The 72,089-nt window shown below is 36.9% G+C and overlaps 3 protein-coding genes across 5 annotated transcripts in view; 2 read left to right on the forward strand and 1 right to left on the reverse strand.

Moving 5' to 3' along the window:
• Positions 1-15,061: 15,061 nt before the first annotated feature.
• On the forward strand, positions 15,062-31,135 carry GEMIN2 (gem nuclear organelle associated protein 2). 2 transcript variants are annotated; one of them, XM_044664779.1, is made up of 10 exons: positions 15,062-15,205; positions 15,545-15,629; positions 17,823-17,912; positions 18,412-18,471; positions 19,365-19,478; positions 21,929-21,973; positions 23,829-23,897; positions 29,377-29,487; positions 30,229-30,287; positions 30,765-31,135. In XM_044664779.1, exons 1-10 carry the CDS (start codon positions 15,084-15,086, stop codon positions 30,802-30,804), a joined length of 795 nt encoding a protein of 264 aa, XP_044520714.1. In that variant the 5' UTR covers positions 15,062-15,083; the 3' UTR covers positions 30,805-31,135. The 2 variants fall into 2 exon arrangements, with proteins under 2 accessions (XP_044520714.1, XP_044520715.1); XM_044664780.1 differs by lacking the exon at positions 21,929-21,973.
• Positions 31,136-32,361: 1,226 nt separating this feature from the next.
• On the reverse strand, positions 32,362-48,948 carry TRAPPC6B (trafficking protein particle complex subunit 6B). Of its 2 annotated transcripts, XM_044661965.1 has the most exons (6): positions 48,626-48,947; positions 46,025-46,092; positions 45,002-45,119; positions 42,084-42,167; positions 33,635-33,728; positions 32,362-32,720 (listed from the first exon to the last, which is right to left on the reverse strand). In XM_044661965.1, the coding sequence occupies exons 1-6, from the start codon at positions 48,704-48,706 to the stop codon at positions 32,689-32,691; spliced, it is 477 nt and encodes a 158-aa protein (XP_044517900.1). In that variant the 5' UTR covers positions 48,707-48,947; the 3' UTR covers positions 32,362-32,688. The 2 variants fall into 2 exon arrangements, with proteins under 2 accessions (XP_044517900.1, XP_044517901.1); XM_044661966.1 differs by lacking the exon at positions 42,084-42,167 and having other exon boundaries at positions 48,626-48,948.
• A 21,662-nt stretch (positions 48,949-70,610) lies between these two features.
• PNN (pinin, desmosome associated protein) overlaps positions 70,611-72,089 on the forward strand; it is a 9,872-nt gene continuing 8,393 nt past the window's right edge. The window contains exons 1-2 of the mRNA XM_044664781.1: positions 70,611-70,760; positions 71,594-71,665. Of these exons, the coding sequence (XP_044520716.1) occupies positions 70,648-70,760; positions 71,594-71,665 (185 nt within the window). The 5' untranslated portion in view covers positions 70,611-70,647. The remainder of the gene's footprint in view (positions 70,761-71,593; positions 71,666-72,089) is intronic.

The following is a 72,089-nucleotide window of genomic DNA, read 5'->3' on the forward strand; positions in this document are numbered from 1 at the left end:
CAATGGATGAGGGAAGAGGAGAGGTGATAAAGAGAAATTTTAGAACTAAAAATAAAATGAAAATTGAATTTTTAAACATTTAAAATAAAATATAATAATTTAGTACCATTCTCTCAATTTACAGATAAGGAAACTGAGGCCTTGAAATAGTGACTTGTATGTAATTAGAATTTTCTACCCAGAGACTTTCGCTCCCAGCATTTACATTACATGACTAACATGGGGAAGATATAAGTTTTATGTAGCTCCACCCTTGCTCTCTACTCCCAGGAACATGGCTGTGGTGGTTGGGTGAGTACCAGGAAGGAGAATTTTACTCATGTGGCTTTACTCAGCCTTTTATTTTTGTTCTTATGTTTCTTCTACTTCAGTTGATTACTAATAAATCTTATAAAACATGATACTTGGAGTTATTGGATATTAATTTAAATGTTACACTTGTCAATGATCCAACCATCTTCTGACTCAAAGTCCAGGACACTTTTTACCACATGGTACATTCCAAGACCATTTTAGAATTTTTCCTCATATGTTCCTCTTTCAAAGCTAATTAGACTAAGCTACTAGACAAATATAATAATACTGATGAGATTGTAAAAGACATGCAGCCTTGAGAAGTTCACCTGAGTGACCTATTCAGAATGTAAAGGGTGTGTTCCTTTCAGACTTTGGCCAGCTGTAAAGAAGCCCTTAGGAAGCTTTTTAAAAAGTTACCTAAGGGGGGGGCAGCTAGGTAGCTCAATGGATTGAGAGCTAAGCCTAGAGACAGGAGGTCCTAGGTTCAAATCTGACCTCAGATACTTCCTAGCTGTGTGACTCTGGGCAAGTCACTTAACCCCCATGGCCTACCCCTTCCCATTCTTCTGCCTATTGACTCCAAGACAGAAGGTAAGGGTTTAAATTAAAAAAAAAAAAAAAGTTACCTAAGCAGCCTCAGAGGGCTTAGACTCTTGAATAAAGCCAAAGGACACAGGAAACATTTAGTGATTGACTAAGAGAATCAAACACAGTTCTTAGACCAGTATAAAAAAGAAAAGCTAGGCAGCTCTGGAAGAAGTCAAGAGTTCAATAAATCTAGATATAGAAATGAGAGTTAGCTCTGATGAAAGAAACTGTGCTTTGATTTTGCCCTTGCACCTCTTCTAGACTGCTGAGAGGGGGAACAGAGAATTTCTTTTTTCCCCTCCTCCACTGAAAATGGCATCATGTAGCTGAGCAATGTGCCCAACAGGAACTTACATGCCCAAGAGAAGGCAAACTCAGGGAGTCCAGCTGGGAAGTCAAGGTGAGCTATGGAAAGCCCTGTCCACCAGAGACATTCCACTCAGATGGACAGTGTGAGATGAGAAAAGACATCAAAGACATAATGACCCTAAGGTGTTGAGGAATGTGAATTATCTTGGCAGCATTATCTTGCTGCTTACATGTTATGCCTCTTTATTAGTGAACCCTGCCAATTCTTTTTTTAATTTAAAGATTTTATTTTCCCAACTACATGTAATAACAATTTTCAACATACATTTTCTGAAATTATAAAATGGAAATTGTCTCTCTCTCTTCCCTCCCACCCAGATAGTAAACAATTTGATCTGGATTATACATATATTATCATGCAAAACATGTATTATCAGTCATTATTGTAAGAAAATACTCATAAAAGCAAAACCTCAAAATAAAACTATAAATAAAGTAATATAAAAGACAATATACTTTGATCTGCATCTGATTCTAACAGTTCTTTCTCTGGAAGTGGAGAGTAGTCTTTGCCCTAAGTCCTTCAGAATTGTCCCAGATCATTGTATTGCTGAGAGTAGTAACTAAGTCTTTCACAGTGGATCATTGTACAATATTGCTGTTACTGTGTTCAACCTTCTTCCAGTTCTGCTTATTTTATTTTGCATCGGTTCAGTTGGTTCTTTCCAGCTTTTTCTGAAATCATCCTGCTTATCATTTTTTCTAGCACAAGAGTATTCCATCACCAACATATGCCACAATTTGTTCAGCCATTGCCAATTGATGGACAGCCTCTCAATTTCCAATTCTCTGCCACCACAAAAAGAATTACTATAAATATTTTTGTACAAATAGGTCCTTTCCCCTTTTTTATGATCTCCTTGGTAGTATAACAAGATCAAAGGATATACAGCAGTGATGGGCAAACTTTTTAAAGAGGGGGCCAAAGGAAAGGAAATGTTCATCTGTCAGTCTGTTTCTAAGGCAACTCTATGGAAGTTTCATTGTATTGTATCCTACTCATTGTATTCGTCAGATTAGAAATAATGTTGCATAGCCGAATGGAACATTTCAGGGAGCCCCATCTAGCCCGTGGGCTGTAGTTTGCCCATCACTGGTATACAAAATTTTATAGCCCTTTGCTGCATACTCTTTCTATTAATGCTGCCTGTACTTGGGGGCAAGAGTATGATAGCCCAGGCTTACAGAAGTAATATTTTGTGACTACTGTTCATGTCTTTGCTTTGAGTTAATTGTATCAAATGGCTATTAAAGCCATGAACAGGACGGCCCAAGAACAAGAGTTTTAGGAGTTCAGATTCATGATACTGTAAATCTGGGGTAGTCACAACCAGAGGCCCTAACAAGAGCAAATGTTTAAGGGTGAGGAAAGGAGATAGCACAGAATACTATTTCCATTGGCAAATGAACTATGATATCATCAACCTGAGAACTCTTCCTAATGTGCAAATTGCAACTCCTCCACACTTTTCATATGGTTTTAGAAGTTACTATAGCCAGGAAATTTGTCATTTTTTGGTGTTGAGCCCTTTTCTTTTTATCTAGGCTATGCTTCAGACTTATGGAACCCCACTCTCAAGGAAAGATCACACTTGTGACATTGTTGTCTTTGCCTTCATTATTCTCTATTCTCTCCACATTATTCTCTAATCTCTGCACACCAGCTTCTTAGCTGCATTTACCTGATGCAGTTCCAGCTAGCATAGCTCTGGGCTTTCACTCCATGTTAAAAAACAATAGCTATATTCAACCAAGGATAGTGTTAAATCAGTGAGAGATGAACAGCAACGATCTCAATTCTTGCTCCAACAGCCAACAACACTTTACAAAAGCTAGCAACAAAAATCCTACTCTTGGTTGCTGTTTCTAGTCATTGATTTATTTGTAAGACACATTTAACCAAAGGTCTGGGTACTCATAAACATATAATAAAATCTTTTGATTAGCCTTTAGGTCATTTACAATAGTCCATAAAAGCAAAACATCATCAGTTGTGTTTCTGAATTTTGTAATCTAAATTTACTTTACCACTCCTCTATAATACACTACTATAACACATTTATATTCCTTCTCTCAGTCCTTGAATCAAAATCAGGTCAAATTTTAAGAGCTGCTAATTCATTTGTATAAATTGTTACTTACGTCTCCTTTTGGAAGTAATTCATTATTATTGCTTGAGAAAACAAAGTGTTCCATTCTGACCTTTTTTTCTTTTTCCTGTGAACCATATGTTTCCCCACATATTCAATAGATTCCATGATTAGTTCAATAGCCATTGTATATTGCAGTTTTTCTTGTAGATAAATCAACTTCTTTGCCTTTTTCTAGTTTCCAGCAGAAGAAAAAAAGGAAAAAAAAATAAATTATTCAGTGCTGGAAAAAATGCACTTATAAGATGTCAAGAAAAAAAAATCATGGCTGAATCTTCCAGTACTTGATTATCAAAAAGTTTATAATTTGTTCCCCTTAATTTCTTCTCTCTCAAATTTAAGCTGGCAGAAAATCCATGAAATTCTCCTAAATTGGCTATCTAGGTTCATTGAAGTGAAGTAGGGACCCTACACAGCTCCACTGTCTAGTTTCAGCTAAGTACTATTTCATCATCTCTCAATAATGATTACATCCTGGTTCTGGAGACTTTTTTGCCAGCTAAATCCACTGTAAAACAAAAGCCTTTTAAAACAAAGACCAATATTTGTTCAGAAAGACTAAAGACTGTAGCACCTTTCTTAGCTAATTCTCCCAATTCACACTAGACTAGCAGATTAGATTCCAAAGAAAGCAATGAATTTACTACTTTCAGGATTCTAAGAGTAATCTTGAGGGTATAGGATTTCTGTTACTCTTACTCATATCCATCCAGTGTGCTTTGCAATACTAATCAACCAACTGACATCAATTAGTGTTTTCAAGAACATATTTAATGGGAAGGTATAGAAAAGAAAGACATTACAAAATATCTCCAAATCCAGAGGGAACTCCCCACCCTGAACAATCCCTGAAGAAAGCTTAAAGCATAAAGATGTTAAGTACACAGGTAGGAAACAAGTTGAGTCCAGAGGTATCTCACAACTAATGGCCTTTGGAGTCTTCTTCTCCTCTTTGAGTTTCCATCAGATTTGCTTTTGAGCATTATGTCAGTGATTGATGAGTCAGTCATCATACTCAGTACTGCTGGCTCCCTGCTAGCAAGGTATTTAGGCTGAGAAATAAATCTACTGCAGCACAGGGTCAAGCAGGTTGCTCAGCTGCTATGCTTGATTATTAACAGACTTGGCTACCACTGATGATGAGGTGATATGACTCTGGTTGCTGGTAAGATCTCTGTCATGGCTCTCTGAACTCTTAGTTGTCTGGGAAATTCACTTCTAAGAATACTAATTCACCTAAGACAAAGTAAGAATAAACACAAACTGGGGGAGAGAAGGGTGGAAACTTATATTCAAGGACATGTGGAAAGACTGGGCAGCATCCACTGCTACTGACTCTCCCCACCCAGTAGCTCACAACAGTTTTGAGCCAGTTCCCTAGTCACTAGGCTTCACATGTTTAATGGAAATAGGGAATATTGTGTATGCTCTATATAACAAGGAAAGATAAATCCAAGCATGCTTTAAAGAATGGGCCTTCTCTGGCCAATCCCATTAATAGTTGCACTGAATTACAAAATATTCAAGAATTTAATCCCTTAGACTATTACAGATTTTTTTTTTAAACCCTTGTACTTCGGTGTATTGTCTCATAGGTGGAAGAGTGGTAAGGGTGGGCAATGGGGGTCAAGTGACTTGCCCAGGGTCACACAGCTGGGAAGTGGCTGAGGCCGGGTTTGAACCTAGGACCTCCTGTCTCTAGGCCTGACTCTCACTCCACTGAGCTACCCAGCTGCCCCCAATTACAGATTTTTTTAAGGTCTTTCTTCTGTTTTGTTGGGTTGAAGAAGGAAGAAAGGAGGGGAATAGAAGGTAGCCGGGGTAGCCCCCAGCCCCAGTGAGAAATTGACCTGAGCCCTTCGGAGGGTAGGCTAGGATCTTGAGGTAGAAAAAAGTTAGGCTAGTCTCTGGAGGTATTTAACTGGGTTTTATTTAGGTAGTAAAGAAAGGTTAGGGAAAGCTAGGGAAATTAGGCTCTCCAAAAGCACTTCTCAATCCTCAGGGAAAAAGCGCTCCTGGGGGGAAGGGGTGGGGAAGGTGTCAAACCGACCCCCACCTTCTTCTTATCTACTTTCTCAGACACCTCCCACAAAGGACGTGGGTGGTGTCTATTGTGGGAGGTGTCTAAGGAAGCAGAGGTAGAGAGTCCTGGGAGATGTAGTCTCCCAGGACTTCAGAGCTATTCCAAACCGCACAGTACTGAACATTTAATTTTGGAGATTTTAACAAGGAAAGGGTGTGTTCCACTCAAGACTTCATTGGCCCCTTGTAAAGGCTTTTTTAGGTTTGAGTGGATCATTTAGAACCTTGTAAAGAATTTAAAGTTTTGTAGGATAATTTGGATCAAGCAAAGGATGTGAAGCTTTGAGTGATTATTTGCCTATGAAAATGCCAGGAAATAACTGAGCAGTACTAATATGCCCCCAGGCATAAACTACTGAAAGGTTCTTTAGCCCTTTACCTTTTTCCTCATTTCTTCATTTGCATGGGACCAATAGGAGACACAAATTGTTTTTGCATTGCAGATTCTATGTTACTTAAAGAATTCTGAAAGTAATCCACATTTCAAAAAAAAAATTGGGGAAAATTCCTTACATAAATCAGCTGATGCAGGGAACATAAACTGGTGATAGGAAGCTGAGAAGCAACTCCATCATCTCAGTTCCCACTTGTCTACAGACAGTGAGTGATACTGTGCCTCACCCTCTGTACAATAGTGATCTACATATTTTCACCATGGCTGACCACAAAAGCTCTTGAAGGGAAAAGCGAATCATCTCATAAGCATAAGCCAATGTACTTGGACATAAAAATTAAAATAATTTAAAAATATTAAGGAAGCCAAAACTGTCATCAATAGCATACCATGGAGAAAGATGCTATCCACATAAAGGAGCACACAAAATAGCAATATTTGCAATGAAGTCAACTTATCTGTCAAAACAAAGAGAAAGTACTATGCTGGAGATGAAGAAACTATTAACTGGATAGAAGCCAGACTCAGAAGACTATTCCTTCATGTTTGATGACAATTCAAGCTAAGGCAAAAAGCCTTTTTGAAGATTTTTTTTTTAAACCCTTATCTTAGAATTGATACTTACTATGTATTGGTTCCAAGGCAATAGAGTAGTTAAGGGCTAGGCCAGTGGTTCCCAAACTTTTTTGGCCTCCCGCCCCCTTTCCAGAAAAAATATTACTTAGCCCCCTGGAAATTAATTTTTTTTTTAAATTTTAATAGCAATTAATAGGAAAGATAAATGTACATGTGGCCATCACCGCTTCCCTGGATCACTGCAGCACCCACCAGGGGGCGGTAGCGCCCACTTTGGTAATCATTGGGCTAGGCAATAAAGCTTAAGTGACTTGCCCAGAGTCACATACATAGGAAGTGTCTGAGGTCACATTTGAACCCAGAACCTCCCATTTCCAAGCCTGGTTCTCTATTATTTGAGTCACCTAGCTGCCCCCTCTCTTTGAAGACTTAAAAAGTAAAGTATCCTGAAGGAACACAAGTATTTAAAGCAAGAACTGGTTGGTTTGAACAATTTAAAAATTGGGCAAGATTTCATAACATATAAGTGTCAAGAGAGGCTGCTAATATACATACTAAAGCAACAAAGAAGCTCCCTGAGTTCCTTCAAAAAAATAATAAACAAAGGTTAATAAACAAATTTACCAGAGCAAATCTTTAATACAGATGAAATCTATATCTAAGTAGAAGAAAAATTGATAACATATTGAAGTGGTTTGCCATTTCCCTCTCCAGCTCATTTTATAGATAAGGATGAGACAAATAGGATTAAGTGACTTGCCCTGAGTCACACAGCAGGCCAAGTTTGAACTTGGGAAGATGAGTCTTTCTGACTTCAGATTCAGGGTTCTAACCACTGTACCACCTAGCTGCCTTAGGGGAAAACTACACTAGGGTATAAAACTTCAAAAAATTGAAGTACTTTTCTGTTTGGAGGGAATGCATCTGAGACTTGCAAATTAAAATCTGTTCTTGTGTACCACTCAGAAAAAACCCAGCACACTGAAAGGAATCAGGAAGGTAACACTACCTGTGCATCTTTTTGCTAACTCTTAGGCCTGGATAACCCTTATTATTATCTTTGAACAATGGTTTATGCACTGCTCCATTCCTGAAGTGGTTGGCTGATTTTAATGAAAATGTAAAAGTGGTTTAACACTACTTCGTTATTACAACCTATGGATCAAGGAATGATTGTGAATTTTAAGGCATTTTTACACTATAGTTGCCCAGGCAATTGCAACTTTGGATACACATAAGGACTTGAGAGATTTCTGGAAGCCCTATAACATTTGCAATCTGGAATATTGCTAAAGCATGGGAAGATGTAACAGAAACATATATGAAGAGAGTTTAGGGGAAGACAGTTCCCTCCTGATTTTCATGGATTTGACAAAGATGAAACATTAGAAACAGTGAGTTACAAGATTGTAAAATTAACCCAAGAATTAGAGGTAGAAGTGGATGAGAATGATGTGGAGGAGTTGATTGCATCTCTTGGAGAACTGTCAAATGAGGGATCTGATTGAGCTGCTAGCTACAAAGATTGCAGAAGAAGGGGAAGCTTCAGAACCCAAGGTCAAACCCAAAAGGCTCACAACAAAACAATTGACAGAAACATTTTGTCATTTGAGTGAATTTTTTTCTTGTTTTGAAAAGACGGATCCAAATTACATCAGGATTTTTTAAAGTTCAAAGACCAAGGATAATATTACTTGTCAGATATATGAGGTGGAGGAAAAGAGCCACTGCCCAAACATCTCTCTATAGCTTCATAAAAATGTATGCAGCCACTCACCAGTGATAAGGCTAGGTGCAGTGGGGATGGCATAACATATTGCACACCTATGTTAAATTTATTATATAGTACTATGCATATTTTACCATTAACTTTACCTTTTATCTCATAATGCTATTTATTATCATGGTACAGTATCTAATATGTTTGCATTTTGTGTGAAGCAGCTAGGCTCAGTAGATAGAGCACTGAGTCTGGAGTTAGGAAATTGTATATGTTCAGTCACGTCCAACTCATTGTGACCCCATTTGGGATTTTCTTGGCAAAGATACTAAAGTAGTCTGCCATTTTCTTCTCTAGCTCATAATTATAAATGAAACAAATAGGGGTGTGACTTGCCCAGGATCACATAGCTAGTAAGTGTCTGAGGCTAAATTTGAACTTAAAAAAACTAATCTTCCTGATTTCAAACCTAGCACACTATCCATCCAGCCATCTAGCTGCCCCAGAGTCAGGAAGGTCAAAGTCCAAAGTTGGCCTCAGATACTAACTGTGTAATCCTGGGCAAATCACTTACCCTCTGTTTACCTTGGAGGCAACAAACAGCAGCAACAACAGCAGTAGTAGTAACAGCAACAACAACAAATTATTTTGTATATGCCTTTATTAGGTAGGTGAAATGAAATGAGTAGGTAGGGGCAAATTTGCATTATGTAAAAAATTGATTTACCTAGAGGTCTGCAGAATGATCAACTTAAAGAGAGAACTCTCTGTATTTAGAGTTTTTTAAAAAAACTAGGGAACCCTGAACCTTATAATCTACTGGGTAGATGGCCATTGCTTGGTTATGACTTAGCTTATAGAGCTTTAAGAAATGCACTGAATGGTCACATTAAATTCATATGAGGAAGAGGTAAATCTCAAGTGCACTAGTTTGCCAGGAATACCCTGCTTTCCCATCTCCTACCTGGGTAATAGCAGATCAGATCCAAGGCCCCAGGGAAGAAGAACTGGGAAATCCTCTGTAAGTTCTAAGGAAAAGTTACATGTTCTTTCTGAAAGACCACAGCAGTACCTAAATATGGACTGTTGTCAAGTGTGGAGGTAGAGAAGGGGATTCTGAGAAAAGGCTCATGGAACTGACAAGGTGGGATTTTTAGCCAGGATTTTAAAGAAGCCAGGAGACAGAAATGAGAAGAAAGAAAATTCTAGGCATGGGGGACAGCTAGTGAAAATGAATGAATCTAGGAGATGTAGTTTCTTGTGAAAGCAAAGCCAAGTTGGTCTATGTCACTGTATCCTAGAATGTGTGGAGGGGAGAGAAGTCTAATATGCCTGGAAAGGTAAGAAGGGGCCAGGTTATAAAAAGCTTTAACGGTCTAAAGTATTTTATATTTGATACTGGAGCTTAACAGGGAACCAATGTAGTTTATTGAATAGAAAAATGACATGGTCAAATCTACACTTTAAAGAAGACGGACTTGGGTTGAAAAGAGGCAAGGAGATCAAGAAGAAAACAGTTGTAATAGTCTGAATGTGAAGTGATAAGGACCTGAACCAGGGTGGTGGCACTGTCAGAGAGAAGGGGATATATACAAAATATGTTACAAAGGTAGAATCAACAGTAAAGGGTCTCAGTTATAATGAATCATGAAGATATCAAAGATGTATTCAAAAACTAATGAGCAAAGTGTTCAAGAACCAAATGCTAGAACTTTTTGTAGAGGCTGGAGCCCTACAAACAGGACTTGGCAAAAGACAGTGAGGAAATGAGTATATCATATGTTTCCTACATTATTAGTTTTGATATGTAATAACCTCTCTTTAGGACCATGGAGAAAGAAGGACTTTGGCAAGAAGTTGTCATAACTTCAATCATTTCCTCATTCCCAGCTTGCCTCATTCCCATTAGAGACTCTAGGAAAGTACCTCTTTGGATGAAATCTGGAACTTTCTTGCTTGAACTGAGTTATCTTGCTCCCAGTGAGAGAGCTTCTTCAATCTGTATTAGCTAATATATATTTTCATATGTATACTTTCCCTGGTTTCTGTTTTCTATCAACTTGAATAATGGATTTATTTGCTATGTGTATTCCTTGTGGAAGGGGTCTTGGATATACAACCTGGAGTCAGCAGCGCTTTTTGTGTTGGCAAAGAATTGGAAAGGATATCCATCATTTGGGAAATGGCTAAACAAACTGTGGCATATAACTTCAGTGGAATACTAACTTCTGTGCTATAAGAAATGATGAGCAGGATGATTTCAGAAAAAAACTGTCCAAACCTACATGAACTGGTGTAAAGTGAAATAAGCAGAACCAGAGCATTATACACAGTAACAACAATGCTGTACAATTATCAACTATGAAAGACTTAGCTATTCTCGTGATTTTTAGCTCTTCTCAATGATTGAGGACTTATAAAGGCCTTAGGACAAAGAATGCTATCCACCTCCAGAGAAAGAACTGTTGGAGTCTGAATGCAAATCAAAGCATACCATTTTCCACTTTATTTTATTTGTGTTTTGGCTTTATATAAGTATCCTCTCACAACAATGACCAATGTGTTTTTCATGATCATAGACATACAACCCAGATCAAATAGCTTACCATTTAAGGGAGTGGGGAGGGAAAGGAGGGGGACAATTTGGATCTTAAAATTTCAAAAAATGGATGTTGAAAATTGTTATTACATGTAATTGGGAAAATAAAAAATTAAATTGGGGTCCTTTCCCCTGTAACATAAAAAATTTATCCAATCTGCAATTTAAAAAACCAGGGGCAGAGCTCCAGAACAATAGTTATTTATTAAAGGAACTTGGCCATCTTCAACAAATAGGATCCCAGACCTTCTGAGACCCCTCTATGTTTCATACTACAAATTTTATAACCCTTAAGTCCTAGACAGTTCAGATGGTGTAACACAAAATACAAAATCTCACGGATGGTCGTAGAGTCAAAGGGCCAATAAATCTCTGGGTAAAGGGTTGGGAGATCTCTACCTGATTACTAGGCTTTCAGCTGTTCTTCCAGTGTTAAGTATGCATCAGACAGGATCCCATCCAAGTGTTGGGAAAGGACTCCTTAAATAACTAGGGGACTTCTCATAGGGACTTTCTACCCCATTAGAACATCTCTGTCACAGAGTACTCAGATGGCTCAGGGAGATAGAGTTCTGGAACTTGTTCTTGCCCATGCAAGGTCTCCCACCAGGCCATATGAGTGGAAGTCCTCTAGTTAGGTATTTTTATAATCAGGCAAATATATATTCTAATAAGTTTAAAATAGAATTTAATAACGTATCTCTAAGTTTTAAGCCTTTAAAAGGAATCTTTTGAACTTAATTATTCCTAATTATACTATATAATAGGATTAGATGATTATCCTTAACTGACCAGAGAGAGGATAAGGTAAGATAATCAACCTGACAAACTAAATAATTCGCTTAGGTCCCTGGTTTAACCCAAGCAGATCTAACTAGTCCTTAATTGGAAAAAGGACAAGCCTTGAGCCAAGAGCCGAGGTCCAAAGGCCCCGGAGGTGAATAAAGCAAAAGCGTCAGTCACAGAGTCTCTTTTGAAAGGGAAGTTCCTTAAGGGAAGTTCAGGAAAATTTAAGTCTTTATACTCACCACGTGGAATTCCAAGATCTCAGGGTCCCAGGTCCAGGGCTCCTCCACGTCCAAGCAAGAACCAGAAGAAGAGCTGAGCTCATTCAACTCTCTTTTTAAAGGGGCCTATTTTGCATCACTTCCTGTGTCTTCCTCTTAGTTTACATGTCCAATCACAACAGACGCTTTTCTTAGGCTGCCTAGGAGGCAGTCAGTAAATTCTGATTTGTCCCTCACTCTAGCACACGTAGGTTATAGACCTCCCAACTTGTGAGTTAAGTAGAGATGTTTTCACCTTTGGTGATTAAATCTAAAGTTGGGCAGGGTAGATTTAATCTCATCACACAATGGATCTTTGTAGTTTGGTAGGAGCTCAAGCTCATGTTACACTGAAATAATGAATAATAATAGCCATAATAATAGTATAATTGATAGCACCTGCTATGCTGTCAGTCACTGTGTTAAATACTCTACAAATAGTATCTCATTTGATCTTCACAACAACCCTGTAAGACAAATACTATTGACCCCGATTTATAATTGAGGAAAACAAGACAAAGAGGAATTGAGTGACTGACTTGCCCAATGTCACACAGCAAGTAAAGTGTCTGAGTCTTGAATTCATGTCTTCCTGACTCCAGAGCTAGCATTCTATAATAATAGTTAATATTTAAATAGTGCTTATCATGTGCCAGGCACTGTGCTAAATGCTTTACAAATATTATCTTATTTGATCCTCACAACAACTCTGGGAGGTAGGTGCTATTATTATCCCCAATTTACAGATGAGGAAACCGAGGCAACTAGATTGCCTGGGCCACACAACTATTTAGTGTCTGAGGTTGGATTAGAACTCAGGTCTTCCTAACTCCAGTGTTGGTGCCCTATCTGTCCCAGGCTTTTAAGAAAGACCCAGGCTTTTCTATATTACATCTTTAGATCTATAAGCTGTTTATGTTAAATGACTCATTGGGGAGATTAGTCTCCCAAAGAATCACAGGGGGATTATGAAGAGTAAATCAAACTTTCTTTGTCTATAAATCAGCAATTTTTAAATTAATCAATCAAAAACTTAAGCAACCCTTCTTAACACTAAGTAAGAGAGTTCACAAGTCACTTGCTAATGTGGGTGACAACTCCAGAGGTCACTCCCTGACTCCTGGACAGTGCTAGACTAATTGAAAGACTGCAATTGGTTCCCGTAAAGTAGATGAAGAGACAGGAAGGGATGTGGAAAAAGGACTATAAAAAGTCCTGAACTTCCTGTCCAAGGATCTTCTCCTTTGTACTATTTCTGAGACTTCGCCTTGTTCTTTGGAGGACAACTTTGGAGACCCTGCATCGGTGAGCTGGGTGAGTAGCGGGCCTTCCTTTCCTGGCTTCTGAAGAGACTGGTTCCAGAGAGCCCTTCCTTTCCTGGAAGAGACTGTGTTGGTGGAACCCTTGCTGAAGATACCTCCTGGTCCTTTGGATGAAGATTATTGAGCCCTGCTAGGGCTGAGCCCCACACCAGAGCAACACTTAGGGTGACAGGCTAGATAATTCTCTACCTTTTTACATTTTCCCACTTTCACTCTTTCCACCTCTTTGTAAATGAAGCTACTAAAAGTCATTTTGACTTGAGTTATAATATCTTTAAATCAGTGACCATAATATTACTTTAAATTTCTCATATTTAGCATTAAAAAAACCTAAATTTTATATTCTTACAACCAAAATGACATCACTAGGTGATGTCTTTTGACTAGAGCAGTGATTCCCAAAGCAGGCGCTACCGCCCCCTGGTGGGTGCTGCAGCAATCCAGGGAGGCAGTGATGGCCACAAGTGCATTTATCTTTCCTATTAAATGCTATTAAAATTTTTAAATAATTAATTTCCAGGGGGCTAAGTAATATTTTTCCTGGAAAGGGTGATAGGCAAAAAAAGTTTGGGAATCACTGAACTAGAGCATAAATTGTATTTAAATGAGGCAGAGTTGCATAACGTCATCAGCCTCACTCTCTCTTCCAAAGTCATTAAAGTTCAGTGGAAAGACAAAAGTCAAGACAACTAGAGTTGCCTCTAGCTCTAAACTCTTCACAACTTTAGCTCCTGCTCCTTTGAAATAAATAATTTTCATCTGCCCCCTCCTGAGGGAAGCTGTCATATACCTGGGGTCAAAATCCCCCCAATTCACTGATGGGTCTGAGACCTATTGGTTACACTTGTCCACGTGGAATCTAGAGACCCAAAACTTGTGGCTTAGTGAGATCTGATGAACCCCAAGTTTTAGAAATAACTTGTAGGTTGGAGACCCCCAAAGCCTGTGCTTGTTCCCTGTTCCCGTAGTGAGAATCCACCCTGAAAGGAATCTCAGGCTAGCAGTTGCAGACTGAATAATGGACCCTAGGGTAAATGCTAAATACCCTTTTCTCTTAGGTAGTCTTTCCCATAGTATCAGAGACCCTTTCCCAGGAAGGCACACCTGGGCAAGGACCATCCTTTAGTATCCATAGTGTAAGCAGCCCCTTCCCTTACACCCTAGCCTCTAGCTATGATTCCCTTCCCAAGCTTGATTGTAAATCCCATCCTTACCAGTACAATGTCAATCATCTTTCCCAGCCCCTGGATCTTCCCAAATGATATATATAAGTTCCCCAATTTCTTTTGTTCCTAGGAGTCGTCATCTAGCCCGGTGGCACTCCCAGGGTGTCAGGAACCAGAGCAAGCAGTGTTCAATTCTCAGACTCTGCATAGGGAGTGTGTCGGGCAGCTCTAAGTGGAGGCCTAATCAGCCCTTTTCCTTAAAGAGTGCCTTTTCTGATTATTTAATAGTTCTGTGTTTTTTCTAAGTCAACAGGGGAAATGAGGCCACGACTGAACTCACTCAATATTTTAGGCGGTACCCCCTTACTCTGAAGGGGGTAGAGTGGCCAGCCTCTGGCACCAAGCTTTTGCTTCCCTTCCTAGGAAAAAGGTGGACTGGGGAAGACTCAGAGGACTGCTCTTCGAGCCTCTGGGAGCCACCTCATGTGGACATGGGCATCCTGCTCCACACTTTCAAGTCATAATTAAAGTCTCCAAGCACTGTAGCTCCCCTTTAAACTCTATTAAACACAGTGACAGATGGAATCTGTATATGAACAGCAGTCTACCTAAGACCTGTCCTTCTTCAGCAGGAGAGATTGGAAAAGGAGAGGAGGAAGGGAGGAAGCTCAAACAAGCCACTATGCGCATGCTCGAGACCTGTGGCTCGCGCATGTGCAGGGCCTGGTGCTTATCCCGAGGCTCAGCTCGTCCACATCCCCCAGGGTCGAGGCAATGGAGTCGGCAGTGGAAGAACTGATGCCCCGCCTCTTACCTGTGGAGCCCTGCGACTTAGCCGAAGACTTCGACCCCTCCGTGCCGCCTCGGACGCCCCAGGAATACCTGAAACGGGTCCAGTGAGTGGCTTGGCTCTGAGCCTACGGTCAAACGCTCCCCCTTCCCCCTCAGGACCGGGGTGTGGGTAGAGTCGCCCTTGGGCCCGCCTGGCCGCACCTACGTGGCGTGGGGGCGGGGGGCGCCACGTCCAAACCCCGGGGGCACCTCCTTCCGCGGTGAGGGAGCCGCCCCGCCACCGCCCTGGGGCTGGTCGGGGGTTGAGCCTCGGGGATCTGGGTATGCTGCGGTGCAAACTCTTCCCCAGTCCCACTCGTCTAATTGAAACTGCAAATAAGGAAACATTCTTGAAACCAATAATAAAAGAAAAAAGTTTCATTTAAAAAAAAATTAATTTGTAGGCTTGAAGCTGCACAGTGTCCAGATGTTGTGGTGGCACACATTGACCCAAAGAAGTTGAAAAGGAAGCAAACTGTGAATGTTTCAGTGAGTTTTGTATGTGTAATTAAGCATTTTTTTTCCGTAAAGTAGTGGAAACTTGTCTCCCTTTAAAAATGCACAGTTTAAACATTAGATCCCTTGTCTTTGTTCTTTTGGGCTACAAAATTCTCTGGTTAGCAACTTTACTATTTTCAGAAATCACAATTCATCCTCGTGGTTGAAGATAATACCACCTTTGAAATCTACATTGGAAGTGTATTAGGTTTAGGCAAGAGGATTTAGAACAAGAGTCAGAAGTCAAGTCAACAAGTCAACAACCAATCCTGTGCCAGGCATTGTGCCAAGTGCTGGGACTACATAGAAAGGCAAAAACAATCCCTTCTGTCAGGGAGCTCATAGAATTTGATCAACAAAGACATTTGGTTATATAGTATGCCATCTTACAATACTATCATTTTATTAGCAACAGACCTCCAACTATCTTAAGCTAGACTCTTTTTACTTTCAAATAAGTTTCTTTTCTAAATAACTGCTTCATATTCCACATCTATATGTGTGCATTTTAATCCAATATATATAATTTCTTTTTTAAAAGGTAGTAGTCTAGCTAGAGAATTAGCATGCTGATATACCCTGTGAAATGGAGGGAATTTCATTTCAAGTAATTCTCTAAATGATTGAATTATTTCTGTGCCCTATCAATGTAATAGACAAGTTTTATTGGGGGGTGGGGGACACAAACCTATTATTTCATTACTGCTGGGATTTCTTAAGGTGAAGAATCCTCCTTATGAATATAGATATGCAACTCTTTAAATGTATAGTCTAAGAGAGTTCTAAGGGCAATGAGAAGTTAGCTCCTAGTCACAAAGCCTAGATGTGTCAGAAATAGGGCTTGAGCCCAGATATTCCTGATGACAAGGCCAGCTCTCTTTTGACCAAACCACCCTATAAATGTTCATCTTACTAAGTAGAAGATTAACACTTAAAGTAATTTTCAAGCTATTGGATTAAATTCAGGGCATTTATTATTAAGACTACAGATTTTATTATTTTAGAAATGCAGAACTTCTCTAGCACTTATGTAGTTTAGGCTATTTCTCTGTTTCAAAGTGAGCTCCTAAATATGTCATTCTGTGCCTTCATTTAAGTTAACACGAATCTTTTCTGCCATTTGGAGGACTTGTGCCATTTTTAAGTGCCTCTTAATATATCCAGACAAGAGCTATCATTCAAAGATTAGCCTAGCCAAGTTTGCTTATCACAAGAATTGATGACCAAATGTTTTTTCCAAAGGTTTGAGTTTGGGGGGAAGAGATTGGTTTGGTTTTGTTTGGGGTCACAACTAATCAGTTTATAAAGGAAGACGTAAGTGTTTAGCATAGTTGGTAACTTAATAGATTCTTGAAATATAGAAGCATAAATTTTACTTAGGCACTCTAGTATGAGTACTTCATTTGAAAACTAGGATTTAAATCTTAGCTTCGCCCCTTACTACATGCCTCACCTGTAAAATGTGACTTATACTAGATTACCTTCAAACTCTCCAATTATGATCCTATCTTATTCTTAGTTTTTCCTTCTCTATAAATATAGATCCTGTGTGTGTGTGTGTGTGTGTGTGTGTGTGTATCTGTTGGTATATGTGCGTGTGTTCTGCCATCCATATTAGCTTCCTTTCCTCCCCTTTATGCCTTAAACTCTTAAAGGAAGTCATCCACATTCAATTCCTCCACTTTCTTTTCACCTTTTCCCTTCTACAATCTAGCTTCAGACTATATTGGTTGATTGAAACTGTCCTCACCAAAGTTATGAATAATCTCTTGAATTTTCAGGCTTAATGACATTTTCTCAACCATTTTCACCTCTCTGAAGCATCAACACAGTTGATCATCTTTTCTTACAGGATACTGCCTCCTCAAGGTTTTCATAACACTGCTCTCTCCTGGTTCTATCTGAACACTTCCTCCCCCTTAACCCCACTAGTCCTTTCCCCTCTCAAATTACCTTCCATATACACATTGTATATATCTTGTATGTCTGTAGTTATTTACATGTTGATTCTCTCATTAGAATCTGTGTCTTGCCTTTCTTTGTATCACTAAGCACTTAGAACAGCCCCTGGCACATGATAAACACACCTAATAAATATTTGTTGACTGACTATTTAATGTTCTTGAAGTCATCAGAATCTTGTTATAACATTATTGGTGTAACATTTTTGGGGTTGTTTTCTAGCTTTCAGGATGCCAGCCTGCTCCTGAAGGATATTCTCCAACACTTAAGTGGCAACAACAGCAAGTAGCACAATTTTCAACTATTCGCCAGGTAAATTATAAATTGCCTAAGTAAACTCTCCCTTAATATTTATTTCCTCCTTATACTCTATTAGAAAAATAGGATTCATGATTTTTAAATCTAAAGGTCATTATTTCATTTATAAATGAGATTATTAAATTGTTATAGTATTAATTGCTATTTCACAGTAAAAGATATACTTTCCTGGTTCTTTTGGGAGGCAAATTTTACTACAAATTGCTCCTCTGTCAAATTATCTTGGATTTACTTATCTGCATATTGTGCCTCCCAATAAAATATAAACTTTTTGACAACAAAAACTGCTTTTCATTTTTATTTGCCCATAGCTAAGCCCAGTGGCTTATCCACAGTACACATCCAACAAATACTTACTGAATTTACTTACTAATGTTTTTGCAATATTTTAATTTTTTACTATAGGCAATCATTTCCCTCATATGCAAATATTCTATTTGACTGACATTAAATAAATTAAAACACAAAGTTTAAATCTTTTTTTCTTTCTTAGAGTGTGAACAAACACAAAAATCACTGGAAATCACAACATTTGGATAGCAATGTTACCATGGTATGTGACTCAGTATTCACTTACAGTAAGTTAGTTTGTACTTATTACTAACCTTGAACAAGAATTAATTTTTACAAAATTTTCACTACCTTCTCTTATATACCATTGTTATTCTGTCTATAACTGCAAGTATCAGTAATGTGAAAAAAGAAAGAATTAATGATATGGTATATTATTTAGTCCATAGAATTGTTTTGTCTTATTTTATTGGCCTGACCCTTTAAATCTCTAAATCTTGAGGTTGATAGGTCTTTCCTTATATTTATAGAATCTTAGTCTGGCAATATTTGGGATGTGAACTGTGTCTTCAATATTTATAGAGGGGCAGCTGGGTAGCTCAGTGGATTGAGAGTCAGCCTTAGAGACAGGAGGTCCTAGGTTCAAAGCCAGCCTCAAACACTTCCCAGCTGTGTGACCCTGGGCAAGTCACTTGACCCCCATTGCCCACCCTTACCACTCTTCCACCTATGAACATTTACAGAGATCTTAAAATGAGCTTCTTAGGTTTTTTTATTGAGTGAATTTTTAAAATTTCAATAAAAGTGGCATAAATAAGAACCAGGTGTACTAACATTGCCCTGCTAGTACCTTTATGAGGCTTAGCATGTATATTTAGGAAGAGGCACTTCATATATCCTATCACCCTAAACAGGAGTCCTATTCTATTTAGTACATGCCTTACATTTGTAGAGGGATCGAATAAAAAAAGAAGTTTAAGAAGCTTCCTTCAATGGAGAAAATTTAGGCATTGGCATCTCAGTTAGGATATAAGAAATGAGTTTGTGATAAAATTTCAAACTATTATACAATAAAGTCTATTTTATCTTATAAATTTCCAGAGGCTTTCATGTGCCAGTAACTTAATAAAATTAAACTTTTCCCACATCTTTCAGCCAAAATGTGAAGATGAAGAAGGCTGGAAAAAATTTTGTCTGGGGGAAAGATTATATGCTGAAATGTCTATTGCAACAACTACAGGTGAAAATCCAGGAATAGACTATGTGCAGGTAAGTGATGTGTTTAAGATGGCAAAATCATGATGATCCTTATATCTATTTTATTTTCTAAATAAGAATACCCTTTTTTAAAAAATTAAGAAGTTACAGATGAGCTATTTCAAGGGATCATGAAACAGCTATGTGGGTTTAGTGGCTAGAGCACAATCTGAGTTCAAATCTAGCCTCAGATACTTGTTTCAAGACCTTGTGCAAGTAACTTAACCTCTGTTTGCCCCAGTTTATAACAGCACCTACCTCCCAGGACGGCTATGAGAATCAAATGAAATAATACTTGTTAAGCCCTTAGCATATTACTTTAGAATCAGTATTATGGAAGCACCCTTAAAGGCCATCTTGCCCAAAATAATCCATGACAATGTTTTAGAATAATTCTTGATGGGATGTTTTAGTTCTGACTTGCCTTTATAGATTTGTGTAGATTCAAGTTATTAGAAATCTAAGGAGTATGAAAGATGAAATGACTGAGGAAACAAAGGTTTCCTCTTCTGAGCATATCAGTCTATTAAGCAATACATACTAACTACATAGCAAATTGGGACTAGTTGTCTTCTTCAGCTTAAGCCTGGAACCCAAATACAAGGGAAGAGGGACTTCTATACATTAAAAACAATCAAAGCCATTTAAAAGGAAATAATGCAACATTAGGTAATCTGATTTCTAAACAAATGAAAGATGAGAGATTTTCCAAGTTTGGAGGGAAAGAAAGAATAGGTACAGTTCCCTAAATTCAGAAAAGGTGTCTTATCTATTCCCACCTCACAACTATGTGTGAACAATCAGAGGAACATAAAAACAATAAATGATTATTCAGTATAGGACCAATTTTCAGATAAGGTATGTGAGTTGCTTGAGCTGTATAGTTATAATCATCTTGCATCAATCTTGGAATCTGACTGGGGTTTTGGTCAACATAACCTAGGTCTTTAGTTAAGTCTCTAAACAATCGGTACAGGTGGTTCAGTTTCCTAGCCACATAGGGCTAGGTTCAAACATTGCAATGAAGTTTTCTCCCAATTCTCACAATTGAATAGTTTTCTCACAGGATAGAAGAATGGAACTAGATCCATTATTGAATAGAAAATAAGCTAACTGGAATTGTATCACAAGATCAAGTCATTGTGGTTCATTTTTGTTTCCCACAATTAAATATTTGCTGTCCTAATTGCTGTCTTCCCTCAATTCCCTCAGGAGCAACATTTTAGATGACTGACAAGTTAACAAATAAATGGGAATACCTTCTGTGGGCCAAGCACTGTCCTTTTTCCCTAAAAGCTAAAATATATTTAGGGCTTAAAACAGGAGAAACAATTAGAGAAAGATTATAGTATAAAATCATTGTGATAAAATATTTATGCTTATTTGAAAAGATAAAGTAGATGAAACCAAGCTATTTACTGCTGAAAAATATATTTGAAAAAACAAGATAGGAAACTTTTTTCTTCATATTTAATAATTTTAATGTTACTATCTCATACACTATTAACTTTTCTTTTCCAGAGCACTTGTGTGTCTTTTGACTAACATGAGTGCTTGGAGATCAGACAAATTGCTATATATCTTCATATCACAAATTAAGAAACTGATACATAGCAGGATCATGACTTGCTCAGGATCATGGAGCAAGTTATTGGTAAAACCATGGCTAAATCCTATATTTATCGATTTGTAATCTAATATTCTTTCCACTTTGTGTTGGATTGCCATTGTCAACCTACTAGTGATGACCCTTATTAAAGCTAGTCTTTCAAAAAATACTTAAAGCATTTAAAAACTATTATATTTTTATGTAGTTATTTACTACAGTACACAAAAATAAAACACTAACTTAAGAAAAAAACACTTAGTTTTCTATAACTCTAATCCATTGTAATTTTTGTTATATCACATCAGGATTGACAAGCTAAATCTCTAATGTATACATATCTTCATAAAGTTTAGCTTTATTTGAAGATTTCTTAATGGAATTTAATCCATTTATCTTATAGAATTTTGTCGAGAGAAGCACTTTGTAAATCTGACCATGTATAAAGCTATGCTGTGAGCCATCTTTGACTATAAAATATAAATGTTAGATAGTAAAAATAAAGAGGAAAAAAGTAAGCACCTGATGCAAAATAAAGATATCACAATTATTCTTAGCGCAAGTCTTTTTTTTACTGAATAGTTGAAATTCAGAACTACTGCTTTTCAAAAAATATTCCATTTTTGTCCCTGTTTACATGTGCTACAATTTTTGTTGACTAGAAAGATATTGTATTTTTAAACAAATGTTTAATTTTTGAGAGGTCATGGTTTTCTCATGCATGTTCTAATAGTCTAAAAACCAATAGAATTATTTTTACATTTTTCTTTTTATGTATAGAAAGTTCCCCATTTAAAATAATGGACATTTTATATTATTATTAATCATATTTTAGTACTATCTTTCTTTTTTACAGATTGGTTTTCCTCCCTTGCTTAGTATTGTTAGCAGGATGAATCAGGTAAAACTCAATTTAAGATAAAATGTGTTTACAATAAAGTGTGTTTGTATTTGCGTGTGTGGTGTGTGTGTGCACATGCACACATATGTAATACTGGGTGAAAACATAGTTCAATTAAATTTTACCTCTATGATTTAGAATTAAGCCATAGACATAAAGACTTAGAATTAAGCATTAAATATATAATAATATAAAATGAGGCAATATGATACAGATAGCTGACCTTGGAGTCGGGAAAAGACCCAGGTTCAAGTCATGCCTCTAACACATAGCTATGTGACCTTGGGTATGTCATTTAACCCTCTCAATGCTCAAGGCAATTTTCTAAGACTATAAATTGCAAAATTGTCTATATGAGTAAAGGGAGTTTCCTTACTTGGGGTTTTCCTTCTCCAATAACACCTTGTGCCCAGACCAAATTAAATAAAATTCACAAGAGCATGTGTTTGTGTATACATATATGTCTATGAATTGAATTTCATTTATAATTAATGATAGTTTCTATATTAATAATGGAAAACTGATACTTTGGTGCTCAAATCCTTCATAAACTGATGTTAACTTTTTTTTAATTGCTCAGAGCCATAGCTAATAAGAATTTATTTTCTTTGCCTATTAGCATTAGATACTGTAAGGGGAAAGAGAAATTGAAAAAAAGGAAATAAAACATTCTGTGAAATGTAATTTCATTTATTTATACTTTCTGGCTATGTAACCCTGAGCAAGTCATTTAACTCCAGTTGCCTAGCCCTTACTGTTCTTCTGCCTTGGAACTAATACATCTTTAACTTTTTTTGGTAGTTTAAATTAAAATTTACTAATAGTACTCAGGAAATTCAAGATCTCTCTTTTGCAAATGATAGTTGAAAATTGACATATTAATGGTTAAAGTAATAATAATAACTAGAGTGCTTCAAGTTTTGCAAAGAACTTTATAAGTATTATCTCATTTTATCCTTACAATGACCCTGGGAGTTAGGTGTTGTTATTATCTCCATTTTACAGACGAGGAAGCTAAGGCAGAGGTTAAGTGACTTGCCCAGTGTCACACAACTAGTAAGTGTCTGAGACTGAATTTGAGATCAGGTATTTCAGTGTACAGGGCCAGCACTATCCACTTTGCCACCTAGTTGCCTCAAAAAGCTCCAGCTCCATACATATTACAGACTTACTTCCCTGTTGATGTTTATTCCTTGATACTAGAACTCATATCCAAGTGCTGTTCATATCATTCCCATCTTGTAAAAATGTTCAAAAAATCATATTAGTAGGTGTCATAAAGCATTATTTTCTTAAAGCCTTTATCTTTCACCTTAGAATCAATACTAAATATTGGTCCCAAGACAGAACAGTAAGGGCTAGCTAGACATCTGGGGTTAAATGACTTGCTCAAGGTCACACAAGCCAGAAAATATAAATAAATGCATTTTTAAAGCATTATTTTCAATAGTTCATGAATTCTAGCTTTTGTGTCTTTGAATACTAATGAAACTTTCATCATAAAGTTTTTATCAACTTGGAGTAATTAGTAAATATAAGTTATTTATTCAAAAGTTTCTTTTTCCTTCCTTCTTCTCCCTGTAGATTGCTTCAAACATATCAATATTCATCCTTAGAGTGTGAGATTTAAGCCTGAGTAATAGTTGGAACAATGAGTATATCATTGACTAATTCTCTTGAGCCTAGTTCTCAAGACAACCACCTAATCCAAACTAATTATATAGTACAGATGCTGTCTTTCTATGAAGTGCATAAAAATACATATTCCACATAAAAATGCTTTTAACAACTGTATGCTAAAAATGTCTTGGATATTCAATCTTTTTTCACTAATAAAATTTCTTGTTTTTAAAAGGCAACAATAACTAGTGTCCTAGAGTACCTGATTAACTGGTTTGGAGAAAAAGACTTTACTCCTGAATTGGTATTATTTGTTGTTTTTTTCCTATTTTCAAAGTGTAAATCAAACCTTAGGTTATGTCTTTATGTTGTTGTAATGTCTGTATACCCATTATGAGTGTAAAGTAACTTGGGTAATTTAAAAACAGAACATGTCCAAATGAATTGTCATCCCTCAAAATATTTTCAAATAACACTATTGTTTTTTAAACATTTCTAGAGCTCCTTTTATAGAATTGTTTTTACAGCCAGTCTATAAAAGCTATACGAGAGCCAATTTTTTAAAATTATGCCTTGTTTTTTACTACAATACAGATATCTACATTATTCATCTCAATAGAATTTGAATGACTTTGAGTTGTTCATAAAAATCAAAGAAAACTTCAAAGAAAAGAAGTTTGGCCAAGGCCCACAGCTTCAGAGCTATCTCAGATCATCTAATCTAATCCCCTTGATTTATAGGTGAAAACATTAAAACCCAGAGAAGGTGAATGACTTGTCCAGTGTCACACAGATGACAAATGAAACAGCCAGGATTTAAACCCAATTTCTTTGACTCCAAATCCAATATTCTTCCAGTGTTACCTTTGGGATTTTACCATAAGAGACTATCTAGTATACCCATACTTGAATGAGTCCTACAATGTGCCTCTAGTGAGATGGAATCCACTACATCACAGAAGAGTAATGTCAATGGAAAAGATACTGGTTCTGGAGTCAGAAGACCTGGGTTGAAATCCTACCTCTAAACCTTACACTTGCATGACTGAGCACTGTCTCCTGAGCTTCAGGAGATTGCTAGGTGATAGTAGTAAAGAGAGTCTGGTTTGACTCCCCATCTAGGACCAGTAATTTGGGGAGTATGAGAGGAAATACAACAAGTACTGGAAAGAGTAGGAAGACAGGAATAGTGCCTTTAATTGTTAAATCAAATAGTCTTTTCTCAATTCTTATTCTTTTTTACCTTTCTGCAACATTTGATACAATTGACTCAGAAGTATCACTAGACTCCAGCTCATCCTTCACAGTTGACAAGTTGATTTCCCCAAAGATCAGATTTGATCATGTCACCCACCTCCCATTTCCCTTCCTATGTGCTCAGTACTCTATTTTGTAATACCATTCTGGTTTTCCTCCTACCTATTTGACTTCTCAGTCTCCTTTACCAAAACATCATCCACCAAGGGATATTCCAAGCCACTGCCCTGGACCTTCTCTTTTATCTTGATGCTCTTACTTAATGGCCTTATTTATATTCACATAGACCCCCCACCATGTGTTTAGTTATCATATCTGTACAGATAACTTCCAGATCTACACTCCAGTCCCACATCACTGTGTACAGAACATTTTAAATTGGATGTCTTACATAAACTCAGTGGATACAGAATTGAACTCATTTATCTTCCCCTGCTTCCCTGGCCCCTAAACTCTCACCCCTTCCAACCCTTCTTCCTCTTTCTATCCATACACCAGTACTTTTCTAGTCATCCAAAATTTTAAATAAAATCTGGGACATCAGTGTAAGAACTAAAGAGGAACATTATATTGAAGCACATATTAGATGTAAGCAGGCTGCAGTGTGTTACCAATAAAGAACTCTTAGTAAGGAAAGGAGTAAAGGATATCATCAAAGAATTCTAATGGCAGAAAGAGAAGATTGGTTATTCATGACAAAAGTGAGAGATCCCAAGTGGACAGCCAAAGTGTTCTATTATACACTTATGTTAGGAGAAAGCAAGGAAGACCTCCACTACAGTAGATAGATCCTATAACATGAATAATCTTAAGTGGGGTGAACTGCCTCACAGAACTCCACAGTACCCCCACTTAAGATTATTCATGTTACAATCCCCTGTGGCAAAATTTTTGAGAGTCTATGGATGAGAGTCACAGGATTAGCAGTCATCATTGGGTTGTAATTTACATAGCTGAGGGACAGCAATATTTATTAGCTTAAAGATCCATCTGACATTTATTCTTTCAAGATCATAAGATTTTCTTAGTTTTATTGCATAGTTATAGGGTACAAAATATGTAAGTTGGTAAAATATATTAAAGAGATGGACCTTTGCTGTTATGGTCTATTTGGGATTTGTAAAAATACTTTATGGTTTTCCCAATTTATATACTTCAACCTAATAGGGAGCCTTTTTGGGGTCTAATTTCCAGGTACAACAAAAGGCTGTTAAAAATGTATACATATAGACCCTTTTCTTTCTTTGGTTTCTCTTGATTTCTGTAAATATGATAATAGTATGAGTTATATGAAGTTTCTGCTCATAGATCCTGATTGCTTTCCAAAGATTGCTTCTCAGTCTTTTGGCTAAGATCAAGTGTAGTAGATGATTGCTTTCCAAAATGACTGAACCAATTCAAACATCAGTAGAGCAGAGGCTGAAACATGGAGCCCACAATACTTCACCTGAACCAGATTAAAATGTAATTGAGGAAACATTTAGCAAAATAAATTAAAATAAAACATAATCAATGTTAATTTGAGGTTTTCCAAGTCAATATTTGGCTTGCAGGGATCCTTGTGTTTGTTTTAGTAGCCTTTGCTTCTATTTGAGTTTGACATCACTATCCCAGAGGACCCGTTTTTCCTAGCTCCTCTAATATTTGTCATATTTACATGATTCTCCCCTGTAATAAAACTGTTATACAAAAACATCCACTACAGAAACTTCATCTAATGGTATATAGGGTCTCTCAGTTTGCTCTTTGAAACTCAATTTCATTTTGTCACCATCCTCATTTTATAGATGAGCATACTGAGGCCCAGAAAGCTCAGGTGATTTGCCAAAAAAAGCCAGGGTTCAAACTTAGTCTGTGACTCCATTCTACTATAATATTTTACCTCTCGATCCAGTGGTAAGAAAGCTCTATTGGAGTCATAATATGAGTTTAAATCCTGGCTTTGCCTCCTACTAACAGTGTGACCTTGGACAAGTCATTTAAATCTCTCCCAGTGTCAAATTTCCTCTTATATAAAATGAAGCGAGGGGTCTAGATGACAATGATGTTAGCTAATATTTGTGTGCCCTGAGGTTGGCAAAGCAATTTACATATGTATTTCCTTTGGTCTCACAACAACCCTATGAAGTAAGTGCTATTATCATCGCCAGTTTACAGATGAGGAAATTAAGGCTGAGAGGTTATGTGACTTTCCCAGATCACACAACTAATAAATTTCTGAGGCTGGATTTGAAATCAGGTTTTCCTCATTCCAAGTCCAGCAGTATGCTCCAGGTGACCTCTGTGGTGCTTTCCAGTTCTGGATCTATGACCTTCCCCTCACTGTCTTCAAATTTGTGGGTATCTTTACAATAGGGAACACATGTAATTATATTTCAGTAACTGATCACTAATTTATGCTTTGACTGAGTACAAAATAGGAATCAAGGCATGATTGCATTTTATTAATAAATAAAACTTTTATTATTTCTGGCTGTTTTTACATATTTAGTGTTGCTATCATTTTTATTTAAATAGTTTTTTATGGTTATTTTAAAACACACCTGTCTCTGACACTAGCTGTTCAACTCTAGGCAAGCAACTTAACCTCTTTGGACCTGTTTTCTCATCTGTAAAATGAGAGGGTTGAACTCAATAGCCCAGCCCTCAGGTTACTTCCCCAAATCTAAAACCATGGCAAATCTGGACAGTATACTAAAAAAATAATAATTTAAAAAAAAAAAAAAGACACCTTGTCAACAAAGTCCATATACTCAGTCATGTTTTTTCCCAGTAGCAGTATGTTAACTACAAGAGTTGGACTATAAGGAAAGCTGAGTACTACAGAATCAACACTTTTGAATTGTGGTGAAGATTTTCAGTCAAAACTTAAAAAATTAATTCGGACTATTCATGAAAAGGTCAAATGATGGAACTCAAATAGTTTGGCCGCATATAGAGAGGCTAGGACGCATTGGAAAAGATCCTGATGTTGGGAAAGATAGAAGGCAAAAAGAAAAGGGAACAGAAGATGAGATGGATAATTAATGTCATAGAAACAACAAACATTAACTTGCAGACTTTGAGAGGTAATGGGAAAGGGCTTGGTGTCCTCTAGTTCATGGGGGTCACAAAGAATCAGGCATGCCTGAACAGCAAACCATTATAGTCATGACATTTCCTTGAGAATCTGCTTTTGTGGTATGGTCAGGTTCTTGTTCACTTCAAGCTCCCTTATATTCTGTGGTGGTGTTTTCAAAACATTCACAGGATAAAGTAATGTCTCTTAGTTTAATGTTGCAATAACTAATAATTTGAACAAATTTATTTAAATTTTGTGCTAATGGTTGCATGATACAGCATGGAATGTGACATACCCAAGGACGTTTATGAAAAGGTATCAAAACATTTCATGGATAACATTCCCATCTTAGACATAGGGATCATGAAATTCAGAATTTTTCTATAGATACCAAAGGAAAATTTGGGCTAACATATGCATGTTTTCTGCTGGGTTTCCCTACCCTAGGAAATAAAGGCTTCCTGTATTAGCATCCCCTGTCTGGTTAGCTATTTCATAAACCATCTCTTTAGATTTTATTCACAAGGCAGCATATTATATATAGTCCAGTGATGTCAAATTCAAAGAGAAAAAGGGCCACCAAATGGATACATAAGAATCCCTGCGGGCCATATATTGACTTAAAAAACTGTACATTAATGCCATCTTTTATTGTATTTTTATTTTGTTCATATTAATTTATTTACATTTTGATCTGGCTCATACTTGAGAGTATTATGGACCACATGTCTGACACCTCTATTTTATTTGGTAGAGATCTTGCCTTAGAACCTGGATAATGTAGATTCAAGTCCTACCTCTGAATAGCTATATGACCTTGGGAAGGTCACTTAATTTCTCAGTGGTTGAGGCAACTAAGTCTATAAATTGGTAGAGGGAATTTCCTCTCTTGGAAGATGTTTAAATCAGTGAAATTACAGGTCCAAGGCTTTCTCTTATGATTTTATTTGTAACAAAGAATATTTTTGTTGTTTGTATTATCATGATGTTCATTTTGGAAGACACCTTAGAGAAAATCTAAAGCGGCCCCTTTCTCTCCATCCCCCTTGCACCACATTTTGCAATGAGGAAACCAAGGTTCAAAGATGTTGTGATTTACTAAATTCAGGACTCTTGACCTCTTAATTTTTTTTTGGTTAGACCATAACTCATTTATAACAGGTTGTGCATAGTGAATTTAAACCCAGGTTTGCCCCCTGTTCCCTTCATTTTATAAATGATGAAACTGAGTTCAAGGAGGTTGTGGTTCATGCAAGATTACACTGCCAATAAGTGGCAGTTAGGATTTAAACACAAATACCCTGACTCTAAGGCCAGCACTCTTATCCAAAGTGCCATAGAAAATATATCCCCTGAAGAAGGCAGTGAAATATTTGTTAAGATCTTATAGATAGTATTTTATTAAAATGCTTATTTACATATATACAAACATGCATTATATATAACTGACTTTTAATTCCTTCAGGGAAGATGGCTTTATGCTTTGTTAGCTTGCCTTGAAAAACCATTACTGCCTGAAGCTCATTCATTAATTAGGCAACTTGCAAGAAGATGTGCCGAAGTAAGATTCTTAGTGGTGAGTTGCAACTTTTAATTTCAAATATCATAAATGTGTGTAATGCTTTAGTTTGCAAAGCACATTTGATGTATTTTATATTATCAGAAAAATACTTCAATATCCTAGATAGTGATAGAAAGTTTGAATAAAAAAAAATTGAAAACTGCACTGAATTATATGGGAACTTTTCCTAATTCAAAATGTCACTGACCTAGCTATTTCATCGTTTTGTGAATAATCAGACATCTTTGACAAGTATAAAAATCTTAGTGTCAAACCTACTAATACCTTGCAGCATAAATTAACTTATGTGCTCTTTCAGTTATTGTACTATATACGCTAGAACATACCTTTCTTTTTTTCTCTCTTTTAGACTACAGGGACTTCTGTTTTAGGTTTTCAGTTTTTAGGATTATGAAGCTTCCTCAATTGACCTCCATAATGTAGGTGCCACTAAAGTTATTAGGATATTAGTTTTAAGTTTTTCCTCCTTAGCAAAAGGCCAGAGAGATATCTTCACTTTCAACTCTTTCGGCCTAGAACTACTTTTATCAGCAAGGAGATTTCCTTGAGGATCCTTATTAAACAAGATTTTGATTTAGCAGTATTATACTTTCCATTCGAGGATTTTTCTACTGTGCTATAATAGTATAAATAATAACTTCTTCAGCAAAAGTGCTTCTTTTGGTATTTAGAGGAAATTTTGTGGAACTCAAAAAACAGAAATAAAATATATTTTTATATTCCTCCTTTTTCTAGGAGAGTAAAGAAGATGAGCGAGTACCTGCTTTGAATCTATTAATCTGTTTGGTGAGCAGGTATAGTAAAAGCTTTTTATTTTTTACTTTGTATTTTATAGTAAGTGTTTATATATAACTTTTATGTGTGTATGTACACACATAAAATACATACTATATGTGGTTTGGTTTTGGTTTTAAAAAAATGTTTTGACCAATGTGACCACTGTTAAAAAGCTCAGCTGCTGAGAATTATTAGTTAAAAGTAAACCAGGAAATCATAAAATGGCATGCCTCCTTTATACTTTCTTAGCAAACATTTTGAGATTCAAAAAAGGAAATATATTTTAATCAGATGTCAACTTGAAAGTCTAGAAGGCATGCTTACTTTTTAGAGTTAGAAATTATCCTAGTCCTTTAAACAAGTTTAAGATACTAGCTTGTTGGGGGTCACTAGTGATTTGTCATTGCTTTGTGTGATGATTTAAAATCAATTTAAAATCAATTGATTTTTAAGCCAGAATTCTCCATAAGTCCTAAAATTTATCTTTTTAATAGGTATTTTGATCAACGTGACCTGGCTGATGAACCATCTTGATATAAACACAGTCTTGAACAACAGAATATTTAAGATGTAAAAGAAACAAGCAAATTACTACTGTGCAAGCCTTAAGGCAGGTTTCATCAATATTTCAATGATGTAAGAATCTTAAACTTGATCTCTTTACTGAAATTTATGTCCATAGCAAGATCAGTGTTGTGTTTTAAAAGACTAAACTGGCTGAGCAGTATGTCACATAGTTAATAATCAGTTTTGTTCAAGTGTCTCCAATTTACGGACCTTTTAGAAAGATTAAAACTCATTCTACAAGTGAAATGCCTTGTATAAGAACCTTTTTTAAATAATAAAAAGTTATTAAGTTCTTAAATAATGAATGCTAAAAATATTTGGTGCAAATAAGTTTTAAAATTTCTTTTGCTGAAGTTGAGATTTGGATACTAATAACTCACTGATCAAAATAAAGTTATAAAGTAAAACTTGAAGCCACCTATAAAGACATCTAGATGTTCTTAGGAATAGATTAAAGCAAACTGAATTGAAAATAAAAATTGAATCAATATTAAATCAAACAATATTTATTAAATAACACTGGTAAAACTATGTGGAATACTTAATATAAAATAGACATTTTATTTAACATGTGCAACAAGTAGTTTAAAATTGTTGGAACTGAATATTCCTGTCAACTAATATGGTTGAAGAATGGATGTTCTTAATTACCCATTAGCTGAATATAGTGAAATTGACTTGGACAAATAATCTTTGCATGTGAAGAGTCACCCTTGCTGGCCTCATGTATTTTTAGAAATATAATCCCTCTAACCATTTATCTCATTTGGTACCCATCCCATCAATTTGATTTCTTCTAAACACCCTTGATTTCCACCTTTGTGGATCCCAGAAATCCTCTTCCAATCCTAGTTTTTGTAGTGCCATGACCAGACAGATAAAAACCCTCTTCATACAAATCTGAAAATTGTTTTTACTAGGAACAAACTGTATTCTAGTGTTGCATATAGAATCATTTAAGTTTGTTTTTTTCTTAAATTAAAAACCCTTATGATCTGTCTTAGGATCAATACTGTGTATTTGTTACAAAACAGAAGTGCAGACAATACAGGCTAGAAGGCTAGACAATGGAAATTAAGTGACTTGTCCAGGATCACACACCTAGGAAGTACCCGAGGTCAAATTTTGAACCTAGAACCTCCTGTCTCTAGGCCTGGCTCTCAATCCACTGAGCCACCTAGCTGCACTTCCATTTAAGTTCATTTTAACATATACCTCCAACTTTTTTTTTTATCCATTTAATGTGGAAAATTTTTTTACATGATCACACATGTAAAATCTGTATCAGATTGCTTAATGACTCAGGGAGGAAAAGGGGATGGGAAGGAAGGAGAGAATTTGGAACTCATATTTTTAAAAAAGAATGTTAAAAAACTGTTTTTACATGTAATTGGGGGAAAATATTTGAACAAAAAAATTAAAATCTATTTAATAACTCTTTGCTAATTCATCAAGACTTTAGTTTTGCCCTCTTTTTTTAATGTCAAATAAATATCATGAACCAATAAAGCAGAAGCACAAAAATATTTTTACATTGTTGTGTGCTTATTTAATAACTTTTTTCATGAAATAAAAGTTGCATGTGGCATACTGTAATACAGGTGCAGTGTAGTGTCTCAGTAAAATTTTCTTTGAAACTCTCCCATTCTATCAGATAATATATAAACTATTGTATGGTAATTTTATTTGAGAGTGAATATTACATCATCTAATAAATTAACATATAGCTTACATGAATCAATGTACTGTAGAAACTTATGACAATGCCAGTAAGTCAAAAGTTAACTACTCAAAAATCTTTATACATGAATAAAGTAATTTCTTTATATCGTAGAAGCATTTGAGAACATGCTACATCTTCTGTATCATCACTTGAAATTTACCTACAAAAAAAAGAAATATTTATTGAATAGTACACCTTAATATTACAAAAACAAGCCTGGTTACCAGTTTTTCTATCCTTTCAATCCACTCCTTTTTTAGCAGCTATAACAAAAGGTTTGTTAGGAGAGATGATACTTTCAAAAACAATTTGTTCATGTATCATCATCTTAAATGCAAAAGGAATTTACCTTTTAAAAGAATCCCAAAGGGGAAAAAACCTATCAAATGAGAATATTGAAGGAACTAGCACTATTTAGCCTACAGAAGAAAAGCTTTAAGAGGAAAAACTTCATTCTGCTTGATTCCAGAGAAGAGAACTAGGAACAATAAGTACAAGTTGTAAAGAGGAAAAATGTAGACTTGCCATAAGGAAAGAACTACTAGAACTGTCTAAAATTGGAATGCCTTAGGAGCCAATGGATTCCCCCTTACCAGAGGATTTAAAGTAAAAGGATTGTTAATTTACAGAAAGGTTTCTTTTTCAAGTATTAATTGGTTATCCAGTTCCCTATTCAGTGATGATGTTAAAGCACTTTGTAAATTATAAAGCCATATTCAGCTGCCAATTATTACACTTTAAGTAAAATCAAACTATTCTAGTAGTTGAAATTTCCCCAGAAAAAAGGGAGATAATATACATGCTATCATAATTAGACTGAATTTGAGATTCCCATTTAAAAACAATCACATTCTTGTTACAATTAAGATTAAACTCAGTAAATCCTCATTTCTTTTTTTTTACTTTTATCTTATAAAGTGTAATTCTATATTGGCTAAAAATTATTTTTGCATATGTTTATACTATATGTATATATGGTGTATTATAGTTATAACATACAGCATACTACATATATGTTTTTTTATGAAATATAATAAATCTTTTGTTAAAAATACAAAGAAAAACTTTACTTACATGCTGGCATTGCTGACACTTCAGCCGTCACAATACTTTTTATTCCCAAATTTGATAAGCCACCTCTGATTAAGCCACATGTAAATGCTAAATACTAAAAACAAACAAAAAAAATTTAACTTATGAAAAATAATACCTTTTAAAAATTCAAGCTATAGTAAATCTACGTAATACTGTTTTAATTTTCTTGTAGAAGAGTTGTGAAATTACAGATTTATAAATTTAATATAGTCTTAATTTCATGTGGCTATAGGCTCTCTCATTTTGATTAAAATTTATCCACATCATTTTTATTTGAGATCTGAGGGCAAGTAGTAAGGGTCTTGAGTAAGACCAAGCCTAGAGATTAAAAACTGTGTGTGACTTCTGTGTCACATGACCAATAAGATAAACTAGACATTTTCACCAGTCCCCACTAAATCACTCACTTGAAAAAAAAAAAAGGAATTATGTACAGATGTAGAACAATGAGCTGAATTAAAGATTATAGTCTTATGAATTGAAAATAAATGCTAAACCTTAATTAAAGCATTCAGCACCCCCCCATACCAACTTCTATCTACCAACTCATAGATTTGTTCCTTGGACTCACTTTGGAATCCACTTCTGCTGCATAGATGCCTACAAGACAGATACTAATTTGCCCAACCACATCAGGAAAAGAAGGGTTTGGGCAAAAATTAGGCTGCCTTCAAACAAAGGCAGCCTTTTGGTTAGGGAGTCCCCAAGGCTTCAGAAATTGTCCAAAATACCCTCCCTACTCTCTTCTAAGTCTAAAAGAGGGGAACACTTTGGTATATACCAAAAATAGGAAAGCCAGGTGGGACGGGTAAAGTAAACACAAGAATGCTGAGGAGTGATTATAGAAAATTATCCAGAAATTCTGAATATAAAAAAATGCTACAATCAAAAGAAACTACAGATTAACTCTTAAGGAAAAAAATCCTATGCTTCATACTACAAGATAGGCAATTGTTAAATTTAACAAGTCTAACGACAAAAAAACAAGTTCCATAAGGTAACAGGAGAAAGACCTTCAAAAACACAGAAGAAAGGAAAATCTAATATACTAGATAATTACACACCATTAAAAAGCTGGAAAGAAATGAAGTAATATATTCCAAAAAGCAAATTCAAATTGTAGCCCAAAATGGCATATGTCACAAGTATTAATTTAATCAGCAGTTTTTAAAAATGTACTTTAAACATAAAGAGAAGCCTTTTGAAGCATGCGGGGGGGGGGGGGGGGGGGAGGAAATAGCAATATTTGGCTTGTAAACACTTCCTCTAAACAAAAGAAATACGAGGTAATGAATAAGTGTAATTACTACAGAATAAATAATAAAATGATTCTATTTCTAGAGTTACTTTAAAAAAGAAAAAGACTGATTTGTAAGGTAAAAGAAATCCTTAAGAAAAAAATTTTAAGTATACAAAGGGATAAAATGTAAACAAAAATGAATAAGAAATGTGCTGACACTTAAATTCCCACAATGCATTTTGATCCTCAAGTTTGATAACCTTTGATTAAACCATATGTACTATGGACTAAACCCCCCAAAGGTACAAAAATGGGGAGAGGAGGTAGAGGACAGAGGAGTATGTGATAAACCCTTATCAAGTCTTATTACATACAATCTCTCAAAAAGAAAAGATGCTGTAAGAGATTGGGAGGAGGTTAACAGAAGAGAGGAATTGAAACTGGAGGAATGAAAGAAGGAAATTTCACCCTAACAGGGCAAGAAGGTCCCACTAAAAAGCACTCCCAGGAGTGAAAAGGTATACACACCTATGATAGGAGATGAAGACCTTATGATAGGTTTAATCTAGATTTGTATTGGCATACCAGAAGTCCACCTCGTAACTGTGGTGCCTCCCTTGGGAGAAAGAAAGGAAACTGAAACTCTAGCAGCAACTAGCTACCAAAGAGTTAAGATAGGCTAACCAAGGAAAGAAGAATGATCATGGGGAAGACGAGTAGAATTCAATCACAAGATTTTGGAAAACAGGTCTATTGTGTAATAGGATACTACTTCTTATTTCCCTCATGTATTGATACTTGTAAAGTGAAGCACAAATGGGTCAATAACAAATAAAAACAGAACAGAGAAAAACATTAGACAGCAAACATCTGGTACTTTAAAAGCTTTAACTCCATGGAGAACACAAAGAGATTAAAGATATAGGATATTAATCAGAATAAAAATTCAAGACAGAAAGGGAAAAGAATAAATACAATAAAGCAAGGAAATTCTCAGAATAAAGGCAGAAAAATCTAATCTATAGAAAAGTAAATAGGAAGGCTAGGGCTAAACAAAGACCAAAAGCCAGGATAACAGAGACTTGAAAGCAAGTAGATCAGGGATTGGGGGGGTAGGGGGCAGCACAAGAAGCTATATTTTCATTCAACAAGCATTTTTAACAAGCCTATAAGGCATTATGGATTCAAAAACAAAATTTAAAACTGTTCCTGCTCTCAAGGAATTTACATCTTATTGAAGGAATAGAAAATTTAAAGATAAGCATTTAATTTGAGAAAGAAGGGTATACCAACAACTATGGGAAGTAGGAAAACAATCTCCATTGTATTAAACCTTAAAAGATAAAAATTCTAAATGAACAGATGAAGAAGAAACAAAGTTGACCAAAGGCTTCAGACAAACTTACTCGTTTCCAAACTTGGCATTCCATCTCTATGAAACAGGAAATGAAATTCTGTTTTTAGTTGGGAAATAGCAGGTAGTTCAATTTGGCTAGAACGTAGAATAACATGTTTATTGTAAATTGGTATTTATAAGTGAGATGAAGTTTTTTAAAAAGGGTAATTAAAAACAAATTGTGGAATTTGCAGGAAGCTAAAATGTCAGAGTAAAGGACATTGTGCAACCCTACATAAAAAAAATTAATAAACTGCCTCAAAGCAAAGGAAAATAGGAGGAACACATCTCAATGGGATAAAAAGAAAAAATAGCTCAGTCTAGCATCTGTGAGATGCATCAGAACAACAACAAAAAAAAGCAGCCCAACATGCCATGACTCTTCAAAGGCAACAAAGCTGTAGAACAAGTAGGACTCCAGCCTGAGCCACCCTACACAGGTATAGAAGGCAGGAAACCCCAAACTCCCACATGGTAGAGAGCAGAGAGGGGGACCAGAAGAACAATAGGAAACTCCACACTCTCATGTGGCAGCAGAAGACCTGTGGCAGCAGCCCCTAGAGCTGGGGATGGCAGAGGCAGGGAAGCAGCAGAGTGGGGACCAATCTGGCACACAAAACAACAGAGGAACAGCACCAGAGAAAAGTACTCCAACCTTGGTTGGAGCAGTGGGCCTTCTACCCCAGGAACAGAGAAGAACCTCAACAGATAGGTAAGGTAATTGGGTAGGGGGGATTAGAAAAAGACCAAAAAAAAAAAAAAAAACTGTGAAGATGGGATTAACTCTCCCCTCACCTACTTTTAAATTTAATCACCAGAAACGTATACACTCTACTTAATGCACAAGTGGGGGAGGTCTGCAACCCACGTGCCAAAGTGGGTGACAACTCAGAAATGACTGACTCTCCCACCCTCCGCAGTCCTAAGCAAAATTATAAACTGCAATTGGTCCCTGTAAAGTGGAGGAAGGCACAGGAAGTGATGAAAATTAGGGTCTTTAAAAGTGGCTGCAACTTCTGTGAGTGTAGTCTTCAAGCTCTTTCGAGGCTTTGGAGGCTGGTGAAGGACCTTCTTCAGAGTGGACCTGGGACTATAGCATTTGGTAAGACTGCTCTTGGATCTTCTCTTTTGGAACCACTGCTTTGGGTGAGTGAAAAGCTGACTCCTTTCCTGGCTTCTGGAGAGATTAGCCTCCTGAGGAGGCCGCATGGTTATTCACCACCAGCTAAATGACCCTCCAGCTGAGAGTCCTCCAGTGGAGGGCTAGTTAGCCCAGCCTAAGTTGGGCCAGGCACCAGAGAAATATCTAGGGTGATTAGCTAGAATGCTTACTCTACCATCTTTTCACATTTTTCTACTTTACTCTTCCCCTCTATTTGGAAATAAAGATGCTAAATAAAAAGTCATTTGACTTGAGTTATAATATCAGCGACCACATTCTCTCATATTTTAGTCAAACTATTCATTTTAATCCTTATAAAACCCAAACCTGACCTCAGAAAATTACTTTAGTGATAAGGAAGACCAAAATACAAACTCAGAAGATTACAACGATGACAAAAAGGAAACATGTAAAGCCTGAAAGGAAAGGGTGAAAGGAAGTCAGGCCCCAAAAGAACCCCTGGAAGAACTTGAAAAGAAGTTTAAAAAACAATAAGAGAAATGACAGAAAAATTCAATAACTCAGGGGGTGGGGGGAGGGGGAAGTTCACTGAATAAATCAATTTCCTAAAAACTAGAATAGGCCAAAAGGAAAGGGAGGCACAAAAATACACTGAAAAAAAATTGCTCCTAAAGGAATAGAATGGACTAAATTGAAATGGAGGCAAAAAAAAATTTAGAAAACATTTTAAACAGCAGGATTGGCAACTGGAAAAGGAAACACAAAAACTCAAGGAAGAAAATAACTCCCTAAAATCAGAATTGGAAAATTAGAAGCTAAAGAAACCATAAAACATCAGGAAATAGTAAGACAAAATTAGAAAAAAAGTGAATAATAAAAGAAAGAAAAAATAGAAGAAAATCTTTAAAATCTCACTGGAAAAATAAATGACCTGGAAAATAGATCTAAGAGAGCTAATCTGAGAATGAGATCAAAATACCTGAAAGCCACAATCAAAAAAAGAGTCTGGACACCATNTGAGAGCCATAAACGCCACATTTTTTAAAATGTAATTTCGTGAGAGCCATACAGTGCTCACAGTGTGCGCTCCTGTAACAGCGCCTGAAAAAAAAAAATGACTTTATGGCTCCTGCAGAAAGAGCCATACGTTGCCAACCCCTGCTATAAATGTTCATTCCAGCAATAAGAATAGGAAAAGAAACTGAAGGAATTAGAATAGGGAATGAAGAAACAAAGTCATTGTTCTTTGCAGAGAATCAACCAAAAAATTAACAGAAATAATTAACTTCAGCAAAGTCAGAGGATACAAAACAAACCCACATAAATCATCAGCATTTCTATTTACCACAAACAAAATCCAACAGTAAGAGAAAGAAAAGGAAATTCCATTCATAACTCTAGACCAGTGATGGGCAAATTACAGCCCATGGGCCAGATGCGGGGGGATGGGGGTGGGGTGGGGTGGGGGACCCTGAAATGTTCTATCCAGCCACGACATTATTCTTAATCTGACAAATACAATGAGTAGGATACAATACAATGAAAATTCTAAAGAGCTGCCTTAGAAACATACTGACAGATGAGCATTTCCTTTCCTTTGGCCCCCTCTTTAAAAAGTCTGCCCATCACTGCTATAGACAATACAAAATACCTGGGAGTATACCTACCAAAACAAATCCAACAATTTTATATATATACATGTGTATGTGTGTATATATATAAAAACACAATTACAAAACACTCTTCACACAAATAAAATCAGGCCTAAACAATTGGAAAAACACCAATTTCTCATGGATTCTCATTCAATATAGTGAAAATGACAATCCTACCTAAATTAATTTTCCTATTCAGTGTGACATCAAACCACTCAAAAATTATTTCATAGAACCAGAAAAATAAAAATAAAGTTCGCCTGGAAGAATAAAAGGCTAGGGAACTAATGAAAAAAATATGGAAGGAGGTCTACCAGATCTCAAACTATACTATAAAACTATAATCATCAAAACAATCTGGTACTGGCTAAGAAAAAGAGTGGTAAATCAATGGACTAGATAAGGCAATCAACACATGGCAGTCAATGACCACAGCAACTAAGTGTTCAATAACGATCCAATGATCCAAGCTTTAGAGGAAAAAATTCACTATCTGACAAAAATTGCTAGGAAACTAGGTATGAACCAACATCATACACAAGTGATAAAGTCAAAATGGATACCTAATCTAGAAATAAAGGGTGCCACCATTAACAAATTGGGGGAACATGAAAAAGTTTATCTGTCAGACTCACAAAGGAAGAATTTATGCAAAACCGGCCAAAGAAGGAATTGTTGGAGTCTGACTACAGATAAAAAAGCATGGCATCTTCCACTATACTTCCTTCATGAAATTTCTATTGTATGTGTATATTATATATTTCTACTATATGTGTGACTTCTATTATGACTGAGCAATATAGAAATATGTATTGCAGGAAAGTATGGTTATAATCTATATCAGACTATTCACTGCTGGTGAAATGGGGGAGAAAGGAGGAAGAAAACTTGAATTCTAAAATATCAAAAATTGTTTCTACATGTAACTGAAAAGATAAAGATTTTAAATTTAAATTTTAAAAAATGGTGGGGAGGGCAGCTGGGTAGCTCAGTGGAGTGAGAGTCAGGCCTAGAGACAGGAGGTCCTAGGTTCAAACCCGGCCTCAGCCACTTCCCAGCTGTGTGACCCTGGGCAAGTCACTTGACCCCCATTGCCCACCCTTACCAATCTTCCACCTAATGAGACAATACACCAAAGTACAAGGGTTTAAAAAAAAAAATGGTGGGGAGCAACTAGTTGACTCAGTGGATTGAGAGCTAGGCCCAGAGATGGGAGGTCCTGGGTTCAAATCTGGCCTCAGACACTTAATAGCTATATGACCCTTGGCAAGTCACTTAGCCCTTGCTACTACTACTTAGTATTGATTCTAACACAAAGGGTAAGGATTTTTTTTTAATTGTGGTAAATACAATAGAATATTGCCACAAGAAATGACAAAAACTAGGAATTTAAAGAAACATGAGAAGACTTGTATGAACTGTATTGTATAAATAATGTAGAGCATAGAACATAATGAAGAATACAAAATGCAGGACTAAAATAAGTAAAAAACATACAAAAAAGCAAATGTACTTGAATTAATTGTACTACCAATCTTGATTCTGAAAACAGAGGTAATACAACAGCTATGTAATAATGTTTAACAAAGGTATTTTTTTTGTTGGATTTTGATTACTTTTTTCTTTGTTACAAGGCAAAATTTGAGGAAGGTATATTGGAAGCGGCTGGTGTATAAAAAGCTATCAATAAATTTTTAAATTAATTCACAATAAGCCTATGGTGAATATTGATTAATTACAAAATTATGTCATGTGTTTAAATTTTTGCTCAATAATCAGGTATTCTGACAAAAAAAATTAGGTATACTTTGTCATTACAAATCCTGAATTAGTGGCTCTCAAAATTGGAACTTGACTTTATTACAAAGAAGCAAAGACTACTCTAACAGGTTTACATAACTTTTTTACTTAAATTTCTTTTATTCTTAAATATCAAAAGAACATTTACTTAGATAAAGCAAAACAGATAAAGAGCATTAACTGTTCTGCTTGTCTTTCCTTTTAGCTCTTTTTGGTCTCTTCTATAACATTTCAAGTTCTGTATATAAACAAGTCTTGATTTGGTATGATGGGAAAATTCATTATTTGCTGGTCAGCCTGCAGGTGAGGTATCTCAGCCAACGTGGCTAGTCTGGCACTCAAATACCAAACATTCAATCCAGGTGCCAGACCTGTATTCAGGGACTTTCTAACTTAGTGAAAAACTACCAGAATTTGTGCTCCATTAGCATTGTCTTTGAGAATCCAGAATTCTATCCATGTCCTGATTATACTTTACAGTCTGGTTAAGTAGAAAGAAAAATGAATTTGGAGTCAATGGGTTTAAATTTTAGCTCTAGCATTCCTTGTATTACCATGGACAAGTCATTTGACTTTTCTGGGCTTCATATATAAAATCCTACATCCCAAGTTTTTAAAACATTTCATCAAAGAAAAAAATTTTTAATTAAATTTTCAAAGAGTATTTCAGAAATCTAATTCTTATGTAGGTAGTAATAAGCATTTCCCATTTTACTTGCTTTATACTTATACCTGAGGTATAAATTCCACGAAAACACCAAAAATTGTTGGTTTCTACAATACCATGAAAAGTTCTAATAATTAATGCCTGAGCTCCCAAGTGAAACCCAGTGATAAATCCTTTTCTAAAGCACATTATTTTGTAGTGAATAATTACCCTTTAAATGATCGGTTTTTTTTCAAGTCTTAGAGACTAAGGCCTATAATCCTATTTTTTAAACCCTTATTTTCTCCCTTAGTATCAATACTAGGAAGAGTGGCAAGGGCCAGGCAATTGAAGTTAAGTGGCTTGCCCAGGGTCACAGAGTGTCTGAGGCCAGATTTGGACAAAAGACGTCCCAATTCAAGTCCTGACTACTCTTCTCACTGTGATACCTTTCTACTCCCGTCTTTATCCTATTTTAAATTCACAAATCTACAATGATCAGCATTGAATATGTCCATTCAATTATAGTATTTTGTCTTCAAGAGATTCATAGTCTTCTATGAAATACCTTAGGTGCATGATCTAAATACTGTTTTCCTGAAGACATCTGAGTCAGGAGTCGAAATTTGTTGTCTTGAAGCACATAGATACCCTGTCCCCAAAATATAAGAGAAACATCTGGTTAGTATTTTTTTATTCTTTGAGATTGCTCAGTTATATAATCAATAACTCATACTTTTTTGAAGTTCAAGAAAATAGTTTATGCTCAAAATACAGTAACTAATTTTTTAAAAACTGCAGGAGAGCAGCAGGTCAGAAAATATCAATTGTCTAATTGAGAGTAGTGACTTCACTTAATCAGACTAGCTACTTATGATAACACACAGTTATCAGTGCTACACAACCATATAAACTTAATTTTATTTTTGGTTTAGACCTTTAATTTCAATGGTATCAGAAACTCCCCCTGTAGAAATAGACTCACAATTCAGCTTTACCTTATGAATTTTAGAATGCCTGCAACACAGAGAGGTTGAATGATTTGCATATGGCAATATAGCTAATGTGGCTCCTGGGCAGAACCTGAAAACCCAGTGCTCTCCTAACCCCAAGGTTCATTCCCTGGCCCTATATCCAGAGTAAGGCAGCCTCTCATACAAAAAATTAGCCTTAAAGCATCATTTAATTCTCATCAAATCACTCATCAATTAATTTCCCTGTTGAGGTACACTAAAAGGATTCATCTCCCTTTTCACTTCAAAGTAAAACAAATGGAAATCCAGCTAAAACTTTGAAATTAGTAGGCAATATTTAATAATAGGGGATTAATGTGTTCGATATAGGGTATTAATGTGTTCTAATACCTACTAAACACATTATTATAGCTTTTGAAGTAACTAATTATAAATCATTAAGTTAAGAAAATTAATAGACCAATCCTATTGTTTAATAATTCCTATGTTTCATAAAATGCAGGATAAGTTTATTTTTAATATGGAGACATAATCTTGCTTTCTTTGTCATATAGATAATAACTACAGTAACAAAGCTGGTGAACAGAAAATGAATATGATTATTTTAAATAGTCTTGTTTAGCACTGTCTACCTTATTAATCAGCTTTTTATAAAACATTCCTAAGATAAAAATGTTACATAAAGTCTTCAAATCAAAGACAAACCCTTGTCAATTCACTCCTCCTCACCCCTCCACAAAGTTTCACTTATGAGAATGGAAGCAGAAAGCTTAAGATATGTCAAAATGTCTTCTACTGATTCCATTTCCCTACCCCTAAAGCCATAAAGATAGCAGTAATTGTTACCTCACCTCAGTCTAAAATGAGATATCTAATAACTGTTTAACTAAACTAATAACTCATATTAGTACACTTTAAGGTTTGCAAAGTGCTTCTTATTTTATTGTTGAGGAAACTGAAGCTAAATCAGGTTAAGTGAATAGTGTTTGGTTCTGAACCCAAGCCCAACAATTCTTTCAGTTCTTTCAAACTTCTGCCTTAGAATCATGTTTCTCTCTACAGTCTCTTAAATAGCCCTAAAATAGTCAGATTCTTATTTAAGATCTTACCTATTACCAACACTAATACATTGAATAAACACCAAAACATCTGAAAACCAAGTAATTCTAAAAATGAATTTGAGTGCATTTTTAAAGTATTATGTTTTTAAGGGGGCAGCTGGGTGGCTCAGTGGATTGAGAGCCAGGCCCAGAGATGGGAGGTCCTAGGTTCAAATCTGACCTCATACACTTCCTAGCTAGGTGACCCTGGACAAATCACTTAACCCCATTGCCTACCCCTTACCGTTCTTCTGCCTTAGAACCAATACACAGTATTGATTCTAAGATGGAGGTAAGGGTTTAAAAAATAATAATAAAATAAATTAGTTATGTTTTTAAATAGATTTTTATATATATATATATATTTTTAAACCTTTAACTTCTGTGTATTAGTTCCTTGGTGGAAGATTGGTAAGGGTAGGCAATGGGGGTCAAGTGACTTGCCCAGGGTCACACAGCTGGGAAGTGTCTGAGGCCAGATTTGAACCTAGGACCTCCCATCTCTAGGCCTCTCAATCCACTGAGCTATCCAGCTGCCCCCTTTTTAAATAGATTTTTACTGATATCAGTTGTTTTAAATAGATTTTTACTGATATCAGTTGTTTTTAAATTGCCTAGATTTCTCTCTGTATCCTTAAACCTCTCCAAGAGCCATTCTCTTGGAGAGAGAAAAAAAAATTTTTTTTAATAAAAAGTAAAAGAAAAAGAAGAGAAAAAAAATGTCAACAAAGTCAATCAATACTTTGAAAAAAATTTGACATTACTTGCAAAGTTCCACACCTATGAACTATCCCCCAACCCTCAACAAAGTATACAGGAAAAGTATTATTTTCAATTTTTAAAAAAAACGCTAGTCATAACTGTTACGATTAAAAATGATAAAGACTGATATAAATATAGAAATTAGTAGTTTAATTAAAGCCATGGCCATGCTGGTAAAATATATATAAGACCGCGCCTGTAAGAATTCACATTGCCTCTGCCATTTTTACCTTTCAAATCATCCTGCACCTGCCAGCTCAGAGAGCAACTTCCTCCTCACCCAGGAGATTTAACCCCTCTCTTACATCATCATACTTCCTGTTTGCCATGAGGAATCATGGAAAATGTAGTTTCAAAGTCCCTCACATGTCCATAGGAAATATATAACATACTTTTAAATGGCATCTCCCAAATTCCAATTATACATAACTAAAGATTTTTCTCTTTGCTTTTTATTCACTGTATCCAGTGCTTATGACAAAATACGTGACTCATTAAATTTAATATAGTGACAAAATATGAAAGTTAAAAGAAACAACTCTTTAAACTATCATTTTAACATTTTAATAACAAAAGTAAACAGCAGACATAAATTTACTTTAATGAGATAAAATCTGTAACAGGCAAAACAAATCTAATTTGTATAATACCTGATGATTTGTCCTTAGATTATCAATTTGTTTCTTGAAAACAGTGGTCCAAAAATCTTTGCAAATGAACTTCATGATATCTAACTCATCCTTGAACCTTGCAGTGTCTTTTGTAAACCTAAAAAGTTCAAAAAGCAATAACATTACAATATTTTCCTCCAAAAGAAATCAAGATAGGTAAATCACGAATCTAATTTCCAAATGGCAAAACTGCGTATAATGTTTACACAGTTGTCATTATGTTTATTTATAGTTATTTATAATGTAATGTTTCAATTGTCATAAGTGAAAAATATCAGGTAAAATAAATTTAAATTATAATCCCAACTTATGTTACAATTAAAATTTCAATGATATGCTGAGATTTTGAGAACAGAAAGTCAAATATGTTTTTAAGTCCTACTGTACTGATTTTGTAGTTTAAACTAGTTTAAACTATCTGATATTCAGCTATTATTTATTCTTAGATACATTTAAAATAAATGTTTAGAAGGACAACAGAATTGGGAAAAGAAGATAATAAAGAATATTAAGAAGAGTAAGCTGTGAAACATAATTACGTGTAGAAAAATATCTTATAACAAAGCCTTGATAAAAACTTATTTTCAAACTCTTAAGAACCTGGTATATGGATCAATATGTTTCACAACGTATTTTTGATTTACGGCAGCATGCCAACAGAGCTCTCTTTTTAAAATGCAAGGCATTTTCATTTATGACTTAACCAGTAATAACATAAAGACAGTCAGCATTGTATAGAAAACATGCTAGACTTGGAATTAGGAGAGTCTGGATTTCAAATCCTGCCCCTAACACTTACTAGCTATATGACTATGGACATGCCATCTGAACTTTCTGATACTCTTTTCTAATATGTAAAAGAAGGATAATATTTGATAATACTGTAATGTTCATCTCACAAGGCTACTGTGAGGATCAAATGAAATAACTTTACATAAAAAAAGCATTACATAAAATATCAGCTATTATTATTACTATCATTATGATCCAAACTGAACTTACCTTTCTATCAATCCTTGTCCCACTCTAAAACCCATGTTCTCCAGCTTAGTAATGCACCTTCCATTTTCCTATAAAACAAAATAGAATTTTGAATCGAAGACAGAACTTTAAAGTAATCCCCCAAATTAAAAAGGTTGATTAATCCCTTCCAAAATTTACAAAAGTTCCCAAGTATCTTCAAAACAATGAGCACGTTAAATTTTCCTTCTCAATTAAAAAATGAATCTAGTTATAATTTATTCATATTTTCAGGAATTTTCATTCGTTTCTGACATCTAGTACTATCTCAATACTTTAATATTTCTAAACTGTTACAATGTACTATAACTATCAAAAGAATGAATTAAGTCCCTTTCTCAACTTTATTCCATTTCTATCAATAATTCTTTCCTATCTCTCAAATAAAAAAAAAAAACAGACTTAATTAGAAAATAGAGAAAGGGGCATCTGGGTAGCTCAGTGGATTGAGAGTCGGGCCTAGAGATAGGAGGTCCTAAGTTCAAATCCGGCCTCAGACACTTCCCAGCTGTGTGACCCTGGGCAAGTCACTTGACCCCCCCCCATTGCCCACCCTTACCACTCTTCCACCAAGGAGCCAATACACAGAAGTTAAGGATTTAAAGAAAAAAAAAAAAGAAAATTATATTTTATTGAAAGGTAACATAGACAATAAATTAATTTCAATACTTAAGATATATGAACCTAATGGTATGGCTTCTAAAAACTTAAAAGAAAAAACTAAATGAACTACAAGGAGAAATAGATAGCAAAATTATATTAATGGGGGACTTCAATTTACCTGTCAACCCTAGATAAATATAACTAAAAAATAAATAAGAGGGGGCAGAGCTAGGTGGCTCAAAGAGCCAGGCCTTGAGATGGGAGGTCCTGGGTACAAATTTGACCTCAGACACTTCCTAGCTGTGTGGCCCTAGGCAAGTCACACGGCCATGATAAACACTAAGATTCTAAGATGAGAAGTAAGGATTTTAAAAAAATAAATAAGAAAGAAGTTAAGAAAATGAATAGAATTTTAGGAACAATAGATATGATAGACCTTTCATGATTACTGAGTGGAAATATAAATGAGTAAAAATATCTATGCCTCTGCTATAATCACCAAAATTGATCATATCTTCAGACACAAAGCCCTCACAAACATGAAGAAATCACAATGCAATATAAATTATGTTAAATAAAAGGCCAATGAAAAAGTTTTAAAAATCAACTACAGACTACAAAATTTAATCCTGAAGAACTGGCAGGTCAAGAACAAATCAGAAACTATAGCTCCTTTCATTAAAGACAACAACAACGAGACGACATACCAAATTTTATGGGATGCCACCAAAGCAATCCTTAGGGAAATTTTTTTTTTATTTCTAAACACTTTCATTAATGAAAAACGAAAAAGAACAGATAAATGAATTGAAAATGCAAGTAAAAAAGTTATAAAATGAGCAAATTTTAAAACATCAATTAGGTATCAAAATAGAAATTCTAAAAAACAAAGATGAGATTAACAAAATTAAAAAACAAAAAAACTCCAATAGCTATAAAACCCACTAACTATACCCAAGGCTGTGTCCTCTAGGCCACCTTCTCTGTTCTCTTTATACTGTCTCTCAACTACGAGACAACTTTTATGTTGCCACCCACCTGAATTGGATGGCTCTGGAAGAGTAAGGCTGATGTCTTTCTGCAATTCAGCCTCACTTAAATTCAATTTATGAGCAACTTCAGGTCCTCTTTGAAAACAACAATAAAATGCCTATGTACCAAGCAAATGAAATGTTACTAAGTGCTGGGGTACGAAGAAAAGCAAAAAGTTGTTCTCAAGAAGCTCACAGTCTAACAAGGCAGGAAACATGTAAACAATTAAGTCAAACAAGATATATATACCAGAAAAGTGGAATTTCTCTCAGAGGAAAGAAACCAAGAGTAAGAAGGGGCAGAAGAGCTTCCCATAAAATTGCAGACTTTAGTTGAGATTTGAAGGAAGTCAGAGAAGCCAGAAGGTGGAAACGAAGACAGAGCTTCCCCAGGCATTGAGGAAGACAATGAAAATGATTGAACTTGGAGATGGAGTAAGAGAAAAGGTTATGAAAACGACTAAATATTAAGACTGGAGAGGTAAGAAGAAGCAAGGTTATGCAGGAATTTTAAGACCAAGCATTTTATATTTGATACAGGAGGTACCAGGGAGCCACTAGGATTTACTGAATAGGGAAGGGAAGATAACAGTCAGGAGGTATAGATTAATTTGACAGCTGAGATGCACTAGAGTAAGAAGCTGGATGCAGAGGACCAAGCAACTATGAGGGGGCCTGCACCACGGGGATCGCAGTGTTTGGAGAAGACATGGTGTAGGGAAGAGATCTTACTCTGGTAGGACACGATAACTGAATTAGGAATAGGGCGAGGGAGGGAATGAGAGGAATCGTGGATAGGACTGGGAGGACTGTGTGAAGTTTGTGGACTAGATTGGAAACAAGAACAAAAAAAGAGTTAAACAAAAAAGAGACTGGGGAGGGTGGGAGACGGGAAGAAAGGGGCCTGGAGGGGAAAGAAGGGTACTGGGCCAGGGCAGTGGTCACTCACCACTTCCCCCTGCTCCGCGGACTTGTAGACGCCAGTCACCATCTCGTTGTGGAGAAGCAAGAAAAGTGCCTCGTCTGCCATTTCCTGCTTCTTCTGGGCTCTGGGGACCCCAGGAGGGCGGAGGTCAGGACCCGAGCACGACTGCCAATGTCGCGGTTGGATGCGCCGCCTCCGGGCCCCACTGCGCCAGAGCCCGGTCCCGCGGGCGGCGGGGGGGCCGGGGAGGGGAGGGGTGCTTCACAGCGTCCTCCGAGGCGCCCGCACCAAACCGGGACGCCCAGCCGCAGGCGGGGCTGCGACCCATGCACCGGAGAAGGACCCAATCCCGCCCCCAGCCCGCCCCGCTCCGGACCCGACCCGACCCCGCCCCTGCAGGGGGAACGACTTCCGGTACCTCTAGCCCCGTATTCCGCCCGCTCTATGGTCAGTAGCGCTGGTACCTGTTCGTAGCTATTTCCTCTTTTTCTATTGTTTGGGGGTTTTTTTATTTTTTATTTTTTTAATTAGCAAGCTTTTTTCGTCGTCCCTCCCTATTGAACAAGAGAAAGAACGAATAAATGAGCAATCTCGCAAATGTCCCGCGGCTACTGGATTGGTCACTCAGCTGTGTCCTCCTCTCCTGATTCTCCCACCATCTGACTGCCCCTTCTCTATCTCCTTTGGTGGATCTTCACCCAGGTCACATCCACTAACCATGAGTATCCACCCTTTGTCGGGGACCTCTCCTCTCCTCCCCCAAACTTTCACTTAGTAGTTCCCATGAATTCATTTGTCATCCCTATATGCACATGATTCTCTGATCTGATGATCTGGAGTCAAGAAGCCCTGAATTCAAATTTAGCTTCAGACACACTCACTAGCTCTGTGACTCCAGACAAATCACTTAATCTCTGTTTGCCTTAATCCAGTAGAGCTGAGTTGTTGAAGATGTGGTATAAATGCCCCCAGTGTGCCCGAGGGGGCTGCTCTGTTACCCCTCTCCACTGGTCCTGAAGACATTTTTTGCATGCTCTGTGAGTACTTCCTCCTTCTGCTCTCTAAGATAATTGGGGGAAGGGGGAAGAGGGAAGAATGGTTCACAGGGGTTTGAAGGTGCAGTTTGTGTATAGTATCTTTAAAAGGTTTGCCAGCACTGCGCTAAGGAAAGAAATGGCAAACTTCTCCAGTATCTTGCCAAGAAAACCTCATATAGAGTATACCAGTCTAACAGGACTGAATAAAAATCTTCTGACTTCCAGTCTCACATCTCCAGCTGCCTAATAGACATCTCTAAGTGGATGTCCTGTGGAAATTTAAATGCAACATGTCCAAAAAAGAAATCATTATTGCCAAATTTTACCACTGTCAAGGGTACCACCATTCTTCCAGTCACTCAGAGCTTGAAAACTACATGTCATCCTTGATTCAGCTCCCATATCCACCCAGTTATCAGGTAATGTTTCTGCCTTAGTAATATCCCTTCCTGTGCCTCCCCCCTTCTCTTCTATAGGCCCTGATTACCTCCTGCCTACATTTTGGAAATAACTTGCTGGTAGATCTCCCCTACTTCAAGTGTCTTCCCCACTTAAATCCCATCTTCCCTCAGCAGTTACATTGATTTTCCTAAAACAGAGTCAAACTCTTCCAGAATGAGACCAGACTCCTTAGAATCTTTTCCCTAGGGCAAAAATGAAAGAACTTTGTGGCACCATCTGCTTTTTTTCTGCTACCAGTGAATAAATGTAAATATCCCTGGGGAATAGTTTGGGGTAAGGTGGGGTGAGGGTTGGGGGGAGGGCCTTGGAAAGGCTAAAGTAGGACCAGTTTACTCAGTTTCTTATGCAAGAAATTTTCCCACATGGTTAATTCTGAACTTGTTGTGATACCCTGTCATATAATTAGTTGTCTATATGACTCTCTTACCTATATAGGGTATTCAGGAAAGTCTAGAACTTCTGGTGGGAAAGCTTGTCAAGCCCCTTTTCAGGGCTGCTCATCCACCTTTGGTGTCAATCTGTCATCCAAATCTCATCTGTGGCTCTGAGAAACTATAACATGAGCAGCAACCACACTCTGGCAAAACCATCTCAGGGGATGGGCTAGACCAGGTTGAGGATACCTGACAGGTTTCAAACCCGTCAGTGACTTAGGGAGGATGTCTTCCCCAATCATGTGAAGATTTCTTTTGGCACAATGGGAGGATAAGAACAATTTGTTGCAATGGCCATGAAGGTGGCTGAATTAGGGACTTTGAAGGGCCCAGAGATTGTTCAGACATTAAAGACACTCTCCTGTTGTTTGTTAAACAGGTCTTCCACCGCATCCCTGCCCACAGATTGTTCAGATATCAAAGACACTAAGATTTTTTACTGCATCCCAGCCCACCAGTTGGCCTGACTTGAGATGACTGGAAGAGAGCGAGCCTGACGACTTTGTGCAACTCTGCCTCACTTAAATCCAATTCACAAGCAAGTTAAGATATCACCCTGTGAAATAATTGGTTTTCTTCGAAAATGAAGGAACAGAGGGGCAGCTAGGTGGTTCAGTGGAATGAGAGTCAGACCAGAGACTGTGGACAAGTCACATAACCCCCATTGCCTAGCCCTTACCATTTTCTGCCTTGAAACAAATATACAGTATTGATTCTAAGACAGAAGGTAAGGGTTTAAAAAAAATGAAGGAACAATGTCTGAAATCAAATAGAACTTTATGCTTTATCCCATTATAGCTGTGTTGGGTGGCCTGATGCTTAGGCCTGAAGGACCAGGTTTGATCCTGTTATAGTCATTCCCTTGCTTTTTCCTATTATAATAAATTTCCTTTTTCCTATTGTAATAAATTTCTATGATCATGGCAAGTGGTCAGTAAAAGATATAAGCCCAATATTTATTCTATTATTTGATAGAATAATTCTAAAACACATCTAAGATTCTATAATAGAATGCAAGTAAATAGGGTCTCATTGTTTTCAATCTGAAGTTATAGACATTTCCATATCCTAAACAACTAAGTTAATGAATTCTTGGCTTGTCTGTTAATAGTTACAATCTGGAATTAATTACTTAGTACATTTACATGTCCCTTCCCACATCTTTTTCTTATAATTGAAATAAAATAAGCATTTCTTAGGTAAATGTATTTATGAAGCCATTGGACCCAGGAATAGAAATCATCTACTTAAATTAGTATTGTTACTTATCTTCATGTTTAGGAATAAATCCTTAGCAGCATCTCCTCCTCCTAATGAGGCAATTGGCTGGTTAGCTGCTGTGAGAAATTCTGAGAAATCAAAAAGATTAGATGACTATATATGTAAATAATTATAAATAACATAAAATGTTAATAATTCTAATGGCATATAGACCTTGAACACTTTCTACTTTAAAAATTCTAAAAATTGGATTTAGGATTTTCTATTTTATTTATAAAAATTATATTTTCACTGCATAAAACAGTTAAAAAATTTTTGTTAAATCTTGATTTCTCAATTGTTATTTGAATTTCTGAAATGTTTCAACATAACAAATGGCTAAGATATCACAGGAAGTTAAATAATAGTGGAGTCAGTGTCTGTTCAGAAAAGCACTACTAGTTCACATGTCTACTTTGGTACCAGAAAGGCTCAGTTTATGTCAGTTCCTCATAGATTTTATTTTGTAAGAGTCTTCCTGGAAGAGCAGCTAGGTGGCTAAGTGGATTGAGAGCCAAGCCTAGGATTCTAGGTCCTGTATTCAAATTTGGCCTCAGACACTTCCTAGCTGTATAACCTTAGACAAATCATTTAACTCCAATTGCCTAGCCCTTACCACTCTTCTGCCCTGGAATAGATACTTAGTATTGATTCTAAGACAGAAAGTAAAGGCTTAAAAAAAATTCTTCCTTCAGCTTGTTATTGGCAGCATCTAGATAAAGGTATAGGGTTTAAAAGGTAAAGATAGAAGCAGCCAGGGAAATATAAAGATTCAAATTCTCTGAAGATTCATGTGAATGTGTGGGTTCCTAATTTGATGTTCCTCTTACAGTTCTGTTGTTAATCGGATCACAACCATAAGGTTTGAGCTGGTTTTCATCACATAACCTAGTTATTAGAAAAATAAAATTTAAAAGGCTATACTAACTTATAATGAGATCTATTTTGCAAAAGATTTTAACAGAAACATCTAAGAATCTCTATAGGTTACTACCTGACCAAGAAAGCAGATCTTCAAGGAGAAATGCTTCCCTTCAGAGTTGCTCTGGGAACAGGCCCATTCCAGCATGCCTGAGAAGAAATGGTTTTCAGAACCAGATGTCTGAATGAGACATCTGAGCCCTAAGACATGATGGTCATTGGTAATCAATTATTACAAAAGAGACTGGACTTTTACCCTTTCTCTCATTCCTTCCCCATAAGGTTTCCAATGAATTTTATCAATGTGTCAGTTAATCTTTTCTCTCCCCTCTCACAATGTTCCTGTCATGGTAAAACACATAAGCCTCATAATTAATAATCCTTAGTTAAATGTTTAGTACCTTTAGGTATTTTTGTGTCCTGAGAGTTGAATAAGACTCAATGTCACTTGATAATTGGAATATCAGTTAAGTGATTCATTGAAAAAGTACTTTTCATTGATTCAGAGGGGGAAAATATGGAAATTAAAATGATTTTGTTATCACTTAATAATTTATTCTATTCTGTCTTTCTCTGCTTGAGTTAAGCTCAGGAATACAGTTTTCCCTCTGAGTTAATTTAAAGGTGTGACTAAAGAGAAAATCTGTTATTTTTCATTCTGTTAACCCCTAGAACATCTGTTTTGTTCAAGCCCCAATCAGCTTAATTTGCTACCATTCCCTAAAACATATGCCATCTGTTCTTTCTTGTTCTTGTACAATTAGTGGGGGTTTGTTCTTCCTCAAGAGTACAGCCAACCTGATAGTACTGATCTTCTAGCCAAGGTTACAAGAGGCAGATGAGTCCCATTTCTTTATTGTCAGAGCAGAATGTAGTTAGCCATGCTTGAATGCCAACCCACTTTTCCTGGTAGGGCCAAATGTAATGATTCAAAACTACCCAGATCCCCCTGTTTTCCTGAAAGTCAATAAAGAAGGTTCCCCCTCTTCTCACTAGAATCACTGGCCTTACTGAGGTGACCAGTCTGACCCACTTTGTTAACAGTTATACACATCATTGTTAATAAACAGATTTTGCTTGGAGTAGGTACTTCAGTTTGCCTTAATTGAATTTCTTTTTTTTTCTTTTCTTTTTAAACTCTTACCTTCCATCTTAGAATCAATACAGTGAATTAGTTCCAAGGCAGAAGAGTAGTAAGAGCTAGGCAATAGGGCTTAAGTGACTTTTCCAGGCACACAGCTAGGAAATTTCAAAGGTCAGATTTGAACCCAGGACCTCCTGTTTCTAAGCCTAACTTTTTTTTTTTTAACTTTTTTTTTTTAAACCCTTGTACTTCGGTGTATTGTCTCATAGGTGGAAGATTGGTAAGGGTGGGCAATGGGGGTCAAGTGACTTGCCCAGGGTCACACAGCTGGGAAGTGGCTGAGGCCGGGTTTGAACCTAGGACCTCCTGTCTCTAGGCCTGACTCTCACTCCACTGAGCTACCCAGCTGCCCCCTTCTAAGCCTAACTTTTAATCCACTAAGCCATGTAGCTGTCCCTCTTGAATTTATTTTTGAGAAGCCCTAATCTTAATTTCTTGGGGATCCTGATGATAATACCTTTTAAGGAAATAACCCACCCCCATATAGCCAGGCAGATATTTTTCCTACCATCCCTAACCCTTGATAACCGGGTCTTGAAGGTCTTCTAAAAGATCATCCAGCACTTTGGGTTAATTACTGGTCAGTTATGACCTCAGGAATTTGAGAAGCCTCACATAGGTAGAGTTCGGGGAATAGAAGAAAAAATAAAGGGAATGATGTCCAAAACAAAAGAACTATCATTGTAATGATCCCATGAAGCAGTATCTAAACATGAGAGAATAAAAACCATAAGCATCATGTTTTGCCTTCCTCATTTAAAAGGTCTCAGTCCTGGATCTAAACCTGCTTCATATAATGGGTTATTACACATTTTATAGTTCATTGCAGATCTGCTGATATAAAGATATGAACAACACCAAGAATATCAGGGTCAAGGTATAGATGATGATATTTCTGGTACAGTCAGCAATCCTCAAAATTATTCAGACCCACCTGTTTAAAAAAGCTACAAGATCATTGTTCTCTTGCATGAAGCATATCCCAGTACTAAAGTCAATGTGTACCATTATCCACTCAGTGTTCCCTGGTCCACTAACAAGGATCAGCCTTTGAAGTCCCATGGATGGAAGAGAAATTACAAATGCCCACTTTCTCAAAGACCTCTGAGAGACTTTCCCTCCTTTTTTCTTCAGGGCTGGTAAGACTGTTTCATTTACTTCTTACTATCTCCCAAAGATGTCATCTCTTGGCCTCTAAGCTCTCCCTGTGGAATCGTTCAATAACCACTGGGTTTTGTGCTGATAGCAATATGGAGAATAGCAAATTGATTCAGCTGAGCACAGCTTCTTTGTCTCTATGTTTCCTATGTCTCTATGTCTTGCAGTCTGCTGGTCAAGCATCATCACCTAACTAGAGCCCTTCATTTTTCAGAAAAGCAGTAAACTACATCAGTATGCCTTATTCCTGGGAGCCAATTAAATCTTGATGACATTTTAAGCAAAAATTAGCTTAACCTACATAAGTCTAGGTCCTTAGAATATTACTTCCACACACTATACAACAAGAAGTTGAGACTTGCCAGATTTAACACTTCCATGAGAATCACCTTAGCATAGCTCTGGATCTGGAAAGGATTTCAAAGACTGTTTAATCCAACTCTCTTGTTCTACAAATGAGGAAACTGAGACACAAGAAAGTTAAATGGCTTACCCAAATTCACTCAGTTAATAAACATTGTAGATAGAAGCCAATAAGAGAAACAGAGTCTCAAACAGATAAAAATCTGAGACTCCTCTTTTGACCCCTTTCGTGATCTACACCCCTTCTTGTTGAAAACTATTGTGGCCTTATGGAAAAGCTTTAAGCTCTTAGCAAACCAATAGTCAAGAGGTTAACATTCTTCCCCTTTGGTCAGAAATGCAGCTGCTTGGCAACCCAAGGTTGAAAACTTAGTTTAGCAGGGGATTTTGCCCCAGAGAAAAGTATTCTCAGACTTAGTTGCTGATAATCACGTAGCTGAAGGTCCAGCCTGGTTCTTATCTTCACCTTGAAGTTGAGGTTTCTGTGTGTTGTCTAAACTAATTGCAATGTCTACAAAGCTGTAAAACTCTCTCTGTGCTTGTGGGTGAAAGGGAGTTTGAATTTTCATATATAATAAACATGTGACTCAATGGCACTTCAGAGAAGCAGCTATGAGTTAACAATCAAGATCGTCTCCTGTGTCCTGTTTCTTTATCAACTAAGCCGACTTTATTGAATTATCAGGAGATGATAAATAGATCTTGACAGCCACTGACTCCAGAACCACATCTGTTGTGCCACATCCTTGAAATTAAGTACATTTCTGTAAGGAAACTGGTGCTATCACCAGGTAGCTTTCTGAGATGTTTACTGAATATCCTTTCCATGCCATGGCTAAATAAACCTTCTTTCATTTATTGATAGTCTGTGAGTATCTCATTTCCTTCCAGTCTTGAGCCTGAACTACTAGACAGTCCTCAAGTGAGGACTAGCCAACCAAACTTGAAATGCTAGGACAACCATCATTGTTCTTTAAATTATATTATCTTTGCTGCTTTTGCTATATATTTATAAATCTCAAGTATACCATGGTTGATTTCGCAAGTCAAAGTTTTCTGACCTTAGAGAGAAAGATAGGCTGCCCTTGACTTGGTCTGATCATGACTCCGAAACAGAAAGAAGAGATCTAAGAGCTGCGCAAACATGAAGGGATTCAATAGGTGGCATTGGAACAAGCAGCAAACTGAGAGGTAACCCACGGGAGAATCTACCAGAAGATCTGGCAGACACATAAATCCATAGCTTCAAGGCAATGAGAACTGGCACAAGGTACCAGATTGATCTAGGAAACTTTTCTATACCTCAGCAAAGCTTCTTTCCCTCTTCTGGTTGTCTAGGTGTGCTAGCTTTTATGTTCAATCTTGATGTTGTTTATGTACTATAAAAACCTGTTCCCTAGCAGAAATTCAAAACTTACAAAAAAGGGAGAGATTGCTCCTTTTTCTAGAGAGGAAAGAGTTTTGGTCAGCAGGAGATGATCTGGGGGCTTGGAGCTAAGAGGACCAAGTGAAAGAATAGGATTGTATAAACCTGGCACATAAATTTGGGTTTCAGCTTCTCCTAAAATAAATCATGAACCAATGAAAGTGGCAGGCTTTAAGAAAGCAAAACCTGGGTAAACGTGTTCATTTTCAAACTGACAACTGCCTCTTTTGGCCCTATGAATTTGAAAAGGAAGACACTTACTCGGAGGGAAATAAAAACTGAAAGTTTCATATAAAGGAAGAAGGGAGTTACTCATTCTCTCACCTTTCAACACACAAACAATATAGTGTACTGCTCTCTAGCACCATCTGCTGCCTACATGGCTTATCTAGTACTACATATTTATTTTCTTTGGGCTATTTTATATTTCGGTAGCTATTCAGCCCCCATTTTTATTTAAATTTGTTTCGTTGTCCTGTAATTTGATATGCTCATTTCAGATAATATCATTTACTTCTGCTCCATTTTATGTGAATTTTAAATTTGGTTTTAATTTTTTTAATGTTTTTGCTTTCTCTTAATCAAATTAGTTTGTCTATTTTGTCATCTTTTAAAAAAACTGACTCTTGTGCATTAATTTGATTTTTTAAATTTCCATTTTATTTTATTTTTTTTTCAAAAAATCTTCTTTTTTCCATGGTTTGGTAATTATTATATAGTTATTATGTACTGTCCCCTCTGGATTGCTTTCCTAAAAGATAATTACTACCCTCAGGTTCAAGGATATGCTATATGGGTCCAAAGTCCAGAATTTATAGTTTATGATCCCCTCTGGGGATGTAGTAGACACAGTTAGTTCAAAGCAAAGACATTTACCAACATAACATAGTAAAAGCAATGGCCATAAAACATTCCCTGCTCCTGAATACAATAAATAAACACTGCATCTATAGAAAGAGTTATTACAAATTTACAAATTCAGAGTATGATGGTAGGGGATGTTGTGACCAAGGCAACTCATTCCTCTGGTATAGCAGAGTTTCAGTGTCTCTTCTCTCCTTATGTGGAACCTCCTTGGATACAGCATTACTTCTAGGTAGTTCACTTATCTGGAGTTCCTTAGTCTACTTCTCAGGAAGTCAATTCCTATCATCAAGGACTAATTTTTCCCTTAAATCTATGGTTGACTCTCTAATTGACTTCAAAATGTCCTGATTTTCAGATCTGTTTTCTGCCATGAGTTATTGCCTTTCCAGAGATTATGTGTTTCTCTTCCTACTGGTTGCAGTGTCTTCTCTGAATAAATTATCATGGGGATGATGCCTTAACTTATGCTCATGAACTGTGTAATACAGGTTTGCCATGTTTGGCTTAGGTTAAACCTGTATTACAACTGTTTTAAATGAAGCAGAGTTGCACAAAGTCATCAGCCTCCCTCTTTTTTCCAGTCATCCAAGTCAGATGGCAAGTCAAAAGTCAAGACAACCAGTGATGACTAGGGGTGCAGTGGATGACCTTGGCATCTTTGTTGTCTGACCAGACTTCAGCCTCTACAAAGCACCTACTTCAGTCACCTTCATAGCCATTGGAACAAATTATTCTCATCCTCCCATTGTGCCTGAGGTAGTTTTCACAGGCCACGTAGAGGTCAACATCCCTCTAAATCACTGATGGGCTTGAAACCTTTCAGTTACCCTCAACCTGACTTAGTCCATCTGCCTAAGTGTTTTACCAGAGTGTGGCTGATGCTCATGCTATAGCTCCTTGGAGCAACAGGTGCTAGTCCCCTTTGAATACCCCATATATGAATACCTCTGAGTAACTCTCCTTCACAAAAATATTCCTATCCTGTACCTTCTCAGAGCTAGAGAGCTCAGCCTTTTTAGAGACATCAAAGATATAGCCAATCTTCATCAAAACCCATAGGCCCTTCTGAGTCAATGAAGAAAAATTCCACACATAAAGGCATATTGGAGTATGTATTAACACACCTTTGCACTTCATTTAAGTATAAATACTTCAATATTTTAGCTCTCTACCTTTTATATTTTTATTATGTTAACAGAAATAGGGGTTATTAATTAGAAGGACTTTTAAATTTAATATTAAATTCATTGGTCTTTTTCTTTTTTCTTAATACAAATAATCAGGAAAATACTGCTTTAGCTGTTTATTACATGTTGTCTCTTTCAATATTATAATTTTTATATTTTTTGTGTAAGTCCCATGGGAGACTGAGCCTTTGTAAGTCCCGTGGGAGCCTGATCCATGATCTCTAAAACTCAGAAACCATCAAGGATATTGTAGAAGAAAAACATTTGCTTGATCACATAGTTTGATGGGGATAGGATCATGAATGTAGACTAAATGATCGCTCTACTGCAAATACTAATAATATGAAAATAGGTCTTGATCAATGATACATGTAAAACCCAGGGGAATTGCTCATTGGCTATAGGAGATGGGGAGGGAGGAGGGGAGAGAAAGAAAATAGAGGGGCAGCTGGGTAGCTCAGTGGAGTGAGAGTCAGGCCTAGAGACAGGAGGTCCTAGGTTCAAACCCGGCCTCAGCCACTTCCCAACTGTGTGACCCTGGGCAAGTCACTTGACCCCCATTGCCTACCCTTACCACTCTTCCACCTATGAGACAATACACTGAAAGTACAAGGGTTTAAAAAAAAAAGAAAAAGAAAATAAATCATGGAAACATGGGAAAATATCTTTAAATTAAAAAAAATTTTTAAGTGTGCTTATGAGTCTTTTGTGTATAGCAATGGTTCCCAAACTTTTTTGGCCTACCACCCCCTTTCCAGAAAAAAATATTACTTAGCCTCCTGGAAATTAATTTTTTAAAAATTTTAATAGCAATTAATAGGAAAGATAAATGCACCTGTGGCCATCACCACCTCTCTGGATCACTGCAGCACCCACCAGGGGGTGGTGGCACCCACTTTGGGAATCACTGGTGTATAACATATATATACTTTTGGTGCACCCTCCAAAACCCTCCCACTAGAAGTTCAGATTCCCAGTCCAAGGTTAATTCTTACCCTCGAAGATCTAAAAATAGCTCTGATATATGATTTTATGAGATGTTTCTCTAATCCTATATTCACAAATCCCATCCAATACATCATCTCAATTTATCATTTCCCCAATATCAATTTGACCAGTTATCTCTTCAATATTAATTATAACCAGTTGCTATCTCCCCAATACTGATTAACCAATAACATTGATTAACTTTTATAAAAGGATATTTATTGAAAAGATTGAGTAACATACAGAGTGGTTGAAAAGTTGAAGAGATAGAGCAACACATAGAGTACAAAACCCTCCAAAACTAGAGCACATTCTCATCTATCACCACCTCAGTCCTAGGGGAGAGAAGAAAGGGAGAGAGAGAGACAGAGAAGAGGGAGAATCAGAGAGTGGTTCATCTATTTATGCATGTAAGAGGTAAAATATTAAAGAGTTGGACTAAATTTATGAGGAATGTGGTTGCTGTAATTATTACTCATAAGAATGAATTTTTAGCAATTCATTTATAAAATAGAGGGAAGAGTAAAAGTAGAGAAATGAGAAAGAGGGCAGAGTAAGAAATCTAGCTTACTACACCCATGTAACTATCAATTATGTGTAAATAAGTCTTGACTGACCACACCAGTGGAAATGCGAATTAGCTATGGGGAGGGGGGGTAAGGGAGTGAAGGATAAAGTAAAAACATGACTTATGTAACCATGGAAAATATTTCNCACCAGTGGAAATGCGAATTAGCTATGGGGAGGGGAGGGGGTAAGTGAGGGGGGATGTGGGGGGGGGTGAAGGGGGTGAAGGAAAAAGTAAAAACATGACTTATGTAACTAGGGAAATTTTTTCTAAAAATAAAAAATTATTTAAAAAAATAAAGAAATCTAGCTTACTTTTGATCCAGCCATACCGATGCTGCGTTTAAACCCCAAAGAGATCATAAGGGAAAAGACTTATACAAAAATGTTTATAGCCATACTTTTTGTGGTGGCAAAAAATTGGAAAATGAGGGGATGCTTCAATTGGGAAATGGCAGAACAAATTGTGGTATCTCTTGGTGATGGAATACTATTGTGCTAAAAGGAATAATGAACTGGAGGAATTCTATGTGAACTAGAAAGACCTCCAGGAATTGATGCAGAGTGAAAGGAGCAGAACAGGAGAACCTTATACACAGAGACCAATACATTGTGGCACAATCGAATGTAATGGACTTCTCTACTAGCAGCAATGAAATGATCCAGGACAATTCTGAGGGACTTATGAGAAAGAACGCTATTCATATCCAGAGAAAGAACTGTGGGAGTAGAAACACAAAAGACAAACAACTGCTTGATCACATGGGTCAATGGGGATATGATTGGGGATGTAGACTCTAAATTATCACCTTAATGCAAATATTAATAATATGGAAATAGGTCTTGATCAATGACACATGTAAAACTCAGTGGAACTGCTCATTGGCTACGGAAGGGGAGTGGGAGAAGGGGAGGGAAAGAACATGAATCATGTAACCATGGAAAAAATACTCTAAATTAATTAATTAAATAAAATCTTTCAAATAAAAAAATATATTGCAATTTTAAAAAAAGAAATCTAGCTTAACGAGCTAGACTATTTGCTCAGGTCCTGGCTTTACTCCGGCAGGGTTTCAGAAGCCCCAGCCAGGGGGCCTTGGGGTCAATTAAACAAGAGTTTTAGCCATGAGGCCTCCTCCAATATGAGGGACCTCTCTGGAGGCTAATACCTCTCAGGAAAAGCTAGGAAAAGGAATCAGTCTTTTTCACTCACCCATGTGGTAGTTCTAAGGGGAAAATCCAAAAGCGGTCTGAGGTCTCAAGCCCTCAGCAAACCTTAACTCATCACTCTTTCACTCTTTCATGCCTCATATCTAATTAGTGGTCAGTCTTCCTATTTCTATCTTTTTAACATCTCCAGCATGAACTTTCTTTCCCTTGACACTGCAATAACCTTGGTACAGGACTTTATCACCTTGTACCTGGTCTATTGCAATAGCCTTTTGGTTGGTTTCCTTGTCTTGTCTCTCCCTTCTCTAATCTATCCTCCACTCAGCTGCTATGTTAATATTCCTAAAACTCAAATCTGATTGTAACACCTCCTTATTCAATAAATTCCAATGTCCTCCAATTAATTCCAGGATCAAATATTAAATTCTATTTGGTTTTCAAAGTCCTTCATAATCTGGCTCCTTCTTAACTTTCTAGTCTTCTTACACCTTACTCCTTTTTATGTATACAGTGATCCAATGACACTAAACTTCTTGCTGTTTGTCAAACAAGACAATTCATCTCCTGATTCTTTTCATTTTCACTAGGTCACCCTCAGGCCTGGAATCCTTTCCCTCTTCATCTCTGCCTCTTGGTTTCCCTTCCTTTAAGTTTCAGCTAAATTTTAACTTCATAAGAAGTCTTTCCTAGTCTTTAGTCTTAGTGTCTTTTCTCTGAGGTTACCCACAATTTATCCTATAATATATCATTTGTACATTATTGTTTGCTTAATTGCTTCCCCACATTAGATAATGAGCTCCTTGAGAACAGGGATTGTTTTTTGCTTTTGTTTGTATCACCCACTACTTAATCTAATGGTTTGAAACATAGTAGCATGCTCCAAATACTATACCCTCACCCCCATTGACTAGGCCCCTGTGAAGAGTGAATCAAATTCTCTTTGTCTATCAATCAGCAACTTTTAAGTTAATCAATCAAAAACTTAAGTACCCCTACTTAGTACCTTACAAACCACTAAGAATGAGAGTTCATAAGTCACTTGCTAGAGTGGGTAACAACTCCAGAGGCCACTGACCTGCCCCTGGGCAGTGCTAGGCAAATTGAAAGACTGTGATTAGTTCCCATAAAGTGGGGAAGGGACAGAAAGTTACATGGGAAAAGGACTATAAAAAGGCCTGAACTTCCTGTCCAAGGAACTTCTCCTTTGAATTTCTTCTACTTTGGAGTTCCTCTTTGGAGACTCTGCATTGATGAGATGGGACTGAAGGAAGAGAGTGTTTCCCTGGATCCTGCGTCTGCTTGCTGGGTGAGTAGCTGGCCTTCCTTTCCTGGCTTTTGGAGGGATTGGTTCCAGAGATTTCTGCCTTGGCTTTGCAGGAGGCTGCTTTTGTAGAACCCTGGCTGAAGACACTGCCAAAAACCACATGGAAACAGAGTCTTGGAGAAGTCCTGCTGGGGCTGAGCCTGGCTTCTCAGGAGAAACATTGGTAGGCTTATTAGAATCCTAGATTTTTCCATTTTTACTCTTTCCCCTTCTTTGTAAATGAATCTGCTAAAAGTCATTTTGACTTAAGTTGTAATATTTTTAAATCAGCAACCACAATGTTATTTTACAATTCTGATATTTAGCATAAAACCTAAATTTTAAATTCTTACACCCCAATTTCTTGTGTTTTATACATTTCTTTTGCGTGGAGGAAATATCTGATATACATTAAATATTAAGTACTTTTATACTTTTTAATGTAAATTTATCATTTATTTATTTATTTTTAAAACCTTACCTTAATGTGTATTGGTTCTAAGGCAGAAGAGGCTAGGCAATAGGGGCTAAATGACTTGCTTAGGGTCACACAGCTAAGAAGGGTCTGAGGCCAGATTTGAACTTATCATTTATTTTTAACAATCTTTTCTTTTTAACTTTTGAATTCCAAATTCTCTCCCCATCCACTAAAAAGGTAATCAAAATAATACTAATTACACATGGGAAGTCATGTAAAACACATTTCCATATTAGCTATATTTCTTATATATTTCCAGGTCTGTTATTTTTCTGTTTTTCTGTTTTTCCTTTAAAAAAATTATTTATTTAGAATATTTTTCCATGGTTCCATGATTCATGATTTTTCCTACCCCTCTTCCTTCCCCCCTCCCTGAGCTGACAAGCAATTCCATTGGGTTATACATATATCATTGCTCCTGCTCTATTCCTTTTCTCTCTATTCCTCCTCACCAGTGTTTTGCTTTTTGGTCAAATACCCCTACTTCCCCCTCCCTCCAATTACCTTACTCTTCCTTTGTCTTATTCTCTTCTACTTCTCTGTAGGGTAAGATAGAATTCTATACCACACTGAGTATACTTGTTCTTTCCTCTCTGAGCCAATTAAGATGAGAGTAAAGTTTAAGCATTGCCCATCACCACCCTTATTCTCCCCTCTTTATAATGATTTTTACACCTCTTTATGTTAGATAATTTACCTCATTCTATCTTCCCTTTTCTCTCAGTGCAACATTCTCTTTCATCCTTTTACTGATTTTAATAGGCATTCTTATCATATCATATATACATATCGTTCCATATCATCACATTTACATACACATCACATCATCAAATGTCATCATTGCAACTTGGAATATAGAAACCCCCAATCTGGTAGCCATGTGGGATTTGAAAACCCCCAAGTTTAGTTCACTTGAAAGTTGAAGACCTTAAGTTTGACCTTGTCACATGAGAATTTCTCCTGGAAAAAAAGTCCCAGCTTCACAAGTTTCAGACTAACAATAAACCTTAAAGTATTTTAGGTGGAGCTAGCAGACTCAATCAGGTGTTAAGTACCCTTTTTTTTTGTCCTGGTAGTTTCTCCTTTTGTGTCAAAGTCCTTTCTAAGGTAGTCCTGCCCTTGGCTGTATCTTTCCCTTTTGTGTCCATTGTAAAACATCATCTTCTCCCTGATAATCACATCTAGAACTCCTCATTTTCTTTATAGCCACTGTAAAACCAATCAACTATAGTCTCCCATCTTCAGGTCCCCAAGAGCATTTAAATTCCTCAAATTCTTTTGTCCTTCCGGAGCTGTCAGTCTAACACAGTTGGCACTCCCAGGGGTTGGTAGCCAGAGTGGCCAGAGTCTTGGGACTTTGTATGGATTTTGAGCAATCAACTCTGTGTGGAGGCCTGAGGGTTGTACTGAACTCCTCTCCTGATTAAAGACATGGTTTTTCTGACTATTTAATAGTTCTGTGCTTTTTCCAGTTTAACATCATATACATCATATCATCATAATCAACTTACTTCTCTACCTCTCCACCTTCTAGCTTCTCTACTATTAAGAGTAATTTTTGAGAATTACAGAAATTCTCTTTCTATGTAGACATATAAATATTTTGTCCTTAATGAGTCCCTTAAATTTTCTCTTTCTTATTTACCTTTTTAGACTTCACTTGTGTCTCCTGTTTAGACTTCGAATTTCTTGTTTAGATCTGGCTTATTCCTCAGGAATGTTTAGAAATCTCCTATCTTATGCCTGTTTTCCCACTGAAAGAATATACTCACTTTTACTGGATAGATAACTCTGGGTTGTAAACCCAAATCCTTTGCCTTCCTGAATATCATATTCCATGCCTTTCGATCCTTTAATGTACAAGCTACTAGATCCTGTGTGATTCTGATTGTAACTCCATGGTTTTTGAATGGTTTCTTTATGACTGCTTGAAGAATTTTCTCCTTAGCATGGTGGCTCTTGAATTTAGCTATTACATTCATGGAAGTTATCATTTGAGGATTTATTTCTGGAGGCAATCTGTGAATTCTTTCAATTTTAATTTTATTTTCTTATTTGAGGATCTCTGGGCTTTGATAACTTCTTGTAATATGATATCCAAGGTTTTTTCTTGATCATGTCTTTCAGGTAGTCCAATAATTCTCAAATTGTCTCTCCTAGATCTATTTTCTATGTCAGTTTTTTTCAATAAAATATTTCATGTTTTCCTCTGATTTTTAATTCCTCTGATTCTGCTTTATTGTTTCTTGATTTCTCATGAAATCATTAATTTCTAGATGGTCACTTCTGACTTTTAAGGCCTAATTTTCTCTGTCAGTTTTTGGTTTTCCTTTTTCAATTAGCCCTTTTCTTCTTTCATCACTTTCATTTCTCTTCCCCACTTTTCCTTTGCCTCTCTTAATTGGTTTTTGAAGTCTTTTTTGAGCTCTTTGAGAATTTGTGTCAAATCCACATTTTTCTTTTGGACTTTGCATGTGTTTCCTTTGCTTTCACTGTCCCCTTCTGTGTCTGTACCTTGTTCTTTGTCTACATAAAAATTCTTTAGAGTTAGGTGCTTTTTTGTTGTTGTTTGCTCATTTTTCCTATCTAATTATAGGTAGACACTGTTTCTGGGAAGTTGGGGTACCCTCTTAAACTTCAGTCCTTGTTTGATGTTATTCTCAGTTTATTTTCTGCATCTGAGGGCTGAGAGCTCTGGGAACTCCCCCCCACCCCCACACTCCCCACACCCACACCCCCCCCCATTCAATTGACCCTTGAAATGCTGATGGCTTAAGGACTTACCTTGGGCTTGTGCATACGCTTTTGATCTCACTCTGACCTTGATCAGGTCAGGGGCTGATCAAATTCTCACCCCAGGCTTAGGCTCAAGTTTTTGGTCTTGCTGTGTACTTGATCCAATCAGATGCAATCTTGATTGCCCTGTCTTGGAGCTCTACCCTGAGCTTTAGGCAGAAATATTAATACTTAGTCCTTAGTACTATCAGCCACCCCACACTGTGTACTATGTCCTCATCCCAAGCCCAGACTGGAAATCCTGGCTTCACTCTGGGCCCATACAGATCAGCCACTACATCCCAGACTGCCCTGGGCTGGGACTCAGGACTTCTCTACAAGTTTGAAATTTCAAGGGGTGTGGGTTGGCTTGTACCACTATTTGCCCAGGCAGGATCTCAGTATCTGAATGTTGGCTTGGACTTAGGTTCTGAACCTGGGACAGCAGATGTGGAGTGGAGGGTGGGGATGACTTCCTCTTAACTTGCTCTTCCCTTCTTGCTACAACCTTTTGCTGGATCTACTTTCCTCAGTTCCCCAGATGACCTCTGACTAGCTTTTGGGTTTTTCTTTTCTTGAAAGTTATTTCACTCTGTCTCCTTGTTGGTTCTTTCACTCCTGTATTTATTTTGTGGCAATATTTTAATCTTGGCCAGGGAGGATTCTTGTGGTGGCACTGATCAACTCTGGTTCACTCCTCTAGCTCGGCTTCAACCCCAAAGTCTCAATCAATAGTCAGTTGTTTTTCTAATGAGATATTTCACATTTTCTTCTCTTTTTTTATTCTTTCAGCTTTATTTTATTGTTTCTTAATTCTTAATACCACTATTGCCACCATTGTGTGTGTAGGCTCCAGACAGGTGTCTACCTAGGTATCACAGACTTCTGCCAACATCTTAAGTTTGCTTAGAAGAAAAAATGTCTTACCCTGAACTTTTGTTGGCTCTACTGCTACAAAATTTATTAGAGGTATTATTTCAAAGTTGTTTGAAGGGGAATTTAGGAGAGTTCAGCCCAGTGGCTCCCACTAATGTACCATCTTGGCTTTACTGCTATACTCTCCTATTTTGAAAAACCAGACCTAAACTTTAAGTGATTTTCCTGTGACATACCAAGTGGGGGGTATAAAAAGCTAGAGAGTTTGAGATAAAGAGTCTAGCCCCTTTCTTTAGATGTCAAAATTATCTCAGGACTGAACTTGTCTTGTACACATGCGTCTAGAGTTAGGAGATTCTTGGTGAGTAAAAAAAATCACCCCAGGCTATGCCAGAAGTTTCATTACATGTATATATTTTATATAAAGTTATGCAGCTCCAGGTTGCTAACACTCAGGATTAAAGAGAAGTTGGAGGTCCTTTCTAGTATTATAGAGCCTTTGGAAGATCTTTCCAAGATCATAGAGATCTTTGGGGGTGTCCTTCCTATGATAATAGGATCCTAGGGCTAGCCTATTTCCAGGAATTCAGGAGAGCTCAAGTTGTCTCAGGAGTTTAGTAACCTTGAGGAAGAGATTTCTGCCCAAGTTTTGGAGCAACTGAGAGGCAAGAATGATATAAGCAAATAAACATATACACACTGAGAATGTGGAGATCATGTTGAACTGGCAATCTTAGCAACTGGTAAGAGCAAAAGTATGGTTTCTTTCTTTATTTTTTTTCTAGAGCATAATACCAAGAAAATTTCATTCAGAGTTTAAATTTTAACCTTTTTTCTTTACTAAGCGACCCTTGGAGTGGAATAAGAGAGAAGAAAAAGAGATGATAACCTCTGAGTCTCATCACAGATTTATGTTCTTTGTTGGAATATTTATCTTCAGGTAACATCCTGTTATAATAATTAGCTCAGTTTTAGGGAGTTTACTGTAGATGAAAAGTTCAGTATTCAGTCATAATTGTTTTGAGGCCTCAGGAAAATTATTAAAGCATAGGCAGAGGCTAGGTACTCTGGCAGACCTTATATTTATGTCAATCTCTAGTTAATCACTGCCATTTTGATGATTGAGGCAAAATTCATTTTACTGGAAATATTTAGGTAATAAACAACAGATTATGTAGTGTATATAGGGAGATAGGAATTGGAAGAAGTTGGGGAAAGAGTTCATCCTTTCTTGGAACTTCTTTCGGCCTGGATCATCCTCTCTGTAATACCTGTAGGGGTCAGAGATTCTACTCAAAACCTCTCTTCATAGTTCAGTCTTCTCTGCTTCATCCTTGCTTCAACCTCATGAATCTAGACAAAATATCTTCTTCCCAAATTCTGAAATAGTTTCTCCCTTTCATAATTAGGACTTAGGGCATAACCAAGTCTTTCACACAATAACTTCAACTGATTCAGGGTATACACAGTTTTGATTGATTTTTTAAAGTGAAATTAGTCAAAACACTAGAGCCAAATTGGATGGGTTTGGCTGAAATTCATTTTTATGTTACTTGATACTACTAATAAACGATGCAGCCATTAGTAATGATTTTGTCTAAGTCAATAATTTGGTTCAAGATTGAGAGGCCCCACAAAACAAGATATTTACTTAATTTTATGTCAATGTGAGAACCAATTATTGAGTCTTTGCAATTTTGATCATTTCTGATAATATTAAAGAGCATATCCACTACACTGCCTTTGAATGCTGTGAATTAATAAACAGTCAATAGCTGAAAAAGAAATTGCCTTTTATATTAGTTATTATGAAACTAGGAATCACATATAATCCTTTAGGAATGTAACAGCAACTATAATTTTAGGAAGAGTTAGAACCAGTTAGAAGAACTAACAGTATATAAGATATAAATTATAATGATATATTAATCATAGTAGTACAAATAGATAGATATAGTGTGGGGTATTGGAATATTAAGCTACCAATAAAACTAAGAACTTTCGTTATCAACTTTGAAATGTTAAGCTCACAGCTTGATTAAATCCTGATTCCTGATAAAGATAACAGAAACAATCACTGAGTCAGTAGTAGAACTTTGAAATGTATCACAAAGACATAATGGCATTTACTTTTGTGAAAGATTTATATTCATTATAGGTTCCTCAGAGCTTATGACCTGGAGAGGAACCTAAATGTCTTTAAGAGTGAGTTAAGGGGGCAACTGGTTGGCTCAGTTGATTGAGAACCATGCTAGAGACCAGAGGTCAGATTCTTCCTAGCTGTGTGACCCTGGGCAAGTCACTTAACCCCCAACCCTTACAACTCTCCTGCCTTGGAACCAATACACAGGTTTGATTTTAAGACAGAGGGTAAAGGTTTAAAAAAAAAGTGAGTTGTCTCATTATGTCAGTCTATTATTTATAGTATCTATTATAGATGATTAAAAATTGTATCCTGATCAGATTTATTCCCATATTTTCTGTTATTGGTACTTTTCAAACAGAACTGTGCTTGTGACATACCATGGACCATATAGACTCTAGAGTCTAGAGCCTGAGACATTAACAGAGGCCCTGATCCTTCTGATGTCTAAACAGTAAGTCTTAATTGGTGCTAAATCACCAGAAGAATAAGAAAAAATGGTACCTGCTTGTCTTAAATCTTTACTTGGAATTTATTAACTCTTTTAGCAAATAGTCCCTAATTTTTATAATATTCAATACCTTTGGTTTTATTAATCACTTATGTTAATTGACTGTGGAAAGCCAAAAGACTGTTGTACATCTAATGAGGTTTTTGCCACAGGATGGGTGTGGTGAGACCTCCAGCTTTAATTTCCATAATTATAGTCTGGTCTTCAGTTCAGAATGATAGCCGTGAGATTTCCTTATTTCTTACAGAGCCCAGAATTATGAAGGCTGGCTGTAGTGTCCAGTAAACTCCAAAAGCAGTGCTTCGACCCAACCACACTCCATTAAAGCTATACCTAAATATGCAATATTCTTCCCATTGAGTGTAAGCTCCTAGAGGGCAAATAATGCCTTTTCTTTCTTTTTCTGTTCCCCTTATGGCCTAACACACAGCTGGAACATGAATGTTTAAATGTAACAGGTCAATGATGAAAGATGGACATGCAAGTTTGGGAGTCACGTGCATTGACTCTTTTCCCCATTCCATTCTTCCTTTTATCCTTCATTCCCATTCTTTTATTTTAATAACAGAAAGACAAACTCTTTCCTCCCCATCAATGCAAAAAAAAAAAATATCCCCAAACCAAATCAAATGTTAATAGGGGGAGAGAGAAGAGAAGTTGAAACCCACTGGAGTGGAAAGACACCCTTCTCCAGTAAAAGGAACCTCTCAAGCCCCGCCTCCTCCGAACTCTGGCCGGATCACCATTCCCAAAAGGAAGTCACTCTATTGGCTGCGCAGCTTGCCGCCTTGTGGCCTTATTCATTGGTCGACATTCAGTAGGCGAGTCAGTTCCGCCCCTGGAGTCGCTAAGTGGCCAACAGCCGAGCAAAACGCTCATTCTGATTGGCTAATCCCAACTATCACTCCCGGTCTGATCTCGCGACGCGGGACGACCTGGCTTGAGAGCAGCCTCCGCACCAGCCGCGGGTGGAGAAGATGGCGGTCGCAGTGAGAACTTTGCAGGAGCAGCTGGAAAAAGCGAAGGAGAGCTTAAAAAATGTAGACGAGAATATCCGGAAGCTCACCGGCCGGGATCCAAATGACGTGAGGTAAGATTCCCCGAAAGTGCTCTCGGCGCCATGAGGACGCAGGGCCTTGGTGAATGGGGGCAGGGGAGGAGGCGAACATGGGCCGCATCTGGGGGAGGGCAGGAGCAGCCGGACCTTTTCCGGGGGGCGACTGCGGGGCCTTCGACCGCCGGACGTGGCAGCCCCCAGACGGCGCTTACCTGCGTTTAGCTTGTGGGCCTTCATGGGAGGAGAAGCGCGGGTCGCGGTAGAAGTGCAGCACGAAAGGCCTGCGGAGAGGCCCGGCCCTGGTCCTCCAGCCTCCCTCACTCGGGCCCGGCTTTCCCACGATGTGCTGCAGCTCCCGGCGAGCGCACCACAAAGGCCCATGGCCTTTCTCTTCCTTCGTCTTACCCCGGAGTTGGGGAACCCCCTGGGGGTCCCCGTTGGGCTCCTCGGCTCGGGTGCTCCACAGTGAAGTCTCCAGACCACGTTTTGGCTTCCTGTTCCTCCCAGCAGATTGGAGGCAGGGGCTTAGTGTATGAAGGGGATATTAGATATTTTCAGCTGATCCCTTGGTCTTTATACATTATCGACGTGTGGGAAGTAATGTTAATTTTGGTGAATCGTAAACCATACTTGGCCTAGGCCACCTTGACATTAGAATTTGTGGAAATTTGAGTTTGTGTCCATTAACATTTGTAAGAGAATTCATTAATGAACTAAACTTATTCCAGATAGCATCTAGAACAACCGCGGACGTTTAAATTGTTGCCCAATTGTGATTTGCTAATTTTAAAATTTGTTTGCTTTTAAAATTGGTTCGGTGGTTCTTTATCGTTTCACACTATACCAATTTCTAAATCTCCTTACAGACCCATCCAAGCTCGATTGCTGGCCCTCTCAGGCCCTGGTGGAGGTAGGGGTCGTGGTAGTTTATTGCTAAGGTAAGTGACACTTTTTTTTTTTATTTTAAGTATTTATTAAGACCTTTTTTTTTTTAATTGCCACTTGAGTTTTAAAATTCATAGTGGATTCTGAGCTTTAAAAAAAGGCATTTTTTTTAATGACTAATCTTTTTTTTTTTTTTTTTAAGAAACTTTTAAGTGGCCCGATAGCTTGGTGGATAGGAAGCCCAGCCTCAATACCAGTAAGATTTTTGTTCAAGTCCTATTTCTGAACACATGCTGGCTGTATGAGACTGGGCAAATAACTTAAACCTCTCTTCTCTAGACAATTCTATGTGTATAAATTGCAGATAAGATGGTAGCCTGCATTGATAAAAGGGAGTTTCTCACCTGGCAATTCCCTTTCCTTATAAAATCACTGGTATAGTCCCAATCCTTTATACTTTAAATATTATCTTTAAAA

The sequence above is a fragment of the Gracilinanus agilis genome, chromosome 2, assembly GCF_016433145.1.
Source record: "Gracilinanus agilis isolate LMUSP501 chromosome 2, AgileGrace, whole genome shotgun sequence".
In the NCBI taxonomy this organism is placed as follows: domain Eukaryota; kingdom Metazoa; phylum Chordata; class Mammalia; order Didelphimorphia; family Didelphidae; genus Gracilinanus; species Gracilinanus agilis.

Coding starts and splice junctions, on each gene's coding strand:
- GEMIN2 (XM_044664779.1), top strand. CDS start 15,084: ATGGAGTCGGCAGTGGAAGAACTGATGCCCCGCCTCTTACCTGTGGAG. Junction 18,472..19,364: donor TGGATAGCAATGTTACCATG/GTATGTGACTCA, acceptor CACATCTTTCAG/CCAAAATGTGAAGATGAAGA. Junction 23,898..29,376: donor AAGACTTTACTCCTGAATTG/GTATTATTTGTT, acceptor TAATTCCTTCAG/GGAAGATGGCTTTATGCTTT.
- TRAPPC6B (XM_044661965.1), bottom strand. CDS start 48,706: ATGGCAGACGAGGCACTTTTCTTGCTTCTCCACAACGAGATGGTGACT. Junction 46,093..48,625: donor CCGCGGAGCAGGGGGAAGTG/GTGAGTGACCAC, acceptor TTTGTTTTATAG/GAAAATGGAAGGTGCATTAC. Junction 42,168..45,001: donor ATCTAAGGACAAATCATCAG/GTATTATACAAA, acceptor TTTTGGGGACAG/GGTATCTATGTGCTTCAAGA.